Raw genomic sequence first — 72,089 nt, 5'->3', positions numbered from 1 at the left:
ACATGTGCGCAACATGACATTGGCCAATATCAATCCACGAATGTAACCATCACTGACCCGTGCATGGTAATGTGATCCAAGTGTGCTGTACAGATGAATCACACAACGGATTACCAAATGGGGCATCATTGTACTGCATCTGATTCAAACAGTAATACCACGAACACTAACATGTGCCCTTGATTACACTCCCCTGCAGGTGATGCTGGATATGCAGCCACGCCATGGCTGATGGCGCCCATATGAAGGCCAAGGAACAGGCATGAGGAGGCCTACAACAGGGCACACATACGCACACGTGGCATGATAGAGCGTGCCTTTCGACTACCGAAGACCAGGTTCCGTTGCCTGAACCAATCTGGTGGCTCATTGCAGTACAGCCCGGTAAAGACAGGGAAAATAGTAATAGCATGTGAGATGCCGCACAATCTGTGCATACGGAGCAACATTCCACTGCCCCTGGAATACGAGGCTGAAGATGATGATGATGATGATGGTGATGACAATGATGATGGTGATGGGATGCGTGCACTGCCAGGCCGGGGTGCCATTGATGGACAACATGTGCATGCAGGACTCATCCACAATTTATGGTAGCACAACATTAAATGGTTTGTAGACACAAGAAATCAAGATTGTCCACTCATCATTTGCATCTTCACAACAGTGTATTTACAAGTAAACAGGGATGACAGAAATTGGATAGGAATCAAGTACACACACGCCCCTCCACCTCCCCAACATACCCACCCTCCAACCAGACCCCAACTGACTTACCCCATCAAGGACTACCTCCACCTCTCCAACGTACCCACCCACCAACCATGCCCCAACTGACCTACCCCCTAAGGACCACCAACACCTCCCCAATGTACCCACCCACCAACCAGGCCCCAACTGATTTACCCCACCAAGGACTACCCCCACCTCTCCAACGTATCCACCCACCAACCCTGCCCCAACTGACTTACCCCACTAAGGACCACCCACAGCTCCCCACCAACCACGACCCTATCACAACTGTTTGAATGACTGTTCAACAATGCACTTTCTATTTCCATCCACGCTTGTGCCCATACATGTCCTCTCCAGGTGGTCCTGACAGCCATAAAGACCTCCTGTGGGAACTACTGGCCACTGAACTGGAGGGTGTGCTGCTGGAAGATGGCACTGCCGGGTTCGTAGGTGGCACATGACCCAGGAAAGCCTTGGGTAACAAGCATTGTCTCGGCGATATTTGACATTATATTATTTCCTTCCCTGACACTCTGTGATAAGACCATGTTGGTTGTTGCAAATCATCCGATTGCATGTGATAGCCGCCGCACTGAGGTGGCACTGCTCTCCTGTTGGAGTCTACCCTCCTCGCATTGTAGTCTGGCCTCCTCTCGTTGCAGCCTCGCCTCCTGGAGTTGTTGCTCCACAAGCTGCGTTAAGCTTGCTTGGTGCTCCTCCATGCACAGGAGTCAGGTGCTGAGTTCCATGAGTGAAGGTGTGGGGGAGCGGAATGAACTGTGGGGTCCAATGGGGCTGAATATGGGCACCTGTTCAGGAGTGATGTTGCCCCCGTCATCCACATTGTCGGTGCTGGCTGCGTCATTGTCGCTTTGAGTTGGTCGCCCACTGATGGGTGTGACGGAAGTGGCAGCAGGTGTGTCCTTGGTTGCCATGTGCTGCATCTCGGGTGCAGCGGGGATGGAGGTGTCCGTAGCCGCCGTCAGCGTGGCAGATGGTTGTGTGCCAGAGGTGGAGGCAGTGGCATCCTGGGATGTCTGTGTACAATGGCCACGTGCAGTCACCCTTGTCAGTGGATGTTGTGCTGAGTCACTGTCGGATGATGTGCATGTGGGGGAATGTGGGGCATGCTGTTAGTTGCGTGGCAGGATGTGAATGGGGCTATCACATGAAACGCACTCCTCATACTCGGTCCACTCGCATGTACATGTCACGACCCTCGCCCAAAACCCCCTCTGGAAAACCCATTGGCCAGGTGGAGTCAGGACTCGGGCTTCTAGAGCCTGGCATCCTCTTCAAAAGCCCACATGAGGCCAGTCCTGGCGCCTATGGTGCCAGGCTCATACACCATGAACAACAATGTGCTTGGGAACTACTTTATTGTATTGTCAGCCAACATGGAGGCATCCACATTGCTTGGTTCCTAAGAACCAAGCTATGCGGTCTAGAGTTTTGGGTGTGGCAAACCTGGAACTACTTTCCCTGGTACTACTTTACCTGGGCTATATAAACCACACCCTGACTGCAGAACATGCTTCGTGTTACTTTGCAGCTTGCAACGTGATGCTCACCGTTTCCAGCTATTCCCTCGAACCTCGGAGAAGCAGAACCTGCAAGGAGACAAAAGGAACATCATTAGCAGCAGCATCTTACCTACAGTCTTCATCTTTAAACACTCACAGCTACTGAGAACAGCTTCCTCAAATCTGCACGCCTCCCAGACAGAACGACCTGAAAGAGGAACATAGAGGCAACATTAAAGAAAGCTGTAGAGACATTTACAAAATACGAACTGCTCAAAAGGCTTACCTGGCTGGTCGCCTCTCGGCTGGCACCACTCCGGACATTCCACTCTTGCTGATGAACACCGCGACCTACAAGGAAGGAAAACACAGATTAGCAAAGGCAAGACTTTGCAGCGCTGCGCATAGCGCTTACTTACCGCATCATAGCGCTCTTAATGCACCATCATTTACCAGCGGGGCTCAACCAAGCCAGTTTGCCGCGCTGAAGCTCTGCATACCTAAGGGAGAAAAAAGAGACATTTTAAACAAAGAAAGGCATGCAGGATAGCAACAAAACTAACAAACAGCGATAAGACCTACCTGAACAATATCAAACGGGCCGGCGTCAGTGAAGTAACTGGACCGCACTCGCCCATGAAAGACAACGCGCCCCTGCAAAGAAGGCAGGGCGGAGAGCACGCCTAATTCTACCACAAGGTGAGAAGAGGGCACCAGAGGGACTGAAAGCATACAGGGGTGGAGGGAGGATACTTACCCCAGTTGGTCAGTCTTGAACACAGTCCTCCTGTATTTTCAGGCAGAACCTTCCCACAGACCACATCAGGGCAAAGCTGAGAAGCATACCAGCGAGTAACCCAGCTGGGTGGCGTCTCTGTGGATACCAGGTGAGCATAACAGTACACACATTTGATGGGTGATGCACTCAGGTGTGTGGACCACGGCTTGCACACAGTGCATGCCGTCTGCCTGTCCTTGTGGTGTTGTCACATGGCTGTGTTGTGTGTGGTGGGGTCAACGGTGGATGTGTTGTGTGCCTCTAGGCCCTGACTGGGGGGGGTTTGTGGGTCATTGGTGGGTGTGCTGTGTGCCTCTAGGCCCTGACTAGGTTGGACGGCCCTGAATTGGGGGTTGGGGGTTTCCATCATTTGCATTCATGGCTTTGCACTCTGTGTAGTTACCAGCCTCAGCAGGTGTGCCGGCTCTGACCTCTGCTACACCAACTCCCTCGATACCCTCGAATTGCATGACACTGCTGCACCTCTCCTCCCAGGTCTGCAGCTTCAGGGGTGAAGCAGGTCCTCCTCCTGTGCTGGTGCTGTGCTGGTGCTGTGCTTTCATGAGGTTGTGCACTGTCACGACGACTGCTGTGAACTTCTGTGCAGCGGCTGCCCAAATTTCCTTGCGCTGCTGCTGGGTGCTGCGCCTGTTATCGGCGCTGAAGAGCAGTGGCGCATTGTCAACAATGTGCTCAACCAGCACTGTTAGTTCAGCCTCGATGAAGCAGGGGTTTTTGCTGCCGTGTGGCTGGTATGCAGGATGTCATCTTCTTGCTTCTCTGGATCAGGTCACAGTAGGTGTAGGCCTAGTGGTAGCTGAGGATGGCAGTGGATTGTGGTTATTAGTAATGGCTGCCGCTCTCTTTCCGGTTTTCGCCATCACAGTATTTTCGGGACTGGCATTTCCATAACCGGGATGGCCGGGGTGGATACGGATGTACCGCTGCCATGTTGCACGCTGCATCCGTCTCCTTGGGTGCTAGTGTTACAGCAGTGACTCTGTTTCCGCAATGGTCTGGTGCGCTCGACTGACAACCCGTAATTGCACCTTATTACTGCATGCTTGCTGTCGTGGAAACTGTGTCACCGCCTTCACGGAAACAACGGATTCCGGACCGGCTAACTTGTAATGAGGCCCATTATCTCCTTTGCAGAGGGCCAGATCCTTGGAGGGGGAGACTTCAACTTGGTCTTTGATCCAGGGACTGATAAAACTCTACCGCTTAATAGTGAAGATTACAAAAAAGCCTTGGGGTTTGCCAAATTTCTCAGGTAGGTGAGGATAGTGGACATCTGGTGGTTATCCAACACAGGGCTGCAAGATTGCCACATTCATATATGCCTCTCAAGAATAGAGCTGATCTCATGTCAAGCACGCACTTCCCCAGCTTCGACCCAGAAGACTGTGGCTCCTACAGGCCCATAATACTGTTGAACAATGATGCAAAAATCTTCTCGATGATCCTGGCATCTAGGCTCTCTGGGTTCCAGCACTATCTAGTGAACCCTGGCCAGACAGGGTTCATCCTGAGCCGCACCACCCACAACAACAGTAGGTACATTCTCCACCTTATTAAGAGCTCCACCATAGCAGAAGTGGAACTGGGCGTCGTCTCATTGGATGCCCACAAACCATTTGATCTGGTGGCCCGAACTTTACAAAAAGGGTCCTAGCCAATCATCAGCAATGGGTTCAGGTCCCCGAATGCCCCCAATTGACGCTAATCTTTGCACTACGATTGAGCCATTTGCCACCAGGAAGCAGGCCAACCCACGGATACAGGGAATACAGGGAATGCAGATGGGGGGACACTGCTATACAATCTTCTTAAATGCTGACGATGTGCTGCTGTCCCTCACACAATTGGACTCCTCCCTTGAGACGTTATGGCATGAAATCTCAGCATTTGGCGAAGTATCAGGTTTTAGAGCCAACTATTTGAAAACAAGTGCCATGGGAGTAAACATTCCTCATAGGCAGAGTGAACAGGTGGCTAGCAGCACTCCGGTCCCATGGCGGAAGCCCCACATCACCTACTTAGGTGTCCGGATCTCGAACAAGGTTACGCAAGCTTATCAGGCAATTTCCTGCACTTATATAGCAACTTGCTGGACGACCTAGACTCTTAGCACAAGCAAGAGGTATTCTTGTTTGGGTGAATCACTGCTCTTAAAATGAACCTAGTCCTGAGGCACCTTTACCACTGCCTTTCACTGCCCTTCGCGATTCCTGAGAAGGAACTGGGGAAAGTGTGGAGTGATGAAGTGCATGTGGGGCAGGAAAAAAACATGGGTTGTAAAGAGAGTTATGCTCTGGGGGGTCCCCAGTGGTGGCCTTGGAGTCCCAGAGGTCTCCAGGTATTTCCTAGTGGCACAACTATCCCTCTCCTTCACATGGCATGAAACCAACGACCTGCCCGATGGAGGAAAGACTGAGCAATCATGGGTCCCAGCCCCACTTTGTGCCCTGCCCCACATTCTGCCGACACGGCAGGCACCTGAGGCGGGCCGACTGCCTTCTACCAAGAACTCCATCCGATGTTGGTGGATGTCTTTCAACCGATGGGGCGTTAACACTACCTTGGGCCCTCCCACCCCAGTTTGGGGTAACCCAGAGTTCGCAAAGTGATGCAAGTTGACAGGGTTCCGTGGATGGCGGGAGGGAGTGTTAGCTCAATTGAAAGAATTAATTCGCAATGGGGTCCTCCTATCCTTTGAGGAATGCAAAGCCAAGTTTCAAATCCCAGAAGAAGAGAGGGTCAGGTACGCCCATCTTTGGCTCTGGATGTCACAGCACAGCACAAAAGCACAGGTCAGGAGGGAGTTTAATGCACTAGAACATACCCTGACTGCTGCAGCACCTACGGGCAAGATTTAGACTGTCTAAAAGCTCCTTGACAGATTGGAAACCTCTAAGAAGGAGAGCTACATGTCAAGGTGGGAGAGGGACCTCGGGAGAGAGCAGAGGGTGGAAGAATGGAACAGGATCTGGGCCTGCACATTTGGAAGGCACAAGTGTATCACAAATAGGGAGGGGGCAGAGAAGATGTGCTATAGATGGTACATCACACCAGAAACCTTGCATAAGAGTAACCCATCGCGGTCACCACTGTGCTGGAGGGGATGCACAAACAAAGGCTCGCTCTTCCACCTCTTGTGGTTGTGCGAGAAATCTGCCCAATTCTGGAAGGAGGTAGTGGCGCAGATCAAACACTTAACTGGGATGACAATCCCCAGGGATCAGGGGTAGTACTGCTGTGTGACACAGGGAACGGGGTGTTTCCCCTGACATGCCCTATGGCTGAACTAATCACACCCCTCTTCATGGCATCAAAGATTACCATAGCATGCCTCTGGAAGAACCCAGAGGGCCCGATGATCACCATGTGATGTATGAAATGCTGGGATACAGTGGTTGCAGAGGAAATCAAAGCAGTTCGCCTGGGGAGCCAGGGAAAGTTCTGCAGCACTTGGTAGCCTATTTTGCACATGCAGAACAGTTCCCGGGACGGTACGTAAGCTGCCGATCCTCAGGTGGTGCACAAAGTACTACATTCTAGGGGGAGAAGGTGCGACCCACGATGCTGTCGTGAATGGACAGTGCTTAAGACTCCTCACTATCTCAGCCCCTGCATGTACTATTGCTGAAATATGGTAATGGGCGAATGACAAGGTAGTCTAATGCACCTGGTTGGAAATGTGATTGTTCCCTACGCTGTTTACCGCTTCTCCTATGTCTTTGTTGCATTTTCTTAATTCCTTAACTGTTTACAATAAAAAAAGAACACATCGTAAAAAGAAACATTGCATATCTACTAATGTTTAGTACAGTATTTGGAGATGTTAGAGCAAACTGAATTGTTATAAGGACCATTGTTTTGCATTTCGGCAAGCCTAAAATAGCTTTCAAATAGTTCCCTATGAGTTTCTTTAAAAAAAAAATCTATATTTTCGCGGATCACTTTAATGCCTTACAGGATTGAGGGGATTCATTTTTGTTTATACAATGCAATGGTTGGGATTCATGGAAAGTCCCGTGATTATAAATCATTCCCCTGTCTGAACATGGCTGGCCGCAACGTGACTCTATGAACTAATTTTTCAACAGGTCTCTGATGGATGATTTATGATTTAGTTCTAATCTTGCCTGTTTATCAATCATAATTTAGCTTTTTTCTTTGTTAATGTTCAGGTGGATCTCAGCAGCAAAATCAGCTAGTGTTCTAAAAGGGAGTTGTGAGCCCCTCTCAGTCGGATCAAATATTACCTAATTATTGGAATACGAGGTCCATGAGGGATGCAAAGTGCCAATCATTGGCGGAAATAGATTTAACCATTTGTAAAAAAAAAAAAAAGGGTTAGAATCCGTCATTTACAAATTGAATAAAAAGGGAGCTGGGATGGAAATTTGTTTAAAACCTTTCTGCATCTTAATTTTATCATTAAAGTTGCCTCTTTCGTTTAACCTTATTCTAGCTGAAGTATTCTCTTGGAGGTTTATTATACATCATGTTATTTCAGATTTGTACCATGGCTTTCATCGACTGTTGGATGAGATTTTAGACCAGAGGCAGGTTGACCTGCATTCAGCATCCACAATCCTCAGCTTCATTTCCTCGAATGCTTCTGGCATGTCATTGTCCAGATGAATCGTTTCCTTGGTTTTTGTGTGATAACGATGTGGCACGTTCATGGAAGCAACGTCTTTTAAGTTGCATATGCAGTAACTGCCTATCGCCGGAAAAGGCTTCCGGGATGTCAGACATGTGGGCTCCTGTGCCAAAATTACTGCATCCACTTTTCTTGCGGCTGATTGCATGCCAATGCTCAGAAAAAAATGCCTATTGAATTTCTGCATTGGTTATTGAATTCTCATTTTATACGATGCAACGTTAAATGTGCATACTGAAGTTCATACACATCCTCCCTCCTACATTGGTCTTCGTCTGCCTCATGGAATGTGATAAACACCAGAATATCACCACAGGACTATGGACAATCAGACTCTCCAATGACATTGTGAATCTCTTCCCAAAAATCCTCTGCAGCTCAGGAGATTCCAAAATGACAAATTTTGTAACTATAGAACCTCTTATGAGTTTTGAAAGGAGTAATGTGCATGGTCATATTCAAGTGATGATATTATTTAATCCTAATGATCTGGGAAAGAAATGGCAGCCCCATTGAGGCGGTTTTTATTGTACTCACCCTGGTCGCTAAGTGTCTTTTTCTGTGTATAGCCAGAATAGAGAGATGCATAGTAACACATCCCTTTTTAGCTCGTGGACAAAGGGTAATAGACATAGGCGGTCAGTACGAGCTGGCCGGTAAGGGATAACCGGCACCGGTAAGGGCACCGGTGCTGGTAATCCCTTACCCCCCTTCTACGAGGTCCCTTAGCGGGTCCCTTCCTTAACATATGGAAGGGGCCTGTTAAGAGATTTCAGAGCTAATAACGGGCCCGTTATTAGCTCCATCCCCATTCCCATTGAGCCCTATGGGGGCTCAAATGGGAATGGGGAATGGTTCCTGGAATGGGGACTTACCGGGTCCTCCAAGGTCGGAATGACCCGGTAAGTACCTATTCCGGGAACACGGACCCGGAATGCGGTAAGGGGGTAGCCATGCCGCTAATAGCGCCATGGCTACCTCCAACTTCGTAATGACCCCCATAGTCTGGGACAACAGGACGGTTTATGATGTCTTGGTCAGGTATTGACAGCAGTTCAGCATAACTTGTTTCGGAACACTAGACAGAACACCAGTAGTAATGTTCCAGGGCTTTTATTGATTCAACAAAGTGAAGTTTGACATGGCACCCATATACATTTCCCAGGTCAGATTTTGCACAGTCCAGAATAAATTTGGCTTTCCTGTCAAACAATAACATTTCACATGGATCAGTCCAATGTGTATGGCTGATTTGAAACTGAGAGCGCGAGACTGTCCATTTCAGGACTGAACAGGAATGTTTCAAATGTGCCCACATTGCCCTTGTACCACACAGTTGCATGGAATTTGACTTTTCAAGAGATTGCCTTTGATGATCCTTATTGACATATGTCAATGTGTGCCAGAGACCAGTTCAAGATGATTTTTCATAATTACATTTGAAGTCTCCCCCATAACATCCACGGTGGCTACGTAGACTAAGAGGAACTCCCTTTGATGTCTTTCGACTTACATCAATATGCTCAAACTGTTATCAGTGACCAAAGTATTCCCTAATATAAATACATATCCACTTGACAAATGGTCATATGATATTGATTGAGAGAATTTTACAGGAAGATCTTCCGCCTGCAGCTAATGCACACTGTGTCTCAGTCATACTTCACTCTTACCGAACAAAAATAACTTAGAGCCACATGCCTTGCTTAAATCACTGACAAACTCTTTTATGTACCGCTTGGATGCTTGACAGACATATTGAAAGAGTCTAGTAATATCAAGAATGTTGCCAGGAGAATGTGATTTGCACCATTCCTTTTTTTTCTGAAAGACCAGGATTTGCATTATACAATGACCGTAGTTCGAGTCAGTAGAGTGAGAGAGAGAGACAAAAGGTGTGTGTGTGCACCGGATATGTGTGCAGCAGGTGTGGCATTCGTATGATAGCTTCTTCTTAGCGGTAGATGTGGTGGTTGGGAGATCAAGAGTATGTGTTCATTCTGGCAGGGTGATACTAGTCTGATTCTGGCTGCATTAGGCATGAAGAGAACGCGTAGGCTGACGGGTCTGCAGCCCGCTGTGTTTAGATAGGATGATGGGCAGTCCGGGAGGATAGCTCAGCGGTAACGTGCTCCCTTGGAAAACAAGATGACACAAATCAACACAAGTTCGATCCCCGGGTCCGCGCTTAGAAACCTCTGGGTATTCAGCGCGTTGTAAATATGCAACTAAGTCATATTCCTGAAACGGTGCCTCGATGCCCCCGGGCTGTGTGAGTGCTTTAAAAATGCAAAATAAAAAATATGTGGCAAGTGTTGGTATGAGAACAGCTATACCGAATGTGTCATAGTATCGCTGTGTTCTAGTTGAGTGGTGGTGCATAGGAGAGAGTAAACGTGGTGAGGTGATATGGTGGGTTATCAGTAGGGCAGAGGGAGATGTGTAAGGCGTGAAGAGAACGCGTAGGCTGGCGGTTCTGCAGCCCACTGTGTTTAGTTAGGATGATGGGCAGTATGTGGCAGGTGTTGGTATCAGAACAGCTATACCGAACGTGTCACAGTATCGCTGTGTTCTAGTTGAGTGGTGGTGTATAGGAGAGAGTAAATGTGGTGATGTGATATGGTGGGTTATCAGTAGGGCTGAGATCGAGAGTCTTCATGCTCTGCTCCATGCTTCATGCATTCCATGCATTCCAACCGATCCATGCACTCCAACTGATCCACGTACTCCAACCGATCCATGCACTCCAACCGATCCATGAGCTCCAGCCGTTCTATGCACTCCAACCCATCCTTGCACTCCAACCCATCCTTGCACTCCAGCAGTTTCTTGCACTCCAGAATTTCCATGCACTCTGATCCTTCCATGCACTCCAGCAGTTCCATGCACTCCAACCGTTCCATGCACTTCAACCGTTCCATGCACTCCAACCATTTCATGCACTCCAACCATTCTTGTACAATGTCCATTCCGTGCCCCCTGCCTCATCAATAATCCACTGTATATATGAACCCTGCAATCCTTAGACCTTAAGAGTGTCCACATAACAACAAGGACATGACACTCACATTTACACAAACCTTTAGGACAACCCCGACATCACTTGCCACCTGTAGTGCACAAATCCATCCACGACGCCAGCCCCAACCACAAAGCTCCATAATTCCTGGCAATGATGGATAATAACAGTCGAATTAGGAGGCAGTGCCATGACCGAATTCCAATTCTAAGAAATGTTATATACTTCGGCATGATAAATTCATAATGCAAACACACGAATTTCAGGAAACCTAGCCCTATGTCATCTTACGACTGGTGACATTAGGTGGAGACCTCCTCTTATTTGGAGTGGTGTTACCATTTCCATACAGTAAATACAAGCTTCATAGGAAATGGCAAATTGTGTTTTCCTTCGTCTCTAGAAAAACACAATTTGCCCTTTTCTATAAAGCCTGTTATAGCTCCCTGCTATGATGCAGGGCAAGTTCTAGGAGCCGTGTGAATCGCACAGCACTTTATGTCAGAGCATGACACTTCCATCTGATAATCAGAATGTACAACATCTGCATTCCTAGGAAATGCAATTGATTAAAATAAGCTTTTAACAATTACATTTACAATTAGAGTTTAGTTCAGGCTGGAAAAAAGAACATTTTGTCAAACAGACATTGATAACTTGCTATTCATTTTCCACAATCGCTCATTTGAGGGATAAATTACTTGTGAAGGAGAGATCGTTTTTTTCTTTGTTGAAATCAGAACATTGGGTAGCTCAGTAATTGTAGTTTTAATTAATTTCGCAAGCATGCTTAGCTTACTTGATTTGGGTTGTCTGAAAACACTGCATGCAATGTTTCACTTTTCCAAATGCCTCTTAAATTCAATAGCGAATATAAAAACATGATGTAAAGTCCGACCAGTCATTTCACCCTGACCCTGACCCTCTCACCCACCCCACACCTCCACCCCACAATCTAATCTAATCGGTTCTGCATGTGGTTCATCGTTCAAGTTCCATCAATACATGTGCTTATTTAATGATCAACGCAAACCATGACCGAAAACAATTATGCAAAATGGTGGATGTGCATCAATAAAAACCATCAAAACCATCATCTCCCGGTTGATGCATTGACACAACATGAAAAACAACTGAAGACTGGCCGGTTGCTAAAACATTTTACAATGTCCACAGCATCCACCTCTGTATCCAATGAGAATCAGTCTCTGTGTCAATATCACAGAGCAAATTCTTGAAAGAAAAACTGAACGCTTGTCAATTGCAGGCTCGTTGTGATGATTTGCAACTATGAATTACTGCAACACAAGCGTGTAGAGGTTGGGCTGTGAATCTGCTTGACTTTAAAACACATGATTTTGAATTTAAAAAAAAATGCCTCATACCTGCCTCCCGGGGACGTCATTTCACCAAAATGCCAGGGGTAGCGGAAGTGAAATCACACAACCTTTGACCTCTCATGACATTACAGGCAGTGATATCATTTGACAGCCCCCCCCCCCCTCCCCACACACACACACCTACCTCGAAGTAACATCACGGGAAGCGATGGGACACGACTTTTCACCCCTTGACAAATCAGAAAGTGACATCACATATTGTTCCTAGTACACTACGAAAAATATGGTTGTGATATCACTATAATGTTATATACATTTCATACAAGATTGGATCACCATATGTATCATTAATATCAGTGTGTATAGGGCCATATTACAAAATCACTCTGAATGCAAGCAGACGTCCAAGGCCAAATGATAATATGCTATTATATAGCACTTATGCTTAAGCGCTTTATATAGAACAAGTATACAATGGTATACACGCATTTCACTGCGGTATTTTTCATCGCAGGTTTTTTTCATCGCCGTTTTTATTTCGAAAAAAAACTCATTGTTTTTTTTTGGGGTTAAAAAATTAAATATATGGTTGCGGGTGTAAGGGAATTTAAAAAAAGGGAGCTTGGGGGGTAACCCCCTCCAAAAATCCCCCCCCAAAAAAAACAAGTTTTTTAAAAAAAAAATACTGCTGCGAAATAATGTAGAACCTATACAATATCACCGAACCTGTGTTGGTTCTCATTTATCAACCCCAGAGGGGTCAAAGGTTGAGCTGAGGTGTTTAAGAACAGGTTAAATCATTGACTTGCCCCCTGAAGTGTGCCTGGAAATAAACCTTTATGAGTCTAGCAATTATTGGATAGAATTCCAGAAAGAAAAATTATTTGTTATTCCTATTCTTTCTTATTTAGGGTCACTGCTCACAGTGTTACACTTGTGGAACCCCCTATTTTTTTTTAAATGTCCTGAACAAGAAAGTCAACCACTCCAAAACTAAAGAGCCACATGACAATGGCCACAGCCCAAAAGCTTACATACAAAAAATATAGGGGTAGCAATTGTGACCCCTGGCGACCCCCAAATGACATCCCTGCTGCCTACCTTCAACTACATCCAATCAACCTCTACGACCATGGCCCTGATTCATGGAATTATTTGAGCGTAAAATGCTTATTTGCGCACCATTCTGCCCGAAAACCCATGTTTGGGGTATGGGGATTTTGGGCAGAATGGTGTGCAAATCTGCGTTTTACGCAGAAATAATTCCATGAATAAGGCAGCATGTTAGCATCTTTTATTGGAATCAGTATTATATCAGAAAATGCTTGCTGTCAAAAGGCACACAACGAGGTGACATGAAAACACCACACCATTCAAGCTGCCATGGCTTCATGCAAGCCTGGTTTAATTGTGCTTCTCCTTAATACTGGAGACTTGACATTTCTTTTAAGCCATATTTCAACTGCAGCCTAATGTTGCTTCCCATTTTTATCAATTAGTATATAGGGACAAGTGGAAGAGATCGAGACAAGGTAACTGGTCAGACCGAATATTGGCCTTGAAGTTTGGTAGTGATGATATCAGTGTCCCTGTGTTTAATGTGTCTTCCTAATATCTGAGTTGACCAGTAATTCCGTCAGATGTTTCCTTGCAGTCTAATTCTCCTTACAAAAGCCTATCCAAGGCGTGAATTGATTTGCAACATGACCTCCATTATCTCCATATGCAACTCAGCAAGTGGATTTTTCGTTATAGCAGACAAATAGGTTCCATTTGATACATGTGTTCAGACCGTTTTTTACAGTATTCAATTTCTGGATCCACCTTTGTTCAAGGCGTCTCAATGCTAAATCTCTGTCACCACTGCGTTGTCTCATAGGTACTGTTGGATGACAAACCATTTTATATCAGCGTGTGTATGATGCTTCACCTGAAAGTGTTCTACCAGTGGTTTGTCCACTACTTGGTTCTTTACACAGGACCGATGTTGACAAATACGTTGCTTCATCGGTCTCTTGATTTTGCCTGTGTAAAGCAAGTTGCACAGGCAGCGTATTCCGTATATAGCCCAAGGAGTATTGCAGTTTGTGAATTTTGCGCAGACCCATTTCATCTTTTTCAGGGGAATGATCTATAAGTTGTCAGTGAGGGTACATACAGGGCAGTGTCCGCATTTGAAATGCCCTATTACAGGGGGCAGACCCCAAAGATTTAGTTATTGTTTTTGATCTTCTTTTCCTCAAATGTATGAACTAACATTTGTTTCAGATTCCGTGTTTTCTTAAAAGCGAACCTCGGCTTTCCAGATTGAAATCTGGGGCCATGATTAGCAGCCAATGTTTGAGGATCGTCTTCTTGATGATGTTGCTCACAAAGCTATATATTGTAACACAGGTAATTTTGTCTTCTTTAGTTTTGATGTGTTTGGTCAGACATACTTCCCATGGGGTATATTTAGCCCTTTTCTTTGCGTTCTTTATCGCATTTTGGGGGTATCCGCATTGGCGCAGGCATTCGGCTAAGTCATTGGCATGTTTTTCAAACTGTTGATTTGAGCTGCAGTTCCTTCTGATGCGAAGGTATTGTCCATAGGGCAAATAGATTTTTAGATTGGTAGTGTGGTACACACTTGTACAGGCTACAAATGTTGATAGAAAGTCTGACAATGTGGATACAGTGGGCACCGAGGATAACAAGCACCAGTGTGTGAATGTTGATGAATGCAAAAAGAGTGTGAGGGCGACTATATAAGATATCAAGAACCATATGGTTACTTGACAACTTTGGCATAGGTTCTGTTTGGCTGGTGGCTAAGGGAATATCTATGATGTGAAAGGGAATTTGGATGTACATTTAGGATGCATTTTTGTATTGCTATATTGATTTTGGACAGTTCTGAAGTGAAAACATACAGAAAATACACTCAAGCTGTTTTGTTGCAAGTTATGTGGAACAACTACAGGGCAATCATGCAATGTTAGTATTAGAGAAAAGGAAGTGATTTTGCAGTTTAGGGAAGTCTAGCTCATAAGAAAAGATGCAGAACAAGGTGTAATTTAAAAAAAAACACATATGCTGCAGCCTGCACACAGCAGTTGGAAAACACAAGCAAAAACACATGGGAAATCTTTTGTAGTAACTCAAATTAAACGATCACTGATAAGATCTGAGATGAACATTTCAAGTACCAGAAAATAATCTGCAACCTGTGTTACAATGGGGAACTGCTGAACCTGAGGTGATAGAGAACAGCAGTTTCAAGAAAGACAAACACATGTGCATTTTATGCTGCTGTGTTTTTGGGGAAAATGTATAATTAAGGGGAACATGAGAAAGTACATTTTAAAAGCTGAAAGTGTGAATGGGGCCTCATTGAAGGAGGCCCGAACTAAACTCTGACATCTGTGTTCTGCCCATGCCACCTTCCTCCCCAAAATGAGATGTAAACACAGATACCATGCTTTCTCACAAAGATTAACTAGTGAAGGATAGGGCCATTAGGATAACAAATGAACCTGATTGTAAATCCTAAACTGGCATTTATGAGTTGCATCTGTATTTAATGGGTTAAAGCTAATTAACTAATGGAGGTTCAGTGTGACGAGCATATCTGTGCATCCTAATCTAATCTTCCATCTTCTGGGCCCTCATGAAGACAGAAAAAGAAAATACCTGGAAAAACAAAGGCTATTCTAAAAATCTATTGACCCGGAACAGTCCAAGGGCGGCAGATACAAAAGTCAGAAAGTCTTTGGGAACCAAACTTCAAAGACTTTATCACTGGGTTGTAAAGATTAGTTCTTAACTAACAGTTAAAGAACTGAAGACTACAGAAGTTCTGTTGGTGACAGACCCAACTGCAGATGCTATTTAATATTTTTGTTGGAAAAATCTCTTTTTTTACAGTGGGGTTCCCTATTTTGTCCATAATTCTTGAACATTATGTGCAGTCATTTTCAGTATGCAAATTAAGTGAATTTGCATTTTGTGACAAAGAAATGGCGCACACTAGTGTGTCATAAGTCAAAGCCTCCACATGGATGAGCCTGTCACTATGAGATGGAAAAATAGTGTGTTCAGAAAAGTTTCAGTAAGGCATAAGCCACAATCTTTAAGTAATTAACCACTGGTCGTCTCATGATAACACTTGCATCAATTTATTCAGCCCAGAGAGGACTCTGGTGAACACATTAGTAAAGTGGTCAGAGGTGTGGACATTAAAAATGTAGGATGTGGCAATATTTAATGAAAGAATTCCCTGAGGTGGCATCTCATTAAATGGGTGGGAAACTGGGTGTAGAAGTTACTCCCATAAGACTACCCGCTTCATTAATATGCCCAATGACTGACTGTGGAGGGGGATGTCTACTGTGATGTCACTTTGGTAACACTGTCCAATCACATACCTTGACCAATTAGTTTGCAGATAGTATATATACCTCAAAAAGGTGGGGTTACTGTTCTATATAAGATTCAACTCACACTCACTCAGGGACAGACTGAAAAACTCACTCACTCACTGACTGATGGAGAGGAAGAAGAATTGCTAACAAAAGGAAGGAGAAGGAATATATTGCTCTCCTTTTAATCCATTGATGGATTACGAGCAGAGACAGTAAGTGAGGCCTAGCATGAGTTAAAGCCTCAGGCCTTCTTCAGTGGAAGAAATAGCAGACAGGCTGATGAGGAAAGCCAAACCCATCCTGCTGACTGATGGTCACCTGTTCATATAGATGGAGAATTGAACCAGTCCTTAAGAGGGTGCCCACCTCTCTGTGATGCAGCCAAAAAGAAATTCCTTTGTGAGTATGATCGAAATGGGAAATCATCCTGAGGGTAGTGATACTAAAAAGGGAATTGGATTAACTCATGGCCCTGTTATTTGTAAGTACCGAGGAGTACCGAGGAACAGGGGTTTAAAGACTGACTGTACATTCTGGGAAATAAGTAAATATTTTATATGCATGTGTGATTCTATTTTTATAGATCAATTAACTAGTCTGTAAATAGTGAGATCCCATGACTCCTTCTCTGTGCATTGCACAATCACAGACGAGCCAAGGACATCTCATGGTGTGTATAACTAGACAATTAAAGTAATTGAAGTCACTTCCTGGCTACGCCATCGATCAGAATACTGTTGTTAAAGCTAAGTGTTGCAGTCAAAGGGAAGAGGGTGTTTGTTCACTAACCATTCTCTCACTGTTTAAAGTTTCCCATTGAAAGTGAGAAAGGTACGCTTTTACACAATATTTTAATAGAAACAGCATGGAAGGGATCTAGCCTCCATACATGTTTAATATACATTTTCTATTTTATTAGCCACCTACATACATGAAGGTCTAGTAGTCTGTTGCAATTGAGTCCGAAATGCATGCTATTGAAATTCTGACCTGTCTATTGGGTAAGAGGGTGGTATTTTGAAGACGGCGAAAGTAGTGATAATTTGATAGGCAGGGGCATTTTAAAGTATTGTGTTGTTTTTCACAACTGAAAGATTCCTCCTGGACTCTCATGCCTATGCCGCCTGCATGCTCAGGGCAAAATAAATACCTAGATACCCATGGTGATGTCCTTGTTACAAAAGTCTCTATTTCCATAAGTGTAGCATTGAAAACTGAAGTGACTAGTGTGTTAATTATTTCTTATCATTGGCTTTCTATGAGGAAACCATTTGTTTATCTTTTATCTGATTCAATTACTTCTATTTTGTTAATAAACAGACCTTCTGTGCAACCCTGTGTGTTCCTTGTCCCAAAAGGGGAATCAATGTTATTAAATTGGGGGTCACAGGTTCATAAAAATAACTTCATGACATTAATACAATTGTGTGTGCCTGGTTTGAGGTGGATGGACAGCTCCCCTGAATTAGACGGTGCCTGATTAAAATATCCTACAGCAGCTAGATACACAATTAGAGTGTTGTTTGGGTTTCAAAGGAATGTGTGGGAGGACGGAAAATATGTTTCGTTCTCACATCGTTCTAGAAGCTTTTGGAGATAGAGGGAATGTCCTGAGACTGTATGGTTGGTAAATATAATAGAAGACATGTGTAATACAAAAGAAACTTCCAATTTTAGATTATGATTACTAAGAGAGTTTGGAGATGATGCTCAGGTATTTGGAAGAGTTTTGGGTCATAAATGCAATGGGTGATATCAATTGTGAAAATGGTGCTGAGTTGTTCCGAAAAAAGGTTAACAGGAAAGCTTAACATCAAAGATAATTGATGAGAATGTGAGTGAACGGCTGTGAAACCCATTGAAGCACCAGAGTTGCTGTCTATAACAGCAATCACTCAAAATGCGGATGGGAGTAATCATATGTGGATGGACCTGAGGGCTCTCAAGGCATTCATATGGGTAGATTGTTATCCATTCCAAAGTACTGTGTTACTACCATGGGATTTGAGATGAACGTGTTTGTCATTTGGATGGGCATCACTCCCATCACTGTTGGAGAGAGTGATGCCTTTCATGTGTTTTATGAAATACACAGGAAGTCAATGTGAAAGAATGCCCTCCATATAGTAGAGCAATCCTGAGCTTTTTTGATTTTTATAACACAAAGTGATGCTGATAACTCTGTCTCAGAAAGTGAGATCTGATAATCAGGCCTCACTTTATGATGCTGCATGCTGGGAAAGTAGAGTGTATGTCTTCAGTTGACTAGGCTCTTTCTTCTAACACAAACCTCCCCCACCCCCCGCCATGTAGTTTGGCAACATGGCAGCAACAGAGTACATTGCTGACAAACACCTGCTGCAATCTAAATTACTTCCAGACATTAATTGCCTTTAACAGTGTGCACCCATGGTCCAACATATATATACAACTGTACCTCTCCAAGGCCTGGAAGCATATTGATAAATACATACACATCTATGCCTGGTTTCATAGAAGGGCTGTGGGAAACTAGTTATAAATGTTAAAACCCATTTGATTGCTTTAAATTGTGCTGGCTTTCCAGTGACCATGCAAACTGTAAGTTGTGTGAGTCATTGTATAGAGCTGGGTTCCCCTCGAAACATGATGTCAGGTCCAGCCCTAGAGGCTCCCTTTGTTCTTTGCTGGGAAGACTTGAAACCATCCCTGGGGAACAGGCTTTGCACCAGTGGGGCCGGGTGTGAACCAGTGATCTGTAGAAAGCTCTGCCAGTACAATGGTTACATAGCACCTGGGTGATAATGGCTGGAGACTCACTGATGTAGGACAGACAGTAGAGGGGAAGTTTAGATAGCTAGGTAGATGTGTTGTCCCCAGGAGAGGGGTTCCACCATCTTGGTGTTTACCAGGTCACCCTAACTTACTGGGCTCCCTCTCAACTTCCAGCAGACATAACACTCTATGACTGTCATCAGTAGACTCTCACATCAGCCAGGATTGGATCCTAACACAAGGCTTGAAATTGATAAAATCTGCCGTGGCAGAATGAGCATTTAATGGGATGAGACCCCCATACCCCCTTAATTGAATCATCTTTGTATATGCCTGAGAGCTAATTTTTTTCTGCTCTACAGTGGAGAATAAAACACAGGGAAATGTCTTGCTAAGCACTGTAAACTGAACCAGGAAGGACGGTTTTGTTGACCAGTTATAGAAACGGCATGTGTCAAGAGATGAAATTCACATACCTCACTAACCCTACAGCACCAGTCCTATAGTATTATTAAATGTAAAACATATTTAGTTGATTGTTTTTGTAATATGTTGTGTTTGCATCAAAAGATTGTTGCATTCAAATTATATGAATAAACTGTGATGTTGATAATAAAAGGTATGCTTGAATGTTTATAATACTGATATGAAATACAGTATTAAAGAGTTCCATTGCCAACCGAATCAAGAGGAGAAGAGGGAGGGGTAGCCATTTTTCTTCTTGTTGCATATGGCTTTAGCATACTACATGCTGGGAGACCCTTGCAAGCTCGTAACCAAGATAGCTGCTTCTCACTGATATTGGAATGTAAAGGACCAAGAGGAGGTGGCCTGGGTCTGTGATGGCTCTGAAATAGCATTTTCTGGAGACGTGATGTGTAGCAGATTGCCTCACGACTCCCTTCAGCTAAGTTAATCGCTTCTAGGGACGCCCTGGCTGAGTCACTGGCTGCCATGCAGAGAGCCCCGGCATGGCACGTGGTGGTGCAGCTTCAGGGCAGAGGAGTGAAGAGTGGGCCCCGCCTGGTGTGAGACAAGGAGGGAGCAGGACCCTGGCAGCGAGGAAGCAGGTGGCTGCCCCGAGGCGAGTGACAGCCACTGAGCCAGCGAGGTCGAGGAGCAGAGGAATGCGGCTTGATGGAGAACCCCAGGGGTTGCTATGGTAGACGAATTTCCCCCTGGCCCTCCGGCAGCTGTAGCGTGGCACAGGGAAACAAAGCTGGCGCGGGAACAAGGAAAGGGCTAACGATGAGCAGCTCATCAGGACTGAGCCACAACTCTGCAGTACTGTGGTAATGGTGATGTTGGGGATGAGGCCTTGCAAGACCATTGTGTAGTCCAAAGACAGCAGCCTGTGCAAATGTGAGCCAGGCAAAAGAGGGAACCCGAAGTAACAGAGGATAGCCTGGCCCTGCTCTTGCATGGTAGGAGGTGCTGGCTGAGCCCAGTCTTGCTGTTAGCAAGGAGAGCATTCGGCTGGGTGGACCACTGGCTTTTTAATCAATGAGGTGGTGTCCACCAAGTGCTGACTCCATGTTTGGTAATCGTGACGCCCTGGGTCCCAGGTGGTGTTGAGAACCCTCTGGCGAATGGAGGGTAGTACTTAAATCATCCTTCAGGGCTAGTGAGTGTGCTTCGGCATGCTGCTGAAGAGTGCCGCAGCACATATTCCAATTGGTGTAAGGGAGGCTGTTCTCACAGATGGCGACTGTGTGTCACAAGGGGCTGCAGCGCTGCTTGTGAGCAGGCTCATGACATCAATGATGGAGCACATTCGGAGGAGGCTCGAGTGAGGGTCCCGCCATCCCTCAGCCCTGCTGACGCTGCAAGATAAACAAGACTTGTTTGTGGGAAGTCATGGTGATGAGGTGAGGAGTGCAGATTACCAGAGATGGGCAACCTTGGTGCCCACGTGAACCCCCAATGGGCTGTGACCTTGCCTGGATAGGCTGCAAAGGAGAAGCAGGGCGACTCTGGGCTCGTGGGAGCAGCTTTTGGATGGCTAAATGGAATAAGAAAAAGGGCCACCTGTAATTTACACAACAAAAAGATTTAGCGCTGTGCAAGTGTACCATGGTGTCTCCCTGATTGATGAGGCGGAGGAAGTGATGTCGGCTGTGCCAGCCTCAATCACACCTGGAGGCATCCCAAGCCAGACTTCAGACTTGGGCTTGATACTGGCAGAAATGAAAAGTGGCTTTGCATCAATGAATACCAAACTGGACAGCACGGAGTATAAGATGGACTGCGTACAAGAGAGGATTGAGCAGGAGAGCAGTTGCCTCCGGGAGGGTGAGCACATTAGAGGATACCAGCAGTGAAGTGTCCCAAGCCATTCGGCAACTGCAATGGAAAGTGAAAGACATCGAGGATAAGAACGACAATTTGGAGGCGAGGTCCCTGCAAAATAAAATAAGGGTAGTTGGGAACCCAGAGTCCATCCATGCTCAGAATATGGAACTATTCATGGAGTCCTTCATCAAGGAGGTTCTGAAGGACCCTGTACGTTCTGCCCAATTTCTAGTTGACAGACTCTCCATGTTTCTGTGCAGAACCCCAGACTAGGACAGAATCCCTGCCCTGGTGATTGCGAGGGTACTGAACTATCATGATCGCAATGCCATTTTGCATAGGGCTAGAGTGTCGTGCAACGCTAGAAGTAAAAAGGAGTGGTCTCAGTTTGGGGTGCACAATATTTCTGATTTCTATGTAGATGACCTGGAAAATGTTATGACCTTGTCCGTGTCATAGTTTCCAGGGGAGTGTCATGAAGAGGGCAATGAGGTGTTTCCGGAATCTAATCACCCCAGCCGTCTGGTCGAGAAGACTTTATTGGGGGAACTGGAGGTTAGGATTGTGGCTCTATTTGTACTATCCCCAATCAAACATGGCTGTGGAGCAGTGGTCCCTAAAGGAGGGAGTAACCTCCTTACTTACCATTCTAAAAAACTTAAGGTCGTACGTGGCCAGGAAGTGGGGCATCCAATGGCACCCTGCACCATCAGAGCTACATCTTCACAGGTGGACGTTTGTGAAGATAGGGCCTATGTGGTTACCAATTCGGACAGGAGGGCATTGGAGGCTATCTGCGCTAAACTTTCTCTCCTAAATGCCCCCAACTCCCCTCCCTGTAAAGTAAGGATAATTAAGAAAAACTTAAAGATGAAGGAGGATCTTCAGCAGGGAAAACAGAAGAGCAAGATGGCCAAGCCTGGGCCAGTTATTGAACAAAGGCCAAGCATGAGGGGACATGTAGTATCTAAAACACTGGAGTCGGGGGATAAAAGGCAGGTATGCCTTCCAGGCCCCATTGATGTCCGGGTAGCCGGATCCCTTCCCAGGCCAGTTGCTGCGCAAGCAGCACCAGGGAGGTCCTTAGCTTGTTCACCCATTCTAAAAACATTTGGGAGGCAATCACTACATCGACCAATGGTGGACAAGCCTGTCCAGTGTAGCCTCGGCCTGACGGAAGTCCCTAAAGTGAACAATTTGGCCACACTGTTCCTGAGTGGGCAGTCATGTTATCATGGAAAGCTGATGCCAGTAACTCAGGTTTCCAGGGTGGACGGCATGCCGAATGACCAATCTGTGGGATTTCTAACACCTGCCCCCCACAGTGCCCCTAAAGTGACAAATGGCAAACAAGTCTCCTGGCTTGACTGGGTAGACCAACTAAGGCCCAAGGCGTGGGATCAGGGGAGGGACACACACAACTCAGCATGGTGTTCTAACTTGATGCACATCAAATTTGTGGAAACAGCACAACAGCACATAGCCGCTTTCTATATCCATCTTGCCTGGAATTACTACATTTGATACTGGACCTGGCAATAATTTTGTCAAGGGACCTGGTGAAGCTTCCCAAATTCAACATTAGTGACAAATGGGTGGGGCAACGTTTGTCTCTCCTTTGGTGGTAGAGAGGATGTGTTATAATGCTAGGGTCTTAAAGCAGCTGGGATTTGAAATCGTGGTCTTTCCACCAAAGCTGTCGGACATGTCGGAAAGACCACGATTTCAAAGCAATGGGATGAAACTACCTTTGGTGGTATTGAGGGGCCGTGAGGGACACAAGAAAAACCCAGAATGGCCGAAATAGAGTGGGCAATGGACTGCGGTCCCTCTGACCATTCACTAACAGTCCGCAGTTGAAGAAATGGGTGTGCTCCAGTTGCTCTCATGGAATTCGAGGGGCCACAATTCTTTCCTGGGTAATGCTGAAACAATGAAGACCTTGAGGAGTGTGGCATGCTTTTGTTTACAGGAGTCTTGGTTGTGTGCTGCATTTGATCTGGATGGCTATTTGTTACACTCACCTGGTCTCTGCGGAGGCATTGGGGCACGGTCGCAGCCTTCCGAAGGATGAAACTTCTCCCCTGCTCCTAAGTGGGAACTGCGGTGATGAGCAGCTTGGCTCCTGCATGAATATAAAGTGGAATCGTGAGGATATGCTGACTGTGGTTCTAATCCCTTCTCCTGACCTCTTCTCCCCTGATGTGGCTCCCCCGGGGTTGTGCTTTTCTGCAAGGTTCAACAGCTGAATGATAATGATGAGCTCTCCGTCCTGCTGCCTCTGGCAGGGGCGCTTGCCGAAGGGGACCAAGTTTCTTCACTGGTCCCGTGCTGTGGAAGTCCAGGCCAGCTGCGACTCATCCACTTCTCTAGCTGGTAAGTGTTTCCCTTGTTTCCACTTGCCTTCTTGTCTTCCCACTTTCTCAATTGAATTGGTAAAGTTTGTTCTTAACTTAAAGTGTGTTTTATTTTAAATGTCTCTTTCTCTGCTCTCTCTTCCTTTGCAGGTGTTGTAGCGGTTCAGGGGGTAGCTGCAGTGATCAGAATGCAGCCAGCAGTTCGGAGGATCGGAGCAGCGAAGGTCCGGCAGCTGGTAAGCAATCTTTATGGGTGTGCGTTTGATTTTAAGCGAGGCGCGACCCTGGGTCTGGTGTTCTTAATTATTCTAACCTTGTCTTATCTTCTTTCTTGTTTCAGGTCTTCGGTTTCAGGAGAAGGAGTGCAGATGATGTGGCGTTGGATTCAGAATCCACCAAGACGATGGGGTGCTGCCAGGCTGATGAGAACCAGAGTCCAGGTAAGGTTTCATCCGCTGCAGTTTCCCGTGTGGTAAGTTAGCTGGTTCAGGCGGCAGTCAGCATCACGTTGCACAAAGTTGCAAAGTAAGACAAAGCACTTGTCTGAGGGATAGGCAGGTTTATATAGTCTAGTTCCTGGCCACGCCCATTGGTTCTGGCCTGCCTGCCACACCCTGCCCCACCTAGATACTACACATACTTTTCAGTCTCCACTCCCTGCTTCTCTTGGATTCTGCACGTGCCATCCAGTTTGTAAATGGACACGCCCGAACAGTGTGCAAGTGGAGAATTCCAGTGAATAGAAATAAAGCACTCCTGCATTAAATAAAAAGTTTCAGCTTGTATTCATTCATGAGCCTGACGCCAAAGCCGCCAGGACATAGTCCAGCCAGGCCCTCTGTGTCTAAACGTCCCAAAGGGACAAGAAGGAGATATGTTATCCCTTGCTCCCATCACCAGATGAAGTGGTTTCTGCATTGTTGGGCCTTTGACCATGACACTATTTGCTAATATTCCACCTGATGGAGGCACCATTAAAAGGCCGCCCAAAAGACAGCCTCTGTATAGGAGTAATGACTAATCTATCTGATTACCGCACTTGCGTGCCCCACCTTAACTTTCTAGCAGCTCACATAAAGAACTTGGGAGATAGAATTGTGTCTGTTCTGCTGGCAACTGTTTATGACCCCCGCAGGGGCATGATGATATCAGAAATAATCGACACTGCAGTGATGACATTTAGAGATTGGCGTGTACATTTTACCCAGGGATGTATTATTTTGGCAGAGATTTTAATGTTGATTGTAAAGGTAGATCTGCAATGGGGGAGGTGATGGCCAAGAAAACAGGTTTGATCTCAAGAACAAAAAAGTGGTTGGGTTCTATGGCAGAATTTGCACTCAGTCCACTGTGGTCAAAGGAGGGGGTGAATAACATGACCTGAACTAACGGCCAATACAGCAGTCACATTGATATTATTTTCACAAGTGACTCTTTGGCTGGATATGGCCCAAAGTTAGAAACAAGGTCCTCCCCGGTGAGTGACCATGTGATACTTATCCTGAGCTGCCACTTGGACCACCGTAGCATAAGAGCGAGATTGACAGATAATCCAGTGGCAACTTTCCAGGGAAACAGGCTGAGCTGGTTAGCTAGCACCATTGCAGGGTTTAACGATGCCCTGAGAAATAGAGGTCTTCAAGCCCCTGGAACATCCCCAGTCTGTAACATCGATCTAGGAATATCACAAACCCAACATGAACTTACTGAGCGGAGATACATTCTAAATTGGAACAGCCCTATACATAGGGAACGTTGCTATGATAGTGCCATAGTGAAGAAGAAACGTGAACTTAATGTAGCTGTACGCAGGTTACACAGAAATGGCCTCATGGCGGTGAGCGATGAGCAGAAACAGATGGGGAGAATGAGGGCCGGCTACAAGAACTCACTCCAAAAACACAGGTTCTCAGTAATTGACACCGGGTGGACAATCTTGAACATGTTGATAACCACAAATCATTCCAGGAAATGTTGGCCCCTACTCCAAGGTAAAGAGGTGAACATGCTGGCACACGAGATAGTGGGAGCAACAGAGGATCACAGTAGCACTTTTGATGATGGGAAGTATGATAGTGGGACATTCAAACTTAAATCTATGGACAACTCTCTGGTAAGCCGTCACATTGAGGGGCAGATTTTGTGGCATCCATAAATAAGGATAAGTACTCTACTGTGGTCGGCTGAGATGGCCTCTCCAATCTGGTGTTGAAGGCTGATCCGCAAATGTGGGCCTACATCCAACACCAACTCTTCCGTAAGGTCTGTGTAACTGGTAGTATCTATCGATCCTAATTCCAGTTTCTAAAAAAGGACTGTGAGATCTGCCAGCCAACTACAGACGGTTAGCAAGGCTCGATGTTAGCTCTAAGCTTTTTGCTAACTTGCTATTGGAGCTGCTCACAGCCTGGGTGGAGGAAAAGGGCTTGTTCAGTTACCAACGAACGGGATTCAGGAAAGGGTGTTCTACTACCCATTTGATCTGGACCCTCCTGACTATAATATCGGACAGCCAGTGTTATGCAGGATGCCATTATTTGTCTGTTTTGTTGACTATTCAGCTGCCTTTGACAGCGTGATAAGAACTTAACTTTGGGCTATGTTAGATTTATGGCATATTGATCTTCATCACTTTACTTCATTAGGGCGCTCTATAGCGGCACATAGGTTAGATTTAGATTATCCCAGGAGGGGGAATTGTCTGCGCCTTTGTCCACTAAGCGAGGTGTAAAGCAGGGGTGCTTGTTGGCTCCCCTGCTGTCTAACCTCTACCTTTCCCAACTGCTGCAGATCCTGAGTCAAGTTCAGCTATCCAGCAGAAAATTGCTTCCCTGCCTGTCCTATGCGGACAGCATAGTCATCTTGGACCGAACCCAGTAAGGTCTACAGCGTTGGCTCCTTGCTTTACATAGGTATTCAAGTGCTTTGGGTCTTAGTCCGAACATCAATAACACCAAAGTAATGGGTTGAGGTAGGGGGGCACGTACTAGGGCCCCCTTCAATTGGTGGGTGGGTGGTGCCAATTTGGTGAGAATCCTGGAATATAAATACTTGGGTATTTCTATCAAGACACATTTGTCTTTTGCTAACCTGGCAGATGACATAACCTGTGAGGCTTGGCATAAGTGGCTGGTACTCAGAAAACAATAGATGCTCGGGGGGGGGGGCAGATGCATCAAAGCAATAATCATGGCATACATAACGTCAATTGCCCCTGCTCTGTTGTATGCCTTTGAGGTCTTCCCCCTGAGAGCGGTGGTGTTTTTAGGCAAATTAGAAGGGAAGGTAATTAGGTTCGAACTTTGACTTCCTTCATTAACATCTATATGGGCACTAACAGTGGTTACATGTTTGGGCTAGGATTCAGTACGACCTGAAAGGAAAGGGCTCCCTGTTGGGCAACTCAGCCCATCATTCCTTGAGATATTCTAGGAGTATCTGGTATAGGGATAGGGACACTAGAGTGAGGGCCTATCTGGGGAGATCAGGGTGTTCATTGTGGCCGAATCCTGGCTTGATTTCAATCTGGCAAAGATCCCGGAGAAATCTAGGACCTATGACCCAGACCAGGCTCTGATCCATCTAGCTACTCTGCAGAAATTTGCCAAGTACTCCCAGCAAGCATTTGTACTCGGAGCCCCCAAGTCATATATAACAAAACTTTGTGCCCCAGCTCTTATTAGATTTATTCTCGCACTACGGATGCAATGCCTCCTGGTCCTGGAAATTACATGTTCATGAGTGGGCATCCCCCTTATTAACTGAATATGCAGAGTTTGCCTTAAATATGTGGAGTCCTCGCGCCATGTTCTGACCCAATGGGAGATGATTGACAGCTCCTATGAGAGAGCATATACTTATTTAGCTTGAGCACATTGGACCACTGGTGTAATGGGAAACCCATACGCCCTACGGTGCGGGGGGGCCCCGCCACCCATGTCCTGGGAGGAGGGACCCATTGGACTAAAAAAAATCTATTTAAAAAAAAATGTCAAGTAATGATGAAGGCAGAGTGACTACAAAAAGAAGCTATTTCTTTTTGAAGTCTGAGGGCTCTCCCACCGCATTACATGGAAGCTTCTAGTCTGGAGGCCTCCATGTCATGGGGTGGGGAGCTCTATGACTATAAAAAGACATAGTTTATTTTTGAAGTCTCTCTGCCCTACGAAATTATTTCCATTATGGTTCAGTCCTTAACAAAAATACTTTCTTTATGAAGTCGGAGTGACTTCAAAAAGAAACATTTCTTTTTGAAGTAATAGGGCTCCCCTCACCTCCATGACGTGTGCGAGTGTATGGTGAAAGGGTGCACACTTTAATGTGTAGGTGGCTGCCTGTAGGAGTGTATGTCGAAAGGGTGCACAATTAAATGTATGGGTGGCTGGGTGTGCGTGCCAAGTATATGGTAAAGGGGGCAAACTTAAATGTATGGTTGACTGCCTGGGTGTGCCAGAATGATTATAGGGTTCACACTTAAATGTATGGGTGGCTTCCTGGGTGTGTGTGCCTATATGGTGAAAGGGTGCACACTTAAATGTATGAGTAGCTGCCTGGGTGTGCCTGTATGGTGAAAGGGTACAAACTTACATGTATGGGTGGCTGGGTGTGTGTGTGTGTGTATGTTGAATGGTGTGTGTGCTTGTGTACAGGGGTACAATGAAACCTACATTTTGGGGTTGGGGTGCTAGCCCTTCAAATGTTGGGAGGGGTGCTACCTTCAGGGGTGGTGGGGGAGGGGCAAACCTATTTGTGTGGGGCATCTAACTTCTTTATACATTCTAATGAGCCTATTCTAGTGCAGCTTCAATGTTAGAAGCAGTTATCTCTCTCCTTTAAGTTTGAAAGCACCCACCTATTTACTGCTGTGAGAATAAACAGTCTCCTGTCCCCTCTATACTCTTTCAATCACTTCCCTGGCATGCAAGTACTAAACCCACATCAAGATTTCAATTGCCTAAAGAATGATGCTTAGGTACTAGCAGTTAAATGTTTTACATTAGTAATTGCTGGGCCTTTATTAACAGCGAAAACCAGGTGCCTTTTAACATCTGTGTCCTGTTCTGTCCGGCAACGGCTCTGTAGATCAGCCAGATCGGGTTACCATAGCTCAAAATGTCAATGAGGGCTGCGGGGCTGTAGCCCAGCCAACTCAACGGTGTTGCATCACTACTTGTGTTTCATCCCTTTGTTACTTATTGGTAATCTACATTACTCATAGCCCTATGCTTCCTCATACCAGTACTTGTGTATGAGGCACTTTGACTCATACACAAGTACTGGGATGAAGTAGAGGAACATGGAGCTAATACCTGGCTTAGTTACCTGTAATCCTCATTACTCCTAGTCCCACTCTTTCTCATCCCAGCACTTACCTATGAGGCAAGGAGCCTCATATGTAAGCACTGGGACAGGAAAAAGGGACGTGGAGGTAATTTTGGGCCGAAAAGCTGATTTTGTGGGTTGGGGGAGGGGGTGAGAGGGAGAGGATATATGTGGGTGTGTGTGAAGGGTAATATGTTATGTTATGTTATGTTATGTTATGTTATGTTAACCGAACTTGGAGAGTGCACATACACCCTAAGGCACCTTGGCGATATGGGGATTGTTCATCCATGTCCAGGCTAAGCAGGCTTGCTATGTGGTATTAGTGGCTAGAGAGGCGGTTTGGTGTAGCCAGTCTAGTAATTTCTTATTTTGGCATAACTTTTGGGCATCTCTGATAAAGCAGGTTTGCTAAGTGCTAAGTGCAATTACCTGGATAGACTAGCATTTGGGTGCTGCCAGTCTAGCTGTTTCTTACTGCAGCATTCTATATTTTTCTGGGCATATGTGACTTAACCATGATGAGAGCTACTGCTTCGACTGGCATTTTGGTGCAACAAGTCTAGTTATGTTTAAATGTGGCCTGGCATGCTTTACTGTAATATGTTATTACGTGTCATGGCATTTTTAATAGCAAAGCATCATATTAATTAAAGCATTAATTTTCATGTGCACCGTTGGTGACTTCCATGAATTGGATTTTTAGATTGGTGTACCCTACAAAACAATTGCAAACACTCTGGCCTTTTGGCCGATTTTTCTCAGAAAGTGTGCTCTATAAGGAATTAAAACACATATTTATATATTTCTCCTAGTGCAGTGTGTGGCGTACCCCTGTAGCAGCACATTCATGCATATTGCACAAGCGTGGTAATCTAAGCCGGCCCACAGTGTGGCACGACCGTTTATTTGTTGCTGAGTTGGGGGGGCCCTCAGCTTGGCTTGCAGGGGGTGCCCCAAACTTTGTGTTACGCCACTGCATCAGACCAACTGTGGAGTAACATTTTTGAGGTTGTGTCTTTGGTTACTATGGCAGCGGCATATCATGTCTGGAAACTAGCTGCCCGCGGATTGATTTCAACCCCAGAGAAATGCTAATGGAATTTGAACTGTGTTATTTTCTTGCTATTAATGAAGTGTATGATATGGATTTAGTTATTTTAAATGTGATTTTATATGCCCATTTCAGACCTTTTTAGTTTTTGGTCATTTTTATTGATATTGTAGATGGTTCTTTTTGTTATTTTGTACTATTTTAAATTGTTATAATGTAATCAAATGCACTTTAATTAAATAAAACATTTAAAAAATCATGGGATCTACAGGCTATTGTCAGGAGCCTTCAACATGTACATGATTTGGTGGGCCGCTGACGTTACATAATTTTAATGCCTCCCTATGATATTATCTTTCTGTAATGGGTTTTAGTTTTGCCTCTCCTTCTCCGCTGTTGTACTGTTATGGTAGGTACTCTTGAAACTTTATCTGTAACGTAAACCTGATAAGTAAATAAAGGTTTAAAAAAATAATAATTCTACATGCTGACTCCACCCATTGGAAACACTCGACTCAAGCCATCTTGATCCTGACTTCTACTGTTGGGGAGCAACCGACTCCAACTTTCTTGATGCCCACTTGACTCATCGAAGGGCAACTGACATGGATTTTCTCAATGCTGACTCATCCCATGGAGAACCCCAAGTCCACCCATCCCAATGCCAATTTGACCTATGTGGACTGATTTGAACTGTCTATATGCTGACTCAACCCATTCGGAAGCCTGATGCAAACCATCTTGATACTATTTCTAACTGCTGGAAAGCACAGAAAAGTCTGGCTGTCTAGACCCAAGAACCAGACGGAAAGGTATGTGTAGTTATTCTGTCTCCAGAGCCTTGTTTTAAGAGTCCTACTTACATTTAAGACCCCACTCTTTACCCTTTTAAAGAATGTTCATAAACTTGATTATTGCTGCTGTGGCAGATATATATTGGTTTATTTCACTAAGAGGGCATCACAATATAATCCCCCCTGACATACAATCCTACCCCACAATTCTGGTGATAATTATTTATTCTACAGAGTGTGCTACCCTTTTACTGCGCATTCCGCTCTCACTTCCTGTTGCCCACCATCACTTTGTGCTCCGTGCACACTGCCAGAGGTGAGATCTGCTCCAGTTGCCCCTTTTTCCTTGCCAGCCTAATAGAAACTTAAAGATGGCCGCCACCTTCCGTAATCATTAAGAGGCTCCCCTATACCTGTGAATATGCCACCTGCGTGACGATTGGCCACCAGGAAAATAAAACTGGCCTATCGTGGACTGGCAGGCTTTAGCTGGCCCACTCCTCAAAGGCCCACTTTCTAAGGCCCCGTCTGTTCCCTGTCCGTTGGCTGGCCTTGTCTGGGGGCTCTCCCCTTCACCTGCACATGTGCACATGGAGGCTGAGGAGAAATTGCACAACTTCTGGACATAATGAAATCAATGGAACAATTAACATTTCTCTGAAGGTTAGTTCCTTCAACTAAATACATGATCCCCTACCTAAACACCTGGACTGTTCCACCCTTCACTCCATCTCATCTTGACTCCCACTCTCCATACCTCTAAAAATCAAATTTAGCTGTGCCTAGTGGCTATATTGTTTTTTCATTCTGTCCAGCTAAAATCAAACTTAGCTGTTCCTAGTGGCTGCATTGTGTTTTCATTCTGTCAGGCTAAAATCAAACTTAGCTGTTCCTAGTGGCTGCATTGTGTTTTCATTCTGTCAGGCTAAAATCAAACTTAGCTGTGCCTAGTGGCTGCATAGTGTTTTCATTCTGTCAGGCTAAAATCAAATTTTGCTGTGCCTAGTGGCTGCATTGTGTTTTCATTCTGTCCTGCTTAAATCAAACTTAGCTGTGCCTAGTGGCTGCATTGGGTTTCATTCTGTCCTGCTAAAATCGAATTTAGCTGTGCTTTGTGGCTGCTTGGTGTTCTTCATTTGCTGTGTGCACTACCCTCTGTGTCCCTCCTCACCCTTGTACCCCCAGCCCACCGCTTCCTCTGCGTGTCTCAGTACTTCAGACTGGTATGTGTCCTCCCCACCAATGTAGCTAACTATGTCACTATCTAGCTCTCCTATCTTCTCTAACTGCTTTACTTACAGAGTCAATATAAACTCTGCATCCGCTCCAAAAAAAGAGTATTCATTCAAGCCCACATCTCCGCAGCATCAAACAACATGAACTTTTCAAAGTCTGTAAGGAACTGGCCAATCCCGCAGCAGTCTCTTCTTCTGTACCACCCACCCAGGACCTTTGCTCAGCGCTGGCTGTACACTTCATCACAGAAACCCAAGACAGCATTTTCATCCTCTTTTCCATACAACAATACTTCAACAGTGGAGCCTCCCTTGGCACCCCTTCACACCCGCTCTCTTCTCTCTCACCCGTCACAGGATGGGTGAGAGGTCACCAGAAATGTCTGATCCATGAAGGCTTCATCTAAACAAGTTGACCCTTGCCCCTCCAAAACCATTAAGGACAATATTTATTCGCTCTCCCCAGCCTTGGCTGATCTCTGCAATCGTTCCTTCTCCACTGGAATTTTCCCAACTGCTCTTAAGCACCCCCTTGTGCACCCTCTACTCAAGAAACCCTCTGCCAACTACTCCATTATGACAATCTACCACCCTATCTCTATCACTCCTTTCCTGGGCAAACTCCTAGAGAAGCTGGCTATCCACACTGAATCTATAGGTTCCTTCTACAACCATCAGTCTGGCTTTAGAGCTACCAGAGGTACAAAAGCTGTTCTTCTGAACATGCGTGAAAACCTGCTCTCAAACCTCGACACTAACATTCCCTTTGTACTCATTCTCTTTGACCTCTCCTCTGCCTTCGGTACGGTTAACCACAAATCCTGATCGCATGTCTCCGTGACACAATGGGAATCACAGGTCAGGCTCTGGCGTGGTTAACCTCCTTTCTCTCCAACCGCCCATCCCAGGTGGAACTCGGAGTCTTTCACTGGACTATCGCTTTCTCCATCTTCAGAATCTATTTGGCTGCCTTGGAATGTGTGATTTCCACTTTCACCTCTAACTTCCAGTGTTATGCAGATGACAAACAACTATCTTTCAGGCTACCCTCAGCCGACTCCTCCTCCTCGCTCATATCTGATTGACTGTCTACAGCTCAGTCATGGTGTGTGGCAAATGACCTTTGCCTTAACGGCAGTAAGACTGAGACTGTTCGCATTGGCCCAGCAACCGCACCCACCTGCGAGGGTAATATCCTTGGGGTCATCTTCAACCCACTTTCACTCCTTCTCCTCTCACATTTCGGACATCTCTAAAAAGTCAACTATCAGCTACACCTTCTCAGAGGTACTCTACCTTTTCTAACTTTCCCCCAGCGGCTCACTGTCTCCAGAGCCCTGGTTTTCTCTAGGCTGGACTACTGAAACAGCCTCTTCCTCAACCTCCCTGCTTCTGCCTTGCACCCTCTGCAACTTCTCCACAACAGAACTGCAAGACTTATCCTTTGCCTCAAGGCCATGGGACCACAATTCTCTGGTGCTAATATCCCTTCACTGGGTCCCCATGCTTACAAGGAACAAATTCACAACCCTCTGTATTGTCCACAAGACTTTCTGGGTCCTGGAACCTACCTATCTGAAACTTTGTCTACCTAAATAGTGCCCCTCCCGACCCTTCGTCTCATCTACCTCCAACTTTCTGCGAGTGAGTGGTTTCTCCAAGCAGAGATTTGGAGTGAGATCCTTATCATGAGCAGGCACCTTCCTCTGGATTCAGCTCCCTGACACCCTCTGTCTTGAAAAAATACCAACAAACAGGGTCAATAACTTCAAATGGGAGGGCACGGACAAGCCGTTGGATTCCTTTTAACTGTTAACGGAAATGACGTAGTAGTCTTGAGCCTGATCTTATTAAGTTCCAGAAACTCTTCAAGATCTTCCTCTTCTCCTCTTTCTTCTCTCTCTCCCTCTACCCTGCTAACCTACCTCTCTGCTCTCTCCCTCTCTCCCACCTTTTCCTCACAGTTTGCTAACTGGCCGCCTGGTGTACCTCAAAGTCTCACAGGTCCCGGGCACCACCGCCAGTCCTTTCTCCCACTTCCCTCAGGGTCCTGCACTCGCTCCACCTTCACTGAACTTGAGAAATGCTACAAGAAAGTTGCTCTCTCTGCACTTACCTCAGACTCCACTGACTGGGTGCACTTTGGACTCCCCCCCTGTATCCTTCTCTGCACTTGCACGATCCAAACACACCATACCGGAAGATCATCTGTCTGCTCTCCCGTGTCTTCCCCCTTAATTGCACTCGGTAAAACTGCAGAGTCGCCACCAGGCCTATTTGCTGTGTCTCAAATATAATTGTATTTTATGTGCTTACTCTCCCTGTGCAGACTATTATCGTCTCAGAATTTCAAGGGCTTTGATTTGACTGTTGTCTCTCCCCATGGTCCCACCCTCCTTGAGCACTTTGAAACACTTGCCTGTGTGTAGGCGCTATATTAATAAACATTACCATACCATACCATAACAAACAGGCAAATTTCGTAATTGATATTTTGTTTTATTAACATAAAATCAATGCAAATGTGGTTCCCAAGCTTTTTGCAATGGGAAGTTCCACAATAATACACAATCACAGGCTGCTTGACAACAATAACTAAAATAACCTGGCTGTGTCAATCTCAATAAATCTCCCACATGCATCCATCCACATAACACATTACTGTATTTTTAAATCTGAGGAGCAATAAACATTTCAGTTGTAAGTCTGCTGTGCTGAGTTACAGTCACTGTATCAACACTCTCTGGTCTTCAGTATATTTCTAAATTACATATAAGACACACAACAAATTATTGAAAGATCTTTTCTTTCCCCAATACCAACAGGCTTCGAATTAGAAGACGGTTGCATACATCACATTTGCCCTGTACATACGGTCCGTTGTGTTGCTTGTATCTGTGTGCAATTATGTTTACAATTGGTTGCACAAGAATTATGCCAGCTTTGGGTTATGGATGCATTGTTATCAATTCAGAACGCACAGAATTTCTGTTCACCCAACTAACCTAGGAGAATAGTTTTAGGATATTCTGATACAAGTATGCACCCACCCCTTTTCTCCACAGATTAATTACCACTGGCGTGAGAATATTTGTCTCTGCTATGTAAAGTCTAGAATCAGGGGGTTGCAAGAGATTTACATTCACTTCATTTTCTATGGGAGTAGAAATGACACGATGAAGCTTGCTCTCATTTCGGAACACAGTTTTTATCTATGGCTTTAACAGATTACCCATTATCAACCCGATCTGTATTAGCCTATGGTACAGCCATGTTCTAATCAGAGCTCAATGTTAACTATATCTGAGAAAATGCTTTAGGTATAATTTTGTGAGATTATTTTTTTACCACTAGCTGCATGCAGGCTGCAAAGAAGCGATATCCACATCACATTGCACAAACAGCTTAGACATATGTTCTGGGTTGTATTGAAATGCACTGAAAATGCACTGTTCATTTTGAATTACATCAATGTATGTTACTAGGGTCCTTCCAAGCCCATCCTCTTCTGGGACTTACAAAAGAATGGTTCTATGGAGCACAAGGCATTTAATTTGAGGAATGATCATATTCAATATGAAAATGTCATTCCAGTTTTCTTGATCAGCATAGACCCTATCCGATTGGGAATCTCCGAGTCAGCAAGGCCACTTCTGATATGTTACTCCTATGGTTCTAGTTTTCTATGCAAAATCACTTTTAAATGAACATTTTAAATTGCTTTAAATGGCTCATCATTCCTTAAACAGAGTTATAAACTAAGTTTTATTTTGTGGATATTGAAACCAATGCTAGCAGGCCTCTTGGTCAATAAGTAACCTGTTAAAACAAGGCCTCCTTTGTTTCAGCTTCCATCAACCTGTATCTGGTTAGCATCACATGTCTGTTTAATGTTAGGCCTTGGGAGAACAGGCCTGATGGTTATCAGCCAGTCGGCCATAGGAAATTAATTTGTGGAATGTAAACTGTATTTTTAATAATATCTTCTCCCTGTGATGAATTAACAACGGTGGGCGCAGTGCTCATCAACTCGGAAAGCCTGTTCACATGGCCTTTTGTTGTGGGACTCTAGTGTGTTTTTCATGACTAAAGGCGAACACAGGTTATACGTTCCAGATGGTCAAGAAAGGTCTCATGGGAATCTTAACCCCCTCCCCCCCCTGCACTGGAACCTGTATACAGGGCTGAAGTGAAGGAGGGTGTTGTCATATCACTGGAAAACTAACCAGCATTGCCCCAAGCCAACTCAGAGTTATGTTTCTGCACACCTTAAAGACGTATTCAATGCTATTGTAATAACAAAGTGTAAACCAATACAAAACACCATACTTTGCTATGTACATATTTGTTTCCATTAATACATCCACAGTTTGCAGTTTAAATGAAATGTCATCTTTATGTGTTTATTCTGTGGTATAACGTTTAGAATCTGCATTTGGGGTCATTTCATGACATGCAGCAGATAGGTGCTTCTTTTGAAAACATGATAACATCTTATAAACTCACACGATAATTCACTTGACTTGTATATGCAGTTCCATGATTTGTAGGGAATGAAGCAGCACGTGTTGAAATGTATTGCTGTTCTGTTTATCACCAATGCTTTGAATTTGTATATTGCTGCCAATTGCATTTTTCCAGTGCGAAAGGCAAAGTTCTCTATAAATACAGAGAGCGTTTTTACAATGGAGCTTTAAATATGCCCCGCTGTAAATTTAAAAATGTTCAGCCTTTGGTATATGTGAAACTCTATGCCGTTTGCATCCCACAGGTACACCTTTATTGAGGTAATTGGAAAACCATATATGTTTACATGGCAATAAAACATGGCATGATTCCAGTGCACCTTCATTTTACTTTCTGACAGTCTCCATTTGTCTTTGATACCCCCTAAACTGCAGAGAATATTGCTTGTCTACCCCCTGTCTTCAGACCCAGAGTGTCCCTTTCCTCCAAAACTCTGCATTTTGTGTTTCTTTTTTACAGGTGTGGGTTATTAGTGTTTTTATTATTGTGTTTATACTTTTAGTTTAGTTAAAGACTCCTATTTTTTACAGAACCATGGCTGGATATTTATTTTATATTGGCAACACAATGCTACTGTTGTTTTAAATGCTTCTATGATAGCTCACACCCCTCTTGAACAGTACATCCTGGCATAAGCCCATGCTACTTTAAAGAGGAGAAGGAGTGTGCCATTCCTGTTGTGCCTTTTTTCTTCGTTATGATTGAGATCACTGCTGGTTTAGTATTAGTGTGGGGTGAGTGTGAGTTTAGAAACCACTACTCATCCTTTACTCCTGCAGAGCAATCATTATCTTTGGCACACTGGTGGCAAGTGGTTGGAATCTAGCACGGACTGTGCCTACAGTTTAACCAGTCAAAATAAAATAACATTATAGGAAATGGTAGAAACACTGCCAGGAAATTTTTTTGGGTTATGGAACTGGACATAGAAACCATGAAGCACTTGAAAGCTGTCATTCTTAGCGATCTGTGTCAGGAAAGGGGACTCCCTCTGGACAGTAGGGTCAGTAATCCTGAAATGCTGAAAAGCCTCCAAGCTTTTGAGGAAGAAAGGTATGATGGTCGAGAATACCCTGGGTGCGGTTAGTGACCCTGAGCCTCATAACCAGGTATAGATTTCAGTAAGAGGCGTGGTAGTGGAGGTGGAAAGCAAACGTGACAGCTGTTCCAGCCATTCTTCCCAAAGAGCTGGTATGTGGTTTCCCAAAGGGCAGGTATGTGTTTCCCCAAAGATGCTAAGTTTCAGTTTGGTCACGAGTTTTAGTCCCGAGATTCTGCAAGGCCCCATGGTCGTCTCGCTGAGGTTGACCTAGCTGCTTGTATGCTCCTTCTAAAAGAGAGGAAGGTGGCCCCGGCAGAACAGAAATAGAGAGAACCAGCAGTAGTTCTAGCAGAACAGAAACATAGAGATCTGGTGATGCTACAGCTGTGTAAACGGGAGCTTGAAGAACAGATGGAAGCCTGCAGACAAAGTTCTGAGTGGGAGGGAGGTATTTCAAGCCATGGCATCCAGGACAAGCGTAGGCAACATCTCTCCAAGAACATAGTCGATCCATATGAGGTGGGTAAGGCTATTTATAACTGGTTTGCTGCACTGGGGTCAGCCTCCTAGCTCCAGAAGGTGGAGGAAAGATTTTGGAGTGCTGCTTTGAGGAGCCGTTTGCTGACCCAGGGCCAAAATGTCAACATTCAGCTTGCTCCCAAGGAGAGGCCAATTCATTTCAAAATGAATGAACCATGAAAAAGGGGCAAACATAGGGGTTTACACATTTGTCTTTGAGGTATCTAAGTGGGTGTATAACTTGAAGCAAAGCTAACACATTTATAGGGATGTTGAATTTGGCTGCATGTGAGCACATCTTGAAACATTATGAGATGGAGATAACCAGCATATAGTGGGCTGAACCTGATGGGTGATGCCCTGAAGGGAAAAAAATCCAAGCAGGCCACTGAGCGTAGCACCCGAATATTTTACAGTTATGTTTGATGCATCACTCAGCCTGTCAACCAACATACTAAAGAAGGTGAAATGGGTACCCTGGGTCCTCAGATGTCAAGCAGACCTATACCTGAATCAAAAGTATTGTCTCTCAGAATGCACCTTTTGGTAGTGAGTGGAGGTTCCAAACTACACCCTCGCCAACATTAATTCACTTATGCTTATTGTTTTGCACATGTGGAACATTGTATATATTTGAGACAGAGAGAGAGAGAGAGAGACAGAGAGAGAGAGAGAGAGAGAGAAAGAGAGAGAGAGAGAGAGAGAGAGAGAGAGAGAGAGAGAGAGAGAGAGAGATTGACTGTGGCAATGTGAGATATTGGAATGGATCTTGTCTGCAAGAGGCCATTGTAAGAGTGTGTTTTGTTCCCCTCTGAGACATACTGCCATCACCCCCCCACTAACCATCTCCTCTTTAAGATCTCCTCCACTTTACACTACACATACAAATCCCCCAAAAATGGACTCTACAGGCCTAGGCATTAGCAACACTAATTCAGCCATTACTAAGTGCCCCACAGTAGGCCTAGAACAGCAGCCCACATCAGCAACTAAACAGACCCAAGGTGTTTTAGTCTATGATATATTGTGTTCCCTATGAATAAGGTACTCTCTTGTGTCTATGGGAAACCCATATAAAGCAGATAAAAACACCAGAATTGGGTGCTGCCGATCTGCCGCCATCAACACCCCAGGTTTCACATCTGCCTCTCCCACTGTCCGAATAATGGCCTCTATCTTCTTTTTTTACAGAGCAACATGTAGAGATGTCACCAAAAGTGGCAGAAGGGCACCATACAATAACGATTACAGTGCATTATATTACATTAAATGGCTATCACAGACCAACATGTGTCTGCAAAGGCTGATGACCAGTATGTGACTACTGCAGTCCAAATTGAGGCTCATAAAAGCACACCTAAGCCAGAGGAGAAGGCTACTGACAAAAGGAAAACCAAAGGAGGCTAAGGATAAAGGTTTTCACCCTTCCTCCAAGAAAGACTATCAAAACTCTGATGGAAATACAAGCCATATGGTTTATCAGCATCTGCATAAAATAACAGTTATGGTTACTTTAGCACTGGGGTACCAACATCCTCAAGACCCAAAGGGTTCTTTTCTGTGTCATCACTCGACACAAAGGGAGGGAGTTTTGACCTATAAGGGCATACTAAAGCAGGTCATAGTCAGTGCTGGTCACATGGATGAGGCCATAAATAGTGTGGGTGTCCTAACAGATGAATTCTCACTAAGCCAGGGAGCACCCATTTGTTCCCAAGTCACTCTTAGTGGGGAAGACAGTGGGTACCCATAGGAGACCATGATTCTGACAAACAATCAGGTATTTTTGGAGCATGTCTTCATCAATGGGAACAAGGCTGCCACACAGTGTGACACAGCTGTTAGTGTCACACCTGTCAGGCAACAGTGGTTACAAGATGGTAGGTCATCAAGTGCGGAGAATTCAGTATTAGAGGGGTTGAGTAATGATCTTCATGCTTTGAAATAATCACAGAATTCACCAAAGCAAGAGGTCTGGAAAATTCTGAAAAGAAGTGCGTGAGGCCTTAGTTCCCGAAGTCCTAACCAGTTGAAGTGTTTGCAAGACCAGACACTGTAATATTTCCAATTCCATTTGTAGAGGAGCAGCTTTGTGCCTCTGCAGGATACCCTGCCCGCCTACCTCCCATGTATTGGAGACATGAAATCGTGGCATGCCTAACACCCGCCATAATACCAATACCGTAGCAAGTGTTTGAAAGAAGATACCCATTGAGACAACCCTACCGAATGTACCCTCGACGTGATGATTCCCTGTAGGAGGAAAAACCTGAAGGAGTGTGAAAAGAAGCTAACCAATGAATTGACATCATAAGAAGTGTGCACGACATCTCGAGATGTTGGCTAACGATGATGTATCGATTCTGAAGAACCTAATGACGAAGTAAAGAATTGAGAGAGTTTTCCCAATATAGAAAAGGAAGATTACATGTACACAAAGTACTGCAGAAAACCATCCGTTCAATAAAATGTACAGTTGCTGAAACACATGATAAATTAAGTCTTCATAGAAGGTGGCTATGAGTTGTGAATAAAATACAAGCAAAGCCACCATTGCATGGAAACTGGACATTAGTATCACATGTTTAGTAGGACCGAACCCATGAAGCTGGAATAGAAAATGGTGTTCCAGCTAGAATAATTGGCTCGTGAAGCTGAAGGGAAAGGTTGCTTGGCCTAGAGACAACATTCAAGAAACAAGGTCAGCTACCTATTCTGAAGAAGAACTAGTATGCGGAGGATGAAACTTTTCACGTTAAGATACAAGGTAGAACACAAAGGATGCCAAATCTTTATTCATTTAGAGCATTTAAAAGTTGCAAAATTAACCAAATTGTGGTCTCCCGTCATTTGCACCAAGGATACAAATAGAGCTTTAACTTGAAGTCCCAGATACAAAAGCGAGTGCCCTCACCCCGTGCATTCTCAAAGATGAGGATATTCTGCAAGGCCAAGTACAAAGACAATTTCATGGCAGAAGGCATGGGCGATGAAAGATGTTGGGCTAATTGGGCAGTGAGGTAGCTCTATTATCTACCTCCGTGCACCTGGGTCTTGGCTTACGTGCAGCTAAGTGAACCGAATGTTCTAGACATGGCACAAGTGTGCCAACCAATTATATTAGTCCATATAATGAAGGACCTTATAGTTTGAATACCAATGATAAACTGTGTATCAAATGTTTCTGAAATTACATGTTTTTTTGAGATAGGCATAAGTTGTCCACCTGATAACGGACAGACAATAACAATCCTAGCTCCTATAGAAAAGTACACTTAGATGTTTATCTTAACCAATCCGAACCCTTGATAGGTTCTTCATTATTGTCATATAGTATGACATCACTCTGATGCATTATTGTTATAAAAAGTATGTTTTTTGCAGAGATCATTAAGAGACTGAGCGTACGTCCGTTGATGTTCGTTGTAACCTCCCTGTTTTAGATAATTGCTAATAAAACAGTACTTCCTGAGTTGCTTCCATTATTTGGATTCAGAATTACTCTGGTGTGGGCCCATCCATTAAAAATGCATGTTTCTAAAGGGCCATACTCTCAGTTTCTCACCTCAGGGACCTAACAGAACTTAGCAGGTTGTCATCAGCTGGAGGCCCAAGTCAGGATGACTTTTGCCAGGCACCGAGAGATGGTCCAATTCTGGTGGGTCTGTCAAAGCAGGAGGATGAACAAACTCAGTTTGAGGCCCCAAGGTTGTTCAAGGTGTTGTGGGGAATCCTGCGATCCCCCACTACCACCCTGCCTAAAGTCTACTCCCAGGTGGCCAGGAGAGGGCAGACACTTCCTGATTCCAATCCTGAGAGTGGTGTACTGTGAGATGATCACATTGGTGGAGACAAGGCCCAAGGTAGTGGAGAGATTCTGTGGGGTGAGACACAGTATTTCTCCTCTGAAAGAGATACTGTTGCCACTCGGTTAAAGGAGCAACTGGCTTATTGTCGCCTTGATATATCCAACCTCCTAGTGAGGCTAAAAGGGAAAACTCAAAGGTTGTAACCCCACAACATGTTGTATTAAAATAACCCTCTTTTTTATCCCAAAATTAAGCATGCTCGTCAATGCCAAAGATATACCAAAAGGAATGAAGGAAATGTGTCCTCTTCAATACCATCTGTCTGTAAGAAGCTTAAACTACACAATCCCTCTTCTAAAAACATTAAGGGAATTATAGCCACCCTTAAAAATGTTAACGAAGTGGAAAAACCTAATTTCCTTATAATGAACAACATGTCCCAGAGTCCCTTGGCAAAGATATCTTTCACCCTATGACCCTGGAACATTCAATGTTCAAATGTAACATACTGGTGTAGGAGCTCTAGTGAATTGCTGGTCTGCACCATAGTCAGAATTGTCAAATCTAGAGTGTGAATTTAAAAGCACTTATAAAGAAGTTTTGCTGTTCAGTATATGTGTCGAAGAAGCAATAATTGGCACGTACACACCGATACATACATCACTTGTGTCAATGAAGAAATAATTGACGCCCACATGTAACCCTGTATACCATGTAATGTTTTTTTTTTATTGAAAAATGCTTCACCTTGTTTTATTGATGTCACCATTTTATTAATATCACATGTTTAAGAAAATAAAATCTTTTTGTTTCCTGACATTTAATACACACATATGATGAGCGGTTATTAACTCTAGATTCATCTCCTTTGGATCTCTACCTTATGAGACCACACTTTAAATTTGCGGACAGACTTAAAACTCTGCTTCTGTCCCCCCTGCTATTTTGTTTTTTGTTTTAAATTTTTTTTTCAGTAAGGGTACAAACACTTGTTTACCAGAATCCCTCAGGGACTGTGATGAAGAAAAGAGCTGAAGAGGCATGCAGAAGTAAAGGAGGGGCAAGAAGACCTAAAAGCCTTTCACAAGGTCAGGAAATTACCACTAAGGGCATGCACCTAAAATCAATTGCCCCACTTGAGGGGCATAAAAGGCTGCATCAGGAAGGAGCAGTCGGAAGGAGTAGGAGCTGGAAGGTTGGCAGTTGTAGCAGAAGGAGAAGAGCACAAGACTGACAGTTCACAAGGATGTGGGGCCACTTAAGGGACGCTGGGACGAAAGAAGAGCAGAGTTCACCTGCAGGTTCTGAGTTGGTCCTGTGTTCCCAAACTCTGTGTGGCTGTGGCTGCACTGAGAGAGACCTGTCGAAGTTGATGGGTTCCACAGTTGCGTTTAAAAGCTGTGACTGCAGAGCTGAGGTTGTGCGGAAGATACCCAAGACCCATGTGTAGAGAAGGCCATGTTAAGTAGGAGAGAAAGAGACTCTCCATGGTCGAAGCCAGATCAGAGACACCCATACTGCACAGGGGTGTGGGTCTCAAGAGTGCCTGAAGTAGTAGTAGCAGGAAGAAAAGTCGGGAAGCGGAAGCCACCCAAAACCGCTGTGATTTTGAAGCAGTGAGTGAACCTCCGTACTCCAATTCACTGAAAACTCCTTGCCAACAACTGTAACCAGCTCAATTAGAACTTGCGTAGAGGTGGGAGTGAGTACAAGTTGTTTGCTGCCATGGGAAGAATTTGCTACAAAGGAAATGTATCCCGCTCACGTTTAGCACAAGTCAAAGTGTTTGAGTACAAGTAAAGTCTTTTTCTTCTTCATTGTATTAAAAATCTTTACCAGTGTGGTTGTGTGTCTCCAATTAAGAGGTAAAACGCTGTTTATAATCACTTGAAAGATAGCAGTTGACTTTCCCGAATTGTTACAAGAACACTAATATCAAAGAAAGGTTGCGTATAAGTGATTGTGATTCCCGATCCACGTTAAAGCAGCATCCTGTATGAATGAAAGGGAATGCAAGTCTTTCTGTTGAAATTCTCCATCAAAGATTGTTCGCATGTACATATTTCTGTTTCCCTAGTGAAACCTGAATCTTGTAACATCCAGAACAAATATTTTGTAATTGTAGAGGTTGCTGAAGTCATGAGAAGATCAAGCATTACCCAAGCCAGTAGACACATCCTTTCTAATGTGAAACCTGTCCTATTAAGAACTAACCACCAGTGTTTTCAAGTTGTCAAATCCAGTGTTCTCTGATAAAAGGGTGACAAGGTTATCCAAGACTGGAAGAGTGGCAAAATATTTTTGGGGTAACTGTTGGAACCAAGAAGGTGTGCATAAAGCCATGGAAGGGATTTGGGTGCTTGTTAAAAGAACTAATCAACAATCTGTAAAGCCGAGACCTGTGAAGCTGAGAGAGAGAAGCAGTCTAGAAGCCAGGCAGATTCTAGTGGTAACTATAAGACAGACAGAAGAGGCAAAGAGGCTGCCTCTTTCCTATGGCATAGGAAGGAAGAGCCTAACTGTGGAAGTTTAAGAGCCTTGTCTTTCAGCTACCTGATAAATCTTTTAAGTACCAAGTTGCAGTAGAGCTAACAGGGCTATGGTTGTCTATAATATTGTCAGAGAACATTATATTGAAGGTTGTTGAATCAGTAGTACACTCTGAAGCAAAGGAGCCTGCTGTCAGTACCATTAGCAGAAGGAAGTTGTCAAGAGGAAAGCAATCCCCTTAGAAGAAGCATCCTGACAAGTTATAACAAAGTTGCTGCAGAGGTTATAAAAAGATGAACCGTTGTTGAAGCAGAAGTGGTACTTTGTTTTGAACTTTTTCAAGTCTATTCTGGACGGATGAAATCCAGGATTACCATTGGAGCTGTTATCTTTGTAAATATTGGAAAGGGAACTTTTCAACAAATGGAAAACGAACAATTACCAGTGGATTTTTGTTTGGGTGAACTTTTGTTTCTTTTGGAACTTTTCAAGAACTGATTCAAGACTTTACTTTTCTTTGGAAGAGATTGGCTTTGGACATTCCTGGGAAAGAGTTCTATCCAGGACAAATGGAAGTTATCCAAGTCACTGGTTTTTTGGTAATAATTTATTTATGGTGTTTATGATTAACTTTGATTATTGTGTTGTTTAGTGTGAGGGTCAGTTTCGTATGTGCTAGGAGATTCTCCCTTAGAACCTAGAATAGGTATCGATCTCCAGGTAGAGTATGCTTAGTTAACCTTTCTTTGCATTTCCTTTCATTAATAAACTGTCAGATACTAAGAAAACTACAAGCAGTTGTCTGCCCTGCATTACTGACGCCTCACAGTGTACTGGGAGAATAGTGGAGAGGGGTCTCCTGTACATTGAATCCAAGAATGCTGAGGCAGTAGGAGGTCAGAGAATGATTGTTCCCCAGTTCCATAGGAGAATCCCACTGGACGTGGCTCACAATATTCCATCGGCAGTTTACATAATATTGACCTAGATATCTGACAGGCTGACTACCTATTTTTACTGGGCCAAGGTGGGTTTTAAAATCAAAGACCTGGTGCTCTTTGGCCACACTTGCCATGCTTTTGGTAAGTAAGGTGAGGCTACAAAGGGCCTCTATTTCCACTACCAGTGATTAGGCGGACCTTGAGAGAAAAAGTATTGGTTTTGTGGGTTCTTTGGATCCCCAAACCACATCAATAAACTGGCACATTTTGGTGGTGATAGACCATGCCATGCATGACCCTGAAACAGTCTCATTCAGGAGTATCAAAGCCCCTGTTATGGTTGCAGGTCTAATAGGGATATTCTCTCATCTGGGGTTCCCCAATGAAGTCATGTATGACAGGGGATTTAATTTAATTTCATGGCATTTATGAAGGCAATTTGTGTGGAGTACCTTAAGTTCTCAACGGCTTTCCATCCCCATACCAATGAGCTTGTCTAGAGAGTCAACTTTACCCTGAAAGTCATGTTAGGTGGCTTGGAAGAGCAACTGAGGAGAAAGTGAGATGCTCTCCTGCCATGCCTGCTGTTCACCAATAGGGATGTGCCACATGATGGAGTAGGGTTCAGTTTGTTCAAGCTTAATTTTGCCCATCCTGTTATCCCTCCTACAAGTCTGGTGTAAGAAGGATGGGAGAGAACCCTGGAAGTCCTTGCCGCGACATAGTATGTTATGTGCGTGGGCTGAGCTATATGATAGCCCAGTGCATGGAACACCCCAAAAATAATTTGAAAGTCAGCCAGGAATTGATGGAACACTGACATAAGCAAAAGGGCACAGTGACAGACTACACTCCTGTACAGGTATTATGTGTAAAGGAATCTGTCAAACCCAGTGTGCTTCAGGATAAGTGGACTGAAACCTATGTGGTACTGAAAAAGCAAAGTGAAGTTAACTACCACATTCATGCTAAGGAGTCTAGGAAGATGGACCGGGTCTTTCATGTCCACCAGTTAAAAACGTATTACAGCATGATTGACTTTTGTCTCTGGTGTCAGATGCTGCTTCTGAGCGGAGGATTATCCCCTTTCATAAATGCTACACAAAGAGGCCACAGACAGGCATATTGAGGTGAGACAAATGTCATTGGACCTTACAAAATAGCAACTGCAAGACTGGACTCGTTTTGAGAATTTCTCTCACTGATCCCTTGTTGCACAAACTGGTTTGTCTGTGGTATTGACACAGGAGACATTAAGTCAGTTAAAAGCAGAATTCATTGGATGTCTGACAAGGTGAGGGAAGCTGTCAAGGAGAAAGTCTCTAAGATGTTGTCTCTCAGGGTGATGAGCCATCCAATAGCCCAAGTACTACCCCTATGGTGCTGTATCCTAAGTATTCTGGCAATGGTACCCTGAAGTTGGCCTTTGTGTGGGCCATAAAGGGCTCAATTCTTTGACCAAGGCAGATGTGCACCCGATACCACATACAGATTAACTCATAAACAAGGTAGTGCTGACAAATACATGAGTACCTTTGACCTCATGGCCGCGTAATGGCAGGTTGGCTTGACTGAAAGAGTAATGGAGAGGTCAGCATTGTATACCTTAGAGGGGCATTATCACTTCACTTTCATGTCCTTTTTGTTAGCAAATACGCCTGTTTAGGGGTGGACTGGAAGCCAAAAGAGGCACTGCAAATAATTTTCTAAATGGCCCCATAGTACACATTTTCAGCAAGCCCAACCCTTTTCCTATGAAAAAATGTGGAAATAAAATAGTTGACCACAAAAAAGAGGCCCACGGTGCAGAGGCCTAACACAAAATCTCCAGAGTTCCTGATAGGCAAGTCTACTGCTACACCTGCTATATTTCTCAGCATTGCCTATTTAAATGAGGTGGCAATAGTCGGCCACACTTGAGACTACTATATTTGCTATCTGAAATAGTTACTATAGACCTTGCAGAATGCTGGTGGGTTAATGATCAAAGCCAGCTTGCACCCCTTATCAAGGGTTATGGGACCATTTATCTTTCCTTGAATGATTTGACATCCAAAATAATTCCCAAAAAGTAAACTTGGACGCTAGCCTGCCAAACAGCCTTTGAGAACCTGAAAGATAATGTATGCAGGGCCCCTGTTGAGTTCCGGAAAATCGGAACTCGAGCAAATAAGTCTCAGCAGTGGTCAGCACTGCGTGTAGTGTAAGGAGTTTAAATAAATCAATGTTAAGCAATGAGACGCGGGAGCCGGGTCTAAGAGGAACTGCTCGTCTTTATTCTCGGCGCCAAACTGGCGTCGGAGGCGGTAGCCCCGCCTCTTCCCTACTCGTGGCCACCGGCACAACCCTTTCACTAACAAGGAGAACGGACATGGACAACAACAAACGAATAACCAAACATGTCCATAGAAAGAGGACACAACATCTCCCCCCACTTAAATGAGGAGTGCACGTTACTTCATTTCTTCTATCCACCGAGTGGGTCGGCGAATGGTCCTTTTGGAAAGGCTCCTCCGTGGTGTCTTTTCCCAGTGCACGGGGGTGTCACTGTCGCTGTCGTCCGCATCTCGTGCTTCCACCTGGTACTCAGACTCCACATCTGATGATTCATAGTCAGTCCTCAAACGATCGGTGATCTGTTCGGAATGTCCTTCAAAGTTCTTGAAGAATGACGAGTTTCTTGTGATGGTCCCTTTGGGACTGGCTGCTGTTATCATGGAGCCGTTGACGTGCGTCACCTCTAAGGGTTCAGGTCTGAACGCCGGGGTGTCCTTGGTGGTTTGTTCTTGCCTTACTAACACCACATCGCCCACTTGAATGTGACACGGCTTGGCCTGTCTCTTTTGATCGGTGTATGCTTTAGTCATTTCTTTGCTCCGCTTGTCTCTTTTGATGGCATCACCAACGGCGGTTGACGATGGTTGGACATGGGGATTGTGGGGCAGTTGCGTTCGTATGACGCGCCCGAACATTAGTGTGGACGGACACACCCCTGTGGTGCTGTGTGGAGTGTTCCGGTATTCGCGTAGTAGGGTGCAGATGGCCTGCATGAATGAACGATTTGTGATGGCACATACTTGGAGCGTTCTCTTGAGGGAGCTCATGAACTTCTCGGCCATTCCGTTTGCTTGGGGCCACAGTGGCGTGATTGTTCTATGCTGGAAGCCCAGGTGTTCCGCGAACATTGCGAAGTCATGACCACTGAATGGTGGGCCATTGTCTGACCTTACTATTGAAGGTATGCCATAATCAGAGAAGGTCTTGTCCAAAGCAGGTATAACAGCTTGGGCACTTGTTGAGTGAATGAGATGTACCTCCGGGAACCGTGACATTTCGTCCACAATTACCAGTACGTATTTCCCGTTTGCAAGGGGTCCAAACATATCCACGGCCACTCGATCCCACACTTGCGGAGGCATCTCCGATGGTTGGAGGGATGCTGGGAATGTTCGGGGCCCCACCACTTGGCAGGTGAGGCATTTGCCTAGGATCTGTTCCACTTGTTCATCCAGTCTGGGGAACCAGACTTTTGTTCTCAGCTGTCTCTTGGTGGACACTATTCCACGGTGTCCCGCGTGGGCTATGTCCAGTATTTGTTTTTGCAGGCTGGTGGGGATTATAATTCGGTTCTCTTTGAGGAGCAAACCTTCCGGGGATACGGATAAGGAGTGACGTATTAATTTGAAAATGCGAAATTGAGCCTTTTCTGCTTCTGTTAGTTCTTTGGCATGCCCCCGGCCCGTTCGCAGGCACTCCTTTACTATGGGTATCAGCTTCTCCGCAGCTGTGGCTTCCACAAGTTGAGCAAGGGAGACATGCTTTGGAAGTGCATTGTTGACTAAGAAGTTAACGTATTGGTTTGCTTTTATGGACTGTCTTTCTACTTGAGCTGGTAGTGGATATCTGGAGAGAAAATCAGCAGGGTTGTTTTCTTTTCCTGGGCGATGTATGATCTCGAAAGAATATTCTTGCAGACGCAGACCCCATCTGGCGATTCGGGGTGGCATTTTGGCAGTGGGTTTGCCGTATATTGTGGTCAGCGCTTGGTGGTCAGTCACGACTGTGAATGGGCGGCCATATAAGAAGAGGTGGTAGTGCTCACACGCCCATACAACTGCGAGACTTTCCTTTTCAGGTTGTGAATATGCGCATTCTGCCTTTGATAGACTCCGACTGGCATATGCTACAATACGCTTGGGTAAGTTGGGTGGTGCTCCCGGTCTGGATTGAGCTAAGATGGCACCCAGGCCTACGGGACTGGCATCTACTGTGAGTTCCGTGTCGTAGTCGGGGTCGTAGTATGCCATGCATGAAGCTGATGATATGCGTCTTTTAATTTCCTGGAATGCTTTTTCGCATTCTGCTGTCCATTCAAATTCTTGGTTTTTGCCGGTGAGGACTCTTAACGGTGTGCTCACTGACGCGAAGTCTTGAATATATCTCGTGCAATAACTCGCCATGCCCAGAAATGATCGTATGCCCGATGATGAAGTGGAAGTGGGGGCATCCACCAGGGCTTGTACCTTCTCTGGGTCTGGACGCATGCCCTTGTTGGAGAATATGTGTCCAAAGAACTTGCGTGTGGACTTGTTAATCTCACATTTTTCCGGATTGAGCGTGAGATTTGCATTTTCTAGCGCCATGCAGACCCTTCTTAATGTGTCATCGTGGCTTTCTTGGGATGTGCCGAAAATGAGAATATCATCACTGTAATTTAAGCAGTGTGGAATGTGTTTGATTATTTGATGTATTTCATTCTGAAAGATCTCTGCCGCCGATGATACTCCGAAACTTAGTCTCTTGTATCTGAAGAGTCCTAGGTGGGTTGCGAATGTGGTTATATATCGTGATGATGGGTGAAGTTCGAGTTGATGGTAGCCTTTATTCAGGTCAAGTTTCGAGAAGATGGTGGCCCCATGCAGAAGGTGTATCATGTCCGTCATGCGTGGAGCTAGATGTCGCTCCCTTTCAATTGCTACGTTCGGAGCACGCATGTCTACGCAGATGCGTATCTTGGAGGTGCCATCCTTCTTGGGTACCGGGACTATTGGTGAAACCCATGGAGTCGGGCCTGACGCTGGTTCGATTATGCCTTGTTGGAGTAGTGAGTGAATCTCATCTTCTACTTGCCGTTGTATATTGAGGGGAATGCCCCGGTAATGTTGGGCGATAGGTTTTACCTGTTGGTTGATGTGTAATTTGATTTGCTTGCCCTTTAGGCACCCCAATCCTTTGAAGAGTGAAGGGAATATCTTTTGTATCATGTCTTTGGCGCTTGAGGTGTATGCAGACATGATCTGATACATGATGCTAATGAGACCCATTTGTATCGCAGTGCGGAAACTTAGGATGCTCCCTCCTGGAACTTCCCCTTTGATTACATATATCTTTACTTTCTGGCTCTTCTCCTTGTATTGACAGTGAGCGTTGAACATTCCTATACAGTCTAGTGGTCTGTTGGACCCATAAGGGTATATTAGCGTGTCAGCTTTCTTTAAGTCTTTCTTGACTTCCAGCGATTTGTATATGATGTCATTGATGACATTCACAGTGGCACCTGTGTCGATCAGAAATTCTAGATTCTGGCCATTTAGCTGTAGTAGCAGGGTCGGACTGTATTCAGCCGCTGTGGCATTCCCAATGGCATGTACGTATGCCCGTTTTCTGTCTCCACTGGATGACGATGACCTGGTTGTCTGTCTGTCTTGAGGCGAATCATCCACATATCTGATCCTGTGTCTTGTTCTGCGGTGCGCGGAGTGACGCCTGCTCTCTCGGTGGTTAGACGTTTCTCTCTCTCTCCTTTCTTCTCCCCTCCTCGAGGATGGCGCGTATTCCTTGGCTGAGCTGTGAGAGCGCCTCCTCTCATGCGTGGAGCCTCGATGTGAATATTTGCGCGGGCTTTCCCGCCTGGAGCATCCACCTTCTTGTCTCCCGGCTTCTCTTGTGCTTCCTGAGCCTTGGAGGGATTTGATGTTCTTGCAGACAGACTGGAAGTGGTTTTCCCCCCCGCATTTGTCACACTGATGTCCGATCGCAGGGCATGGGCCTACATGGGGAAATGAAACCCACATCGGTAGCATTTCTTTTGTTCAGACGGGCCAGCAGGCGTGCGGATGGGGCAGAGAGACGCTGACTTGGCATTTTGCGTGATGGAGATATTGCCTAGAGACTCAGTTTGTAGGGTTAGTGCAGCGTCTGCTCTTGCAATTTGAAGGATCTCTTCCAACGTCCTGCTCTTTTGTAGCAATTTTCTGCGAAAATCCGGGGAACCGCACCCAGCAATGGCCTGCGATTTTAGTGCCTCTTCAGTGGAGTATTTGTCAAAGTCGCAATATTTGGCTCTTTTCCTTAGCCTCATGATAAAATTATCCATGCTTTCGTCTTTGTCTTGTGTGGTTGTGTGGAAGACATGTCTCTCATAGTCAACATTCCGTAGGGGTGCGAAGTACACATTCAATGAGTCAATTATGCCTTGAAATGAGTTAGTGTTGGTCTCAGGCATTTCGAACACGATGTCCCGCACCGTGGGACCCAGGGAGTGAAGCAGGATGCCTCTCAAACGGCGTTCCTCTCTCACGCCAGAAGCATCAATGTAGATGTGGAGTTCTTTTAGCCAGCGAGCCCATCTGGGTGCCAGACTGTTGGTATCAGTCATGTCAAAGTGCGGGACTGCTTGTAGCTGCAGAGATTCAGAGGAGTTGTCCTCTGCATTGTTGGCTGCTCTAGGGGTGGAGCTGGCTTGGGGGCTCTGTAGGCCGCTGTCAGTATTGTCTGCCGACATGCTGGTTGGTATGGCTGGGCTGCGCTGCTCGTGAGTGTGTGTGGAGGCGCTGCGCTGCTGTGGCCCTCTACTCACTGGAGTGTCGTGTGCTGAGGGTCCATCTCCACTTCCTTCACCAATGTGGCCTCGCCGGCTGAATGTAGGGGCTAATGGTGACCTGGCCTGCATGGAGCTTCATGGACGGCAGGTGGCCCTTAGCTGTTGTGCTGCATAGCTTCCTCCTGCAGCGTGTGATGAAACGGGAGCTTTCCTTCCACCGTCTCTGATGCTGGACGCGGTGCCGTTGAAACAAATGATGTGCAGCCGTGCCAGCAGCTGCGGCTTTCCTCCGCGGCCCGCACGCGACGCTGGGGCTGCCAGCGGGTGGGTCGTCCTCGTCGCCAATGTTGAGTTCCGGAAAATCGGAACTCGAGCAAATAAGTCTCAGCAGTGGTCAGCACTGCGTGTAGTGTAAGGAGTTTAAATAAATCAATGTTAAGCAATGAGACGCGGGAGCCGGGTCTAGGAGGAACTGCTCGTCTTTATTCTCGGCGCCAAACTGGCGTCGGAGGCGGTAGCCCCGCCTCTTCCCTACTCGTGGCCACCGCCACAGCCCTTTCACTAACAGGGAAAACGGACATGGACAACAACAAACGAATAAACAAACATGTCCATAGAAAGAGGACACAACAGCCCCAGTGCTAAAGATCCAAGACTGTGGACAGGGCTTCATTGTTCAAGGTATGCCTGCAAATATGAAATTGAATCCGTTTTAGTGCAGCTTAACTCATAAGGAATTGAACAGGCCATTGTCACATTAGCAAACAAATCACAAAAAAAGAAAGAAACTGGGCCTCAAAGGAAATAGAGGATTTTGCTTGTGTTTGGGCACTTCAGAATTGGAAACCCTGCATTTCCGGTTCCCACTTTGCTGTACAGACAGCCCACATGCCTCTCAGGTGGTTAATGACCAATCAGAGGGAAAGTCCCAAGCTTTTGCAGTCGACTGTATAGTTAAAAAGTTTGAATATGGGGATACACCGAAGCCTGGATCTCAACACTTCAATGCAGATTACATCAGTAGCCAGTGTCTCCTTGAGGAAGAGTCAGGCCCTTAAAAGAATTTGTTCTAACCATTTTGGCTGGGGTGGGTGGCAGAATACCATCTGCATGGGTGGGAATCTAACACACAATGATGCTCTTACATGTGTCTCAGAAAGTCATCTCTACGAATCAACCAACACTTAATAATGTGTGACCCCTCCCCTTTAACTGAATCCTCTCTGTAACACAAGAAGAAGAAGTATTTCATCTGGAACTTTTTTGGGGTATAGTCTGCCCAAAATCCTCTAACACATGGGTGAAGCTAAAGAATTACAAGGAGGGAGCAAAACCCTCTGCTCACCCACTACAAACAACCAATTTGAGTGACATGATTTATGGACAAGGTCTGCCAGCTGCCTGAACACTGGTAACCAGGACCCATCCAACTGGAATTTGCAGCCCCTTCAAGTGCTCCCTGGTAACCTTCTGGTCTGTTATGGACAGATGGAAGGTCTTAGCCGTATCCCATGAGACTCTGGGTCACAAAGCAACCTATGAACAAAGGAATAGATTTGGTCTCTGTTTCTCACCTCTAACTGCTTGTAAGCCGGTTCAACCACTTTCAAGTCTTTTTCAAGCTGTTAAAAGACCCACAGGGCAGTCTTTTGCGTTATATGTTTTTCAATACATCTCAACACTTACTCGACTTAGTGGAATCAATTGACTCCAACCATCTTGACATCCAGTCAACCCATCCGGAGCATTCAACATGATCCATCTTAACCCTGGCTCAACCCATTTGACGTAACCAACTTGAACTATTTCACTGCTGACTTGACACGTCTTAGAGCATTTGACACACACCACAAGCAAGGAATAACATCACAAAAAAGGGTCAGCCGACACGTGTTTTGTCTTCTGTGTGTCATATATATGTCCTAGTCTTGAAGAACTCGCTGAAATGCAAAATAACTATATAAAAGCAGCTGGTGTCCCTGCCGTGATCAGCCCTCGGCGTGTGCTGCATTTCAGCGAGTTCATCGAGACCTGGACATAACATCTGTCATCACCCAGAATACTAAATTACTTTTGAAGCTATCTTTCCTCTATTATTCACATGTAACATCCATAAGGAAGGATCGCCCATATTTTCAAACCTTGAGCAAGACCGGCAGGGGTCAAAACACATGCTGGCTGACCCTTTTTTGTGATGTTATTCTTTGCTTCGATTGATATATGATAAAAAATTCTTCTGTTATTCATACGACATGGCAGATACTGTTATTCATTGATTTCTGATACTTGACCACTTTGTGCTCTTGTTCTAACAGACATTAGGTTTGCGAATATGAATGCTTGATATTTAAAATTCTTGACCGAGCACAATTTGTGTAATGAATTGCTCAACTAGTCACACAAGTTTAGATGACATAAGGGCATTGTCATCTCACCTTTGTACACTTGCAGCTAGGTCTAAACCTACAGTGAATAACAAAACTGGGAGCAGTTTGATAGGTGTTGTACTGCCCTCCTATTCCTTTTGTAGTACTTGCATCCATTAGTGTTTTGAGCTCCCTCCAGACATTCATGAGTGACAGGCTTCCAGCAACCATTTGGGGGCATTTCACAGGATAGAGTCTGGGAGCAGCACCCAGGCTCAGTGGAGGAACCTCGCACAGGTTTAGAAAGAGTTCAGAAAGAGTCCAGGTTGGAGGGAGTATCACACAATCTCGCGGTGAGCACCCTCGGATTTAGAGGTAGACAGCGCACAGTCTCACGGGGGAAACAGCACCCAGGCTGAGGGTGAGGCAGCAGCTCACAGGCTCATGAGAGAGACAGCTCACAGGCTTAAGGGGAGACAGCACACAGGTTCAGAAAAAAAAAATCAAAAAGTGTTGTTGTCAAAAAAGCTTCCTGTGGTGCCATTAGGTCGTCAAACTAAGTGAAATGCCGTCTTCTAGTCATGACATTAGGACATCAAAAGAAGCAAAATATCCTTTGACAGGTCTTCCTATTAAAATAGAATGAGACCCTTGTAAGGAAAAGAAACAACAATAACTCTTATAAGATGTTTATAGGGTTGGAGAGCATTTCCGAAGACACTCTTCTCGTAGTGTGAAGTGTCCTAGTAGGTGACTAGCGGGTATATCAAGAGACCGCCTCTTCCTCCAAGGATCGTGGATAAATAGCATGTTATGGGAGCATGCTACCAGCTCCATCCAGAGTGTGGCCATTCCTAAGATTCCTAAGATTAGGCAAGTCAGCATACCAGTGCTGCAGTGATACAGTTATGTTTCTCAAACGCTGAAAGCACGTGAAGATTAAAGGCTATCGAGGTTGAGTAAAATGATTCAACTGGGCCCTAAATGGAGTCACTGGATGGAAATGAGAGGAGGCAGGTGGATATATTTTGGGCAGCCCTCTGAAAGTCCACGGTTATACTTTCAAAAGTTTAAGATTTATTCCACTTCATTTGAGCCTCAATGACTGCACTGTGTCTTTTCCTTCTTGCATTCCAGAAGGGTACAAGCATGCCAACCAATTATAGAGGGCCACGTATCAAAGAGCCCTATAATTTGAGACCCAATAGATCATTGTGTATTTTGTGACGATGAAGATGACTTGCACTAGAGGAGGGCTTAGTTGCCCACCTGACAGTAGAGACCCAACCACAACCTGAAACCCCATATAAAGGATATGTAGGTGTTACCCGTTACCCAACCACAGCCCCACATACGTTTTTAAAGTTTGCCACGTGGAATGACATCAATGGTGACACATTTTTAGTATAAATTAACTTTATTATGTAAATCGTAGAGACTTTACTTTGCGACGTCCATTGATGTCTGTTTACAAACTGTTTTAGATAATTGTAAATAAAACAGTGCACACATTGTCAACTTCTTGAATCAACCTTATTATTGATGTTTGAGTAATGTTTGCACCTCCATCCTTCCCATAAGAGTGCCACCGCATCTTAAAGAGACCACTCGGGTTCAAGTGGTAGCGGGTCGGATGGTTGAGTGAAAGGTCTGTTGATTTAGTAGACTCGAGATTCTCAGATAATCCGATACCCAATGCCCTCTAGCTGGATGGACGCAAAGTTTCCTGTGGAGGACAGCCAACATAAGCAAGTTTGCAAGATACAGGTGTGACGGGTTCCTCTTTGATGAAATCCCTCCTGATTTCCACAGGCACTGAGCGGACTGAAGGCGACAGTGGGCAGATTGCAAAAGGGGAGACAATACCGAGGGCATACGGCAGAAAACCAAATGGTGAGTAGAAGAGATAGGCAAAAGTGTGAGCAAAAGCATTGAAATAATATAAAGTAACAAGAGGATGGGTTTTAGTGTGTGATGGAGAACATCAAAAATATATGATAAAGTGTTAAGGTGAGACATATAGCGTCTGGAAGACCGGTAGTCCTCGTTCAAGGAACATAGAAGAAATCATTTCAAAACCCAAGTGGATAAAAATAGGCTACACGCAGATAGATCTGCGAAAGGAATTGACTTACACTCCCATCAGAGTATTTTAGGGGCTAGTGAAAAGAGGTGTCATGACGTGCATCTGGGAATCGACTAAGTTTGTCTGTTTGTGAATTTTGTGTTTTAAAGTAGTGTGGAAAAATGGCAAGGATAGGCTGTGTTGCATAGAGACAAAGGTTATTATGTATTCTAGGGCACTGTTGGGGCCGAGGATAGAGTAGCTTTACATTTTTGAGAAATATAGGCTTTGAGCAGCGACTGTGGAGCACACTTATATTTATTACTTTTCTGAAAAATGTATTTTTTTGTAAACACTGGTGAGTATAGACAGTCGAGTACGACTTGTCAAAATGGGAGAAGACACACCACTTACGCACATGTGCAAAACGTTGCCCAAGCATATGCCCAAGATCAAACAGTGCCAGTGCAAAATGAGTAATAGGCACAGCAGATATGTTGTTCATACCATGGCCACAAGGGGGATCAATGTCCAAAGCAGTGTTGCAACACATGACCACATACCTGCATGCAGCATTCACGGGAACGATATTAGAGAAAAGATTAGCTATTTTAGAGTTCTGGAAAATGTACCAGGAAGAGCGAGAGGATCCACCTCCTGAGGAATGAATGCTTAACCAGAGCAAGGACAAGGGTGCTTAGCCTTCTGCTCTGCCGACTCTGTCAGAAATAAACTGCAATAGTACAGAAGATATAGGCCATTATCCGTTAAAGGAACTGAAAGCGGCGACAAGGTGTACTAATCCGATATAGGAATCACCTGCATATAGCACTGGTGATAGTTCATAGGAAAGCAAGAGAAAGCAAGAAATCATTAAGGCCTTGCAGAACAAAGAGTAAAAAAAATGAACGATTGAGCATGACCACAGAGATAGAGTGAGAAATTAAGAGATGGAAAGGGGAAAAGGATACAGCTGGTGAGATGACACTTGTACGGAACGAAAGGATAGGAGGACAGCTATTGCTTAAACTGTATCAGGAAGAACAGCAAAGAAAGGAAGAAAGGATAGAGTAACAAAGGAAGCATAACAACAAGCAAAGAGCACTCTGAGAACAAGACCGATTAGAAAGGAAGAGAGAAGAGGAAGAAGAACAGAAATTGTGAGATAAAAGAATGCAAAGACGAAGAGATGAGGAAATAGGTAGAGCGAACAAGAGCAGGGAAGAGAAAAGGAAGGAGGCGAAAAGGGTTAGGTGGGAAGCAAAGAAACAAAGGGAATTAGATGAACAAATGGAGCGAAAAAGAAGACAAAGAGCATGTGACATTGATCACATTCAGAAAGAGCTCATGGAACCGAGTCCAGCAATATCATGAAGTCATATAGAGAAGTTTCTCCCGTCACAAGGAGCAACGACAGAGCCACTTAGAATAAACTTAGAATAGTTTCTTCCGGTAATGGAATCAATGCCTGGGTCAACCAGGGTGGACATAGAGGGGAATTTTGAGATTAGAAGTATCAGCGATAGAATCGATAAGGTCTATCAAGACATGAGGACAAAGGGTGAATCGGGAAACAGGGGAAAAGAAGATCGATCCATAATTGCCCAATTGCGAGGCAAGGAAGGAAGCTTGTTTAGTTTCGAGCAGAGAGCCGTGTCTTTGGACAGGTTAACTCTGGATAAGAATGAAAGGGATGAAAGTCATACTAGTTGGGGACTGGATATATCAGATAAACAAAAGGGAGACTTCCAAGTGGGGGAGGGAGAAAGTGCATGTGGTCCAGAAGGATGCATGCTGTCAGACAAGGAAGTAAGATGGTCAGATCTGGAACAACCTATCGATAGGACTCCAGATCCCTTAGCATATCCCGAGTGACCTAAAGGATGAGCACATAGTGAGAGAGAAGAATCGCCAACATATTTGAGCAGACTAAGGTCATTGCCAGGTAGACTGTGATGCAGAACCATTGTCCCTACTATGGATTGGCAGACGGTGGATGCCGATGGCGGAGCTGGCTACATGCAGTTCCCCCTGTTAGAGAAGATAGGAGCTAGGCCACAGTATATCCCATGGCCACAGATGGATATGTATCATTTAAGATGTAAACTCCTTAGTTTAATGGCAGATGTGGGAACATTGATTTATGAGCTAGAAAAAGTTACAGGAGGGGATACTCTAGCGATAGGAGACATTAAGGGTCTCCTAGCAGCTGTTCTTGGGGAAAGGGCTGACGACATTTGGACTCAAGCTGGTTATTCAAGTGTTACAGCACAGAATACAACTCATGACAGAGTGCCATTTAATAATTGTAGAGCAGATATTTGGAGAGCCCTGAAAGTACAGTGTCCTGATACCTCATATTTGGGAGCAATTATGGCATGTAAGATGCAACCAGATGAAGATCCACTTGCTTACATTCAAACTATTCAAGAGCAATTGTCTTTGGAAATGTGCGAGCCTTGGGGGAAATCAGTGGCTGTATTTTACCACATTTTATGTCAAGACTGCCAGAGCAAGTGCAGAGGCAGCTGAAGAAATTAGTGGGTATGGAAGCAAAACTCTGGGCAGAAATACAGTTTATCATTGTTAAGAGAAGAACAAGAAACTGGAAGAGGCTAGGAAGCTCGGAGAAGCTAAATTAGTTCTGAAATAAATGTCAAAATACTCTTTAGAGATGGCGGTTTTGACAAGCGGAGAAGGGCTGGGGATGCGACAACCTATGGGTGCATCACAGGAGAATAATCAACGTCAGATGTTAATGTTATGTTAATGTTAATGTTAAAGGACATTTGTACTGCACACTATCACCACCGGAGTTGTCCCCTGGCGCTCTGGCGGCTCTGTAAGAGGGACGGAGGTTGAATTAGTGGGAGGAGGCTGGAAAAGTGCAAGTGTGCAGTGATGTGCTGTTGGTGGCCCCAGCCCGGTGGGTCCGTTGGCGGGGCCTGGGCGGTTTGCAGCCGGTAGTCATTGTGTACTGTTGTGCGAGTATATGTGTGTTTTTTGTTTTGTTGTTGAAGTGTAGTGAAGTTTGTGCAGTTTGTTGTGCTGTAGGTTTGTGGTTGTGTTTGGTTTGGAGTTTGAGAGGTGTATGCAGAGGAGGAAATTGTTAGTGGTATTGGTGTAAAGAGGCCGGAGGGAGGGTCTGTACTTCCGCTCTCTATATGGTAGAGGAGAGACACAGAGGACCCCAGCCAAGATTCTCTATCATTGGTAAGTGGTCGAGCAATCAAGGCCTAGCTTCTCATGAGGTGATGCAGGCTGGTTCTTAAGTACAGAGAAGTCCCCAAGCCCCCACAAAGGAATGTCCACACACTGTATTGGTTAAAATACAGTCTTTATATAATTAATATTCAAGGTTATGTACGCTATCACAATAACTCACTTTGTGCTCTGAAAATCAACAATGGTAAATATATACAGTTCCAAGTGGTACCACAATTATTAGCAGATCTCATTAAAGTGCATCCACTGTACTCAGGTTAAATGTCACACAGATCAAATTAATAAGGAAACCAACAATAGAACGTAGGAGGAAAGCAGTTGGTTGGAACAACTGGCAGAATACTGGTCCCACTACCTAGACACAATTCTGTGTGGACATCCCCCCACCTGGACAACCTGTAAAGCAAAGATGTATCACAAGCCCAGTCCATATATTGTTCACGATAGACTTCCCAATAGTTCTGCAACCCCAAAGTACCTGGCTTTGTAACGTTCATCATCGGGGATTCAACGGCCCTTCTTGAGTGCGCTCCCTTTAAGGCAGGAGTCACGGGTCATCGAACGTCCGTCAGAGAACAGTGTGAGCTACGACGGTGAAGTGGCAGCTTCGTTCCTAGCGGTGCTCGTTGACAGGGAAGCGGAAACGTCCTGCAAGGAGAGGTGGGCGGGGCACCTCGGTGTCGATAGTTCTGGACCGCAAAGAGCTTGAAGAACTGTGGCCCCGCAAGGGTGTCGAGTCGTTGGCGTCTCTGTGGTCTTTGGGTGGTGGGAAACCCATCGGCGGATGCTCCTCGGCGCGTCGACGGGCAGGCCTTCTCCAGCAGGATACAGCAGCGACGATGCAGATGAGAGCGTCCTCGGATCAATTAAAGTTCTTAGGCAAACGGGAGCACAGCGGCTCCGGTCAGCGACGGTGGTCGTCAACAGTGGCAAACAACAGTCCGGGTGCTTCTCTTTGGGATTCTGCGGCAGTTCCTGTCTCGGGTCGGCAGCCTGTCATAGGACTGTCTACCAGGGAGCTTTGGCAAAGATCAGCTGGTGCACAATGGTCCCTCGTAGCTTGGGAAGAGGGAGCCTTACCAGGTCCTCTCTGGGTCAGTCCTTGTAGACACAGCAGCTTTCAGATTGTGAAGGAGAGCAATAGCAATTCTTCTCGTCCAGCAGGGCTTCAAGGTCAAGCTTCAGTTACTCCAGTTACTCGTCGTGGTGGACTTCAGGTTCTGAACACGATTCCTAGCAGTGAGAGGTCCCCAGATATACTGTTGATCTCCCATTCATTCTGCTGGGTCATACTCAAGCATCCAATCACGACTACGGGCATTCATGCAGGCAGGCAGCCAATCAGGCACACGGTGCATTCAGCATGATACAAGGGGAGTTTGTCCTGATGGCTGTATTTCTGGGGTCTACTTTTTAATTGCAGTAAACCTAAAGTTGTTCTGTCATGTAACATACATGCAAAAACTTTCTGTATGTAGTGATACTCATACAATTAAAAGCGCAGACAAAAATAGAAAATAAAAACAGCTTATATTTATTTAGCTGTTCATGCATTTCCTAGTGATGCATTTGGAATTTTTAATGATTTTTTTGAAATCGAGTATATTAAGGGTTGTTTGTTCTTAACATTCAGAAAACCTTAACATAGCTGAATTGGCAACAGAATACAGTTGTTCAAAGGTAAAACAAAGTAGTGCTTTGAAGTTAATGTGTAACCACCACCTATAGTAACAGGTAACAGTTCACAGGATACAACCAAACAGAAAGCAGTTAATGGTGTCACAATTGGTTGTATATAGCCAGGCTAGAGGGTGACCTAACACATGGTCGACGTCTGGATATAAATCAGGTAGTTGGAACAAGTTAGGAGGACCAAGCGCAGCATAGTGAGATGCTGGTCCTCAGACGTTTCGGCAAGGTGCCTTCATCTTGGGCCTGGAGTAGGTCTCCCTTGGGGGTAGTTGCGTTAGGTGGATTCTTAGATTAATGGTCCATAGATGTATAGCAGGGTTTATTTAGTCCATGCTTGTAAAGTGCAACATCAGGCTGCTTCCACAACGCGCTCATAGTCAAGAGCAGCTGGAGGGCGCTGGTGGCGCTGAAGGTCGCGCCAGCTAGAGGCCTCTACAGGATCCACACTTCCTGCCCTGGACCCTGACCAGAGGAGAGCGTCCTTCTGTTGCCAACATTGGGAACACAGCTCCCACATTACTACTTGTCCCAACAACCCACATCTGTCCCTTGCACTTCGAGGCCTTCTTTGAAAGTGTGGTTCTACATTTGGAGCTCGATTTGCACCCCCCTATATGTGACTTTGTGGCAATGAAACATAGGGACCTATGCTGGAATAAGGAGGACGAGTGCTCTGCCTGCTCCCAACCAGAGTGGGGTGAGATGGTCGTCCCCCTGTAGGTTCACTTGCCATCAAGGCAGGCCATTGAGAAACGACTTTGGTTTACAAGCACAAGTGTAAACATGACAGCATTGTTCCATACCTTTCTATTACTTAGACAACATTCCAAGAGCAGGTAATTTACTTTTGTCCTCCATCGATATCTAAAGGCGTTTCATGAATAAAATAGTTATGCTTTCTCTTGGGAGGATAGCTCAGCGGCAACGTGCTCGCCTTAGAAGCAAGACGACATGGAGCAAGACAGGTTTGCTCCGGGTCGCGCTTAGTAATCTCTGGCACGTTATAAATAACTAATCATATGCCGTTTTAAAAAATATATATATGGTATATTCCCACCGTGTCCTAAGGGGAGTGTCTATAGAGGGGGAGTCTGTACTTCAACAGCTGATGAAGACATAAAAATAGTCATTAAATGCAGCATTTCATTCCGTAGTGCAGACTAACAAGTCTGTACACTCACACATTAAGTAGTTGCCATCTGATAAGGAAATTAAATCACCCCTTATTAACCCAACACATATAATTCCACTGAAAGACTGATATGCTAAGAAAAAATAAATCGAATGCTGCACTTTCCCTTAGTTGTGAAGTTTAAAATGTTTTTGTTAATAAGAACCCGATAACAAATTGAAATATATATGTGCACAATACGATGCGCCTCCTTCTGAGGGCTGCTTTCCATCAGGATAAACGATTTTGGGAAATTGTTTGAGATAGCTTCAAATTAAATGGAAGACTTCTGGATATCCTCTGGTGTGGGCGAATGCTACAAATATGCGGCTACAGGAATTGTAAAAATATGACACCGCTCATCGATCTCCCAGCCCAGGGATAGTACAAGCACATATGCAGGCTCTGCGCAAACAGGGTTTGATAAATGGCGCATATGCGGCTCTGAATTATTGGTGAGCTATTAGGTTGCATTAAAACAGGAGGTTTTATTTGTATTTAAATTGTAATGAAAGCTTGTAATCATACAGTATCATAAACACAAGCATAACAATTTTATAAAATATTCATCTTTATCTATTTTGGCCAGAAGTAGACTGTCTGCCTAATTGAAGCATCTGTCATCCTGACATTAAATAGTGGTGAAGAAGCCTTTAAAAAAAAAAAATATTCCATGCATTTCTTTTAAACCAAAATAGCATTGCTCGCTCGGAGATAGAGGGAATTTTGTAATGATTAAAATAGCGGATTTACCTTCAGCCGAGCTAAGAATGACTCTATACTTGTGGGCGTCCTGAAGGGTGTGTTCTGTTCACGTTAATAAAAGTGATCTAAGGATACGAATGGTAGCCAGCAACAGATCAGTACTTTGGGGTGAAGACACCCACCCACAGTAATTCAAATATTTGCATATACAGGTTTTCATTCCTTGAATGTATCTAAAATTGCATTCACAGCCTCAGCCATACCCATTGTTCATTACAAAGGTATGGATTACACTGCTGTACTACCAACATGTCTTCAATAGTGGAGACTGAGCTCAAAACTCTTCTAATGAGCTTATTTCTAGCTTTTCATGGCTCCCATTGAGATATTTAATCACTGGACGTGTACACATTAGTTCTTCTCAAAACCACTATTAACCCATTTTATTGGCTTCCAATGGTGCCTTGGCAGAACAGTTTGACAACATCTTGTAACTCAAATAGTGAGATTTGGGATCATCTAGTCAAAGAACAACAATGCACGGGTAAGTGGACGCATTTCAATAAATGTGTGTGTCCTTGTGTCCCACTGCATGCCTGCAGTCTTCTCAATTCTATCTAAAGGGATGCAGGTACGGAGCTTTTCTATCAATGCTTGCTAAGGAACACTGGTGTAGATGACAAACTGCCCAGTCACTGTTAATGCATGTGATGTCGGAGGTGGGGGGACTTTTGCAGCCACGCTGTCTTTTTTCCATCTGTTCTGGCCAGCTACATGGGGACATTCCAAGACGGAAAAGACAGGCGTTGCTCCTAGATCCATTGGACCTGTGTGTTCCAGCCCTTCATGCTTAACTAGTACTTCTGTGACTCCAAGACCTCTTCCTCTATTCCCCTCAGACAGAGCCATTGCTCATATAACCGCATGTTGTCATGTTGTCAACAATTGCTACTGAGTATCTGGTGTGCTCCTTCCCTTCTCCTGTTGGCCCTTGGGCATTGATGAGGGCTGATTGCTGATTTCATCCTTTACAGTCTGCTTCATTGGTGATTACATTGTTCTTGACTGGTTTTAGTCGTATCTTCACAATTGTACATTTTCAGTTTCTTGGTCTGGCCAGTCCTCTTCTATTTTTGGTGCTCCGTCCACTTCTCTTTTCTTTATACACCTCTCCCCAAAGGGTTGTCCTCTCTCCACATGATTTTTCTTACCGTTTGTGTGCAGGTGACGCTCAAATCTTCATCTCCTTTTCCTCTTTCGCACACTCAATACACTCATCTCTCTCAGCCTGTCTTTCCAATCTTGGATGCCTTCACTTTTTTTCATCTCAACCTGTCTAAAACGGAGGTCTTTTTATTTCCTTCTTCTACTGTCCTTCCCCTTTAACTACCCGACCATTTATTTCCCCTGCTTCCCTTCCTCTTGCCGCTGTTGCCCGGAATTAGGTGTCCACTTTGACTCTGCAGTGTCTTTCGCCTCCCACATTTCGTTACTTTCGAGCACCTATCATTTTCAACTCTAATGTTCGGAAAGGGATACATTCCTCACTTTCCATGCCCCTAAACTTCTTATCACCTCTTTTGTATTTCCTCGCGTTTTTATTGTTCTTCTTTACTCTTTGGTCTCCTTGACAACATACTTGCTCCTCTTCGTTCTCTCTACTCATATTCTTTGATCCCTCTCTTGTAAGCAGTCTATCTCCACTGCTTCAGATCATCTGCATTGGTTATCTTTTGATTACTGACTGACTGCTTCAATGTGTCTGTGTCTTGTTTTTAAATGGCTTCATGGTTTTGCTCCTTCCTACTTTTCTTATCTAATTTCTTTCTACTCTCTGCTCTCTGTCCAGTCTCCCTCTCTGTAAATCTAAACTTAAAGATTACCTCCTTTCTTTGTGATTCCTGTAATTGATCCACCCTTTTGTACCAAGTGTCTCTATGTAAAGAGCTTATGTGATATGCACCATATAAATAAAATAAATAATATTAAATACATAATTACAGATGTTAACACCCTAAAATAGTTTTTTTTTTTTTAACCAAAATGTTCATGCTGACCAATAAATTACAAACATAATTATCACCATATCAATGGCGAAGGGATCTTTCTGCATACCTTCTCGTTGTTCATGTCATGTCAATCAGATCTGAAGAAAGATATGGCACCAGGAGGGAATATAGGTAAGTAGGCAAGAGGGAAGTGGCATGCAGAGGGACATGGGCAAGGGCAATGGGTCCATTAGTCTTTGAGGATGACAGCAGGGGCCAGTTGACTAAGAACATGGTGGGAAGTGGGAGATGTAATGCCGGCTAACATGTGGTATGGCTTTGCACTAGTGAAAAAATAACATGTTTTTGGGAGCTAACTGTCCGGCAGCAATCTCACAAGTAATGATGTGTTATGATTGCCAATTCCAAGATGATACAAACTGTTTTGCACATCGCAACTCATCATCTGTTGCACTAAAGATCCATCTCCTTGTGTGAGTTGGAGCAACCAGGTGTATTGGTGTTCCATAGTCGCTGAAGCTGCTAACACATTTTGACATTTTTGACCACATTCAGATAAGAGGGAAATGGCCACAGTAATTGATGTAGGCTTTGCAGAGGCATTTCTAACTGATGTGGAAACTGTGCTTCTTACCCTGCTACTCTGGTTGAGGTCAAGTCATTTGCAGTTGACCCAAGGATCCGGCATCGTCACAGTACAGTCATGCACACTGTAGCCTGGTACTTTGCTCAAATTCAAATGAGTCAACCGTGCACCTCCCACGGGCCCTCTATCCCCCACAGCCCCTCTCGTGCACCCCTTCTGATTCTTGACTCCATTCTCCCACAGCCTCTATTCTGCACTCAATGATTTTCTCCTGCCTTCCCGCAACTGCATATTTCCTGCATCTTCTTGAAACTCTCTCTTTATTATCTCCACCACTGTATCTGTTTCTCCCACAGAATATGTCCTACATTATATCGAATTTCTCCATTCAGCCTTCTACAACTGATTGTATCTATCCTGCCTACCCTCTCCATTGCCTCTGTCCTGTGCACCTGCTGTATTCTGTCACAACCTACTTGATCTTTAATGACCCCCACTTTACAACCTCTAAAATGCCCTTGTCATACTGTTCCAAACACTGCTACTGTCAGGGTCGGACTGGGCCATAACATTGTCTCGGGCACCAATGAAAAAGTGGCGCACAGTTGCAAATGGCTATTCATTCCTTTTGTGGCACTGTTTGAAAAGTACACAATGGGGAGTTTTTTGTTAAAATGAGATGCAAATAGTGCATTATAAAGAATATTTATTCAGCAACACTGGTCAAAACTACTAGTCGTATAGAGAAGTAACTCATCAAACTGGCCCACATTGATCAAAAAAGTGGCCCATTTTGACTAAAAAAAATGGCCCGCCCCAGCATTTTTCGTATAGGCCATTCCGGGCCTGGCTACGGTCTGTCTTTTCCCCACTACCTCTTTCCTGCCTCTTCCCATTACCTGTGTATTTGTTCCCCACTGCCCCTGTGTAGACTCCCACCACTGACTCTTTCTTTCCGCCAACCACCTCACCTCAATAACCACCCACAAATGTCACTGTCCTGTCTTTCTCCACTTCCTCACCTGTCTCTCATACCACCTCCAATCTCTTGACTTTGTCTCATTCTTTTGCCTCTCCCATTCTACCTGAACTGTCTCTATCCTTTCTACCTCACTGCTTTTATCTTTCCCCATTTCCTTTATACTCTCTTCTATATATTTGTGTCGCCTCACTGCCTTTCCTCTGCCTTTTGCGACTGCCTCTTTCCTGCCTTCCCCAACTTCCCCCTTCTGCTTCCCTGTCTTTGTTTTGTTTTATTCTTTACAGTGCGCGCAAGACCCGAGGTTATGAGGGTGCAGATCGATCAAGAATATTTTCAGCTTGGTTACATTGCTGTACAAATATATACTATAGCAATACAAGTACAAAGTACACAATCAGGGGTATATACAGAAAGAAAAGCATGTACAGGAATCAGGAGTATAAAACAGTCAGGAGGCAAACAAGAAGTCCACAATATATACAATGTATACAAAAGTGTGGTAGGTCGATTCGTGGTAATGGAAAAACGATGCCGGTAAGGGAATACCGGCACAGCATACCGCTCTGGCTCATAATGAGTCGACAACCCGGTATCATCGCCAACGCTGAGACCGTGCTCCTCTGTACCGGCATGCGCACGGGCACGCAGCCCTTCGGGCCGGCAATACCGGGATGCTGCTAACAGGAGGACATCACAAGTCACGTGGACATGCACCTACTGGCATCACCGGCGTCGCAGATCACCCACTAATATCAATGTGCTGTGTTCCCAACTGCCACAGGTGCACACAATCAGCACAGGTGAGACAATGAAGGCCCGGCACAAAAGGAGCACACCCACACACCACAACCCCTTCTCACACCAAAATGATCCCACTTGCAGTTGCGATATTGGGGCTGGAAGACATGCTTGCATTGCTACTCCATGAGCAAGAGCTACAACAGGCACTACATAAGAGTGATTAGTACAGGTGTCATGGTAGGAATTGACACACACATACCTCATTTTGCTCCCATGCAGGTGATGCTGGCTATCCCTTGAAGCCGTGGCTCCTCACCCCTGTTCTTAACCCGCAGAACAGGCACAAAGAGGACTACAATTGGGCCCATACCCAGACCCTTGTGGTGATCGAGCAGACCTTTGGCCTGTTGAAGGCACGGTTTTGCTGCCTCAGCAGGTCGGGAGGGACACTCCTGTACGGGCATGAGAAGGTGGCCAAGATTATCATGGCATGTGCCATGCTGCACAACATGTGCATTCGACAGAATGTGCCTCTGCCCCTGACATTGACCAGCAACCACCAGGTGAGGATGATGATGATGAAGAAGAAGGGGTTGCACATCAGCCAAGTGGCGTTGCACAGGAGGGACATGCTGTGCGCCAGTCTGTGATAGGCCAATATTTCTAAGACACATGGATGCAGAGGTTTCCATGGATGTGGGACTCTGGGCACTGGGTGTGGGGGTACATGGACACTGTGCACTGGAAACCAATAAAGCACACATACACAATAAGCAATGTCCAGTCATGTGATTTTTTTCGTATACAACGGGTGTATTTAACATGTGATATATACAAAGTGCTTTTACCCTCCAACTCCCCCACACACCCTATCCCCCTCCCCACACACCCCCACACATCCCCTCCCGCCTTCCCTCCCCCCACACACCCCCACACACCCCCCCCTCAACTCCCCCACACACCCCCTCCCCCCACACACCCCCACATACTTCCTCCCCCTCCCCTCACAGCTGCCCCCCACACCACTTCCCCCTCCCCACAACTCCCCCACACATGGTGCGCAATAGTGATTGTATGCAACATGAGTCTAAATTTGTCCGCACTTGCAGGCTGCCCCTGCTACTGGCAGCCTCTGTCGGCCTCCGGGGGCTGCATGTCAGAGAGCCATGTGGTGCGTGAAGACCTACGCAGGGGGCTTGTCGGGGTGGAACTAGACAATGACGCCATGCCGCATGCCCCACTGTCAGGGCAGGACGCTGAGCCTCCAAGGCCTGGGCAATGCTGACCAGGACCTGCCTCACCGCTGACAGCTCCTCACAAATGCGCCTGGTGCTTGACTCCATGGCCCTTGTCATGGCCGCAGTGTTCTCACGGGCCTCCTGCCTTGTCAGGGCACCATCAGGAACATACTGCTTCATGAGCCCTGTGAGCTCCTGCTGCCGCCCCTCCATTTGTGCCCTGCGCCACTCTCTGTCCCGGATGCCTGTTGAGGTGGATGGGACATCTGCCAAGGTGCCCAATGCATGTGTGTCCTCTGTAGGGCTCCAGGCCTCTTTTATTGCCTCTCCTCCTGACTGGTCGAGCGGGGTGCTATTGGGGGTGCGCAGTGGGGTGTGCTGGGGTGTTTTCCTGGGGCTGGGTGTGTGTACCACATCCATGGACAGGTTGTCATCCTCAGGGACACATACCTCAGCCTGGCACTGTCCTTCATCACCACTCTGGGGCGCTGTGGCAGCTGCCTCCCCTACGGAGCTGTTTGCAGCAGACAGGGTCCCATCTGCCACTGCCTCAGGATCAGTGGATTCCACCAGTTTAGACTCTGTTGGTTTTGCGGCAGTTCTTTGACACCCCTGTACCTTGGCGTCCTGTGTTGGCATTGCCTTGGGTGGCTGTTGTTGCCTGCCTGTGCCCTTAGAGGTGGATGGCCTGGTGCCATCATCCCTGCCCCTGGCCTTTTTGGATGGTGTCCTGGCCTGTGCAGCTGTGTCCTCAGCATTGCTGTTAGAATCTGTGCCTGTGGGGGACCGAGAGAGGCACGGCATCAGTGATGGTTGTACATGCATCATGCATACATTGGTATTAGTGCGGTTGTACGCATGTGATGATTTGCTGTCTTGGAGTTGTGACATACAGGTTGCTTGCTATATGGGTGGGTTATTCAGGCATACGTCAGGTTCACACATGTGTAAGGTGGTCTATGCTGTGTGATATGCCTTTGTGTAGTGGACTGTGTGCAGTGTGACACATGCCATTTAGCTGTTTGTGGGGTGTGTCTCAGGTATGGCATTGGCATGCTGCATGCATGTTGATGTGACGGTGCTGGGGACAGCATCTAGCCAGGGATGTGTCCATGTTTGTGTGTGATGGTCCATGCATTGGCTTATGTCACTGTCACATTTGTGGCCCATCATCATGCTTTGGATTCCAGTGGTTTGTGTGGACACTCACCTCCATCTGCCGATGACGGGACTCCACGCTCCATGTCTCCCACTCCCTCAATGGCCTCCATGCCATTCGTACTTGCACATGTTTCCTCTCATTGGGTGAGCTTTATGGGGGAGTTGGTCCTGACGCCTATAGCCAGACCCTGGCTCCGATTGGCCGATAGAATATTGCACACACAGAGGTGCAGGTCATCCCACCTTTTTTTAACATCTTTGAAGGTGCGTGAGGTGGTGCCGACTGCACTGACCTTTTGGGCCACTTCCTTCCATATTTCTTTTTTTTTAATCTGGGCAGGTCGCCTGAGGTCTGCTGCGAAGACCACATCTCCATTCTGGGCCAGAGTGTCTGCCAGCATATTTAACTCATCCTCCGAGAAGCGCACCTTTCGCTGACGGGAGGCACCTTTTTTGATGGCTTTAGGCATTGTTCTGGTTATGTAGCTGTTGGTGTGTGGATCCAGGTTCTGTGTCTGGAGGATTGCAATGGATTGTGTTTTTCAAGATGGCCGCCGTTGCATTTCCCGTTCCGGCGTGATGACGTTACTTCCGGTTCCGGTATTGCCGGTGCCCGTTATTGCCAGTGTCCAATATTTAGGGGTGGATGAAGGCGGAGGAGGTGTCAGCGCTTTGCATGATGCCGCTAATGGGGGTTTTAGGGTCATTAACTGCATGCCGGTACAGACTATACCAGCATGCCACTATGCGCATGCACACATTTTCGTAATCGGCTGCTGGAAGCAGCGTCAGTGCTACCCGGACGCGGTATTGCCTCCATGCCAGTAAGGTTTGGTTTTACCGCAAATCTCGTAATGAGGCCCATTCTCTTTGATCCATTTGGTGATTGAGTATAAAGTGTGGGAAGTTTTGGGGTGCCCTTAGTGTGGAGGTAGGGAGTTCCAAAGCTGAGCAGCTTTGACAGGGAAGTTGCATCCTCAGGTTTTGGAAAGTTTGAATCTGGCTATTGTTAGGAGGTTGGAGTTGGCTAGTCTTGTTGGGCGATCAGAGGCTTGTCTCAGCATTATTCAGACATTTGTGTGTGAGTGAGGCTGTTTTTAGCAGGATATTATAGCTAGTGGTGAGCCAGTTGTTCCTTCTTCTCATCTCTGATATGTGAGTTTTTTTTTATATACCCAATGGCGCTCTAAGGGCATTATTCTGTAGGATCTGGATTTTACTGATGATGCGCTTATTGGCCCCTAGATATAGGGCGTTACAGCAATCCAGTTTGGAGAGGATTAGTGCTCTGGCCAATGTGATGCAGTTGTGTGTGGATAGGAAGGTTTTGGCACCTCGAATTAGCTTGCAGGTGTACGCTATGGCAGAGGCCATGGCGTTGACCTGCTTAGTGAAGGAGAGGGTGGCATATAAGTAAAAGCCCAGGGTTTTGACTTCTTTGGATACTTTGATTGAGATTCCATCTATATTGAAGCTGCAGTATTTGTGGCCTAGTTTGCTTAAGTTGGGGGTGGTGCCAAGATGATTAGTTCTGTCTTGTCATCATTCAGGCATAGACCATGGGTAGCCATCCATGCCTGGATGATGAGGTACACCCTATTCACCAAGGCCAAATCTTTGTCATAATCTCCCATCAGCGGGATGAGGATCTGGGTATCATCTGCATAGTTAGTGTAAGTGATGCCAAGATCATCTAGATCATCAAAAAGGGGCTTTGTG

Source organism: Ambystoma mexicanum, chromosome 8 (assembly GCF_040938575.1).
Source record: "Ambystoma mexicanum isolate Mex_15411 chromosome 8, UKY_AmexF1_1, whole genome shotgun sequence".
Classification (NCBI taxonomy): domain Eukaryota; kingdom Metazoa; phylum Chordata; class Amphibia; order Caudata; family Ambystomatidae; genus Ambystoma; species Ambystoma mexicanum.
Note: the sequence above shows the minus strand (reverse complement) of the source record.